Source organism: Vombatus ursinus, unplaced genomic scaffold (assembly GCF_900497805.2).
Source record: "Vombatus ursinus unplaced genomic scaffold, bare-nosed wombat genome assembly UNPS02014449.1, whole genome shotgun sequence".
Taxonomy (NCBI): domain Eukaryota; kingdom Metazoa; phylum Chordata; class Mammalia; order Diprotodontia; family Vombatidae; genus Vombatus; species Vombatus ursinus.
This window is the reverse complement of record NW_020954227.1, coordinates 1,084,888-1,156,976: the sequence shown is the minus strand read 5'-3', so window position 1 is coordinate 1,156,976 and position 72,089 is coordinate 1,084,888. Positions and strand designations below refer to the sequence as shown.

Here is a 72,089-nt window from a genome sequence, read left to right as displayed (position 1 = left end):
TAAATAGAAGCAGCGGGATATAATGGGGTATAATGGGTTCTGTTACCCTTGTTTGAGAAGCCCAATTTTCCTTTCTTATCTTTTCCTCCCATTCCTCTTGATGTCAAGCTAGACTTCCTTTGAATCTATGAACGCTCTCTGAGTTGTGACTTTCCACCAGTTTTGATCATTTCCTTTCCTGCCTGGGAGTTAGTATCAAGATTTTACTTCTTCTTGTAAAAGATGATTTCTTGAAGTGTGCATTCTGCCTCCCCCCAAACCTTGCCATGCATCAGAATGCTTCATACTGATGATGGATTGTTTCCCTTTTGTTGGCTGTATTCAACTCCATTTTCTGCTTCTGTGATCTGTGCCGATGATTCTCTACAGCTGTGCCAACCTTTTCTTTCACCTCTTCTCTCAATTTCTGATATGGGCAACCATATTAATAATTCCTTGTCCTTTCTACTTCTTAGCAGTATTTCCTAATTATTGATTTACTAATACAGAGATGACATTTTCCCTTTGAAATGTTATTTACCTTTTTCTACCATCTTTCCTCCTATTTTTTTCCAATTTAAAATTTCATTCCTTTGATTCTTTAGCCCATTTATTCTCTGTTGTTTTTACCATTCTTTCTCAACATGATTTTTGTTTTTCCTCTAATGAAAACCAAACAACAAATAGAAAGACTTCCCAAATTCATGTCCATGTCTAGCCTTAGCTACGTGAAAATAAATACCTCATTCCTTGATCTTTCATTACTATCTTAACAAATTTAATTTTCTGCTTTTTGTTCAATTTAAATATATGAACTTTTGGGTTCTTTTGAAAGGATAATCCAACATTTTCACCTTTCCTGAGTATCCAACTATTTTCTTTGATTTTTTTTAACCTCAGCTTTGCAAGATGTTATTTTTCCATGTCAACCAAAATACTTTGCTCTTTATAATACTGTATTCTATTTTTTCTTCAATTCATTTTAACTATGGAGTAATCCTGTGTTATTCTGTGGTTTTTCCTTGGAATTAGAAGGTTTAATTCTCCTTTATGCCTATGTAAGTTGTTCTTTGATGATATTCTAAAATTTAATGATGATGTATCTTGGTAAGATAAACTTGAGATTTGTTTCTGATATTGTTTTATAAATTCAATCTGTATTTTGTCATATGCTTCCAATATTTCTATATTATTTCTTGGAATGTGATATTCAGATTTGTGGTTTTTTTTGTGAGTTTGGAGTAAGGCTCCTAACTTTTAGATTTCTTCCTTTCTTATTTCTGTTTTGTATAACTTTAGTGTATTCATGCATTTTTAAATTTAAGATTTTGTTTTGTTATATTTTCTTTTGTCTCTTAATTTTTTGCATTACATTTCTACTCTTTTTTTCAGATAATCTACTGTTATAAGGAGCATCTCTGTTCTTTCAAAATATACTAGTTTCTCTAATTTGTCTTCATTTCTTTGATATTTTCACATAATTCTTTGTTTTTCTCAACCATTTTGAAAATTCTTTGTCATTTCAGAGGAATTTGTAAAAAAATTTTTGAATATTTTCATTTCTTCAGGGAATTTTGACTTAGTTTTCTTTTACTATGAAGTATTTTTTTCTATTGAGATTGTTCTTTTCTTTCATGTTTGATAATTTTTTTCCTTCTTCAGTCAGTTTTTTTTTCTGTTAGGAAATTAGAATGAATCTCCATGGTATTTTTGAGGAATTTTTTTTCTTAATTGTTTATTACTAGTATTTTTACTTCAGAGGGTCAGTACTATGATACTATTTTTAAAAATCCTCACTGCTTACTCTCTATTGTATGAACCCTACCTCCTCAGCTTGTTACAGTCTATATCCCCCAGACTACAATGGGAACCAATTAAGATATTGCTATAGGGAGACTGTTTAGATATGTAGTAGGACCTATTTTCCACCTTTATCAGTTCCATTCCTCTGGATTCTACTACCCTCTCTGCAACTGAGCCTCTTCATTCTCAGAGATTGCCCCCTTTGGTTTAACACATAAGCTTGGTGTATATCAATATATTTTAATACCTTTTTCTGAGGCTATCTGGTGTTCAAGCAGCATGCTACTTTGACCTAAACTCCTAAATTTTGAAAATGGATTACTTAATTAGCAATCTGGAAGTGTCAAGTGAACATTTATATAACTTTTACTACACTGGAACTCAAGTTACTAGTCATGTAACCATGTAATATCATTTTTTTATATTATTGAAACATATAGAACTAAATTAACAATTTTTACAAAACCCTATAGATTTGTGTAAAAGCATTTTGATCCTCTTAGGAAAGTTTCACCAGTTCTTACCTGAAAAATGTATGTAACTTTTAACCTTTTTTCTCAAAGTCATCCTGTGTGACCTTTTAAAGTTTCCAACCAGCAATTATCCACTTTCAACTTAAAACGTTTAAACATAGGACCTTGAACCTTGTACATAGCCATGTCATTGTCTACTTCCTATTTTAATGAGAGGTTTTGACGTGTAATAGGGAGTTATGAGATGGGACAAGAAATTAATCAGGTTCTCCTACTGACAGCTTCAAAGAAACTTCTTAGCCACTTGGTTTGAGTCTCTTGTATCTGCATTAAGAACACAAGGACAAATTTTTGTACTATAGTCTTTTTTTTCACAATGATAAATTTTTATTTTTCAATCTTTAATAGTTCTTAGACAGATGCTTGAACTGGTGGTTCATAGCCATCAGCCCTTTCTATTTTTGTGCCCGTTTTGTCTTCTGAAGGATTTCCAGAGCCATCACCTTCACCATGCAATTCCATTAGCTTTCCCAATTAAAATTTGGGCTTCTTGAGCATCTTGACTTTTCGGACAAATACATCATGGAGCGGGTAAATAAACTGGCAAGCCTTTTCTATGTCTTTTCCAATGCTGTCTGGAATTAGTTTATTGACAACTTCTTTCAAGTCATTTGTCTGCACCTCTCAGGTCATGATCACCATCATTTTCTTATGAATTTGATGGACCTGTTGGTTCTGGGCATAAAAGGTCTTATGGATCTGGTTGTTGCACATTTTGGCAAAACCAACACAAAAGAGGTGGAGCAAGTACCCATCAGTAGTTTTGACATCAACATGGGCTTCAATCATGGTCTGTCACTTTTTGACAAAGGAGCACATCTTGTCTTGGGTAAGGTCCATTCCATGGAAATTCGTCAATTTTTACCCTGAATGTCTTCAGTAATTAACTTGAATTTATGAAAAGCAACCTCATCATTATGCAGATCAGCAAAGCTCACTTTAAAAACTCTGCCCTTGTAGAGGCAATTTTTGTTCCTTGGGTCTTGCCAATATTGGGAATGTTGAATATAGCTGGTGCTTTTACATCATACCAATCGTTCTTTGAAAATGGATCAACTACTTTCTTCTTGACTCCTTTTTTGCTGTCTTTGGTGAGGCACTTGTTCCTGCCCTCTGCCATGATCCTGCTCTGAAAGCCAAAAGCTGTACTACAGTCTTGATCATCTTATTATTAAAGATTTGTCTATAACCACATTATATCACTTAAAGGACCTTTAGGAAAGACAAAATAGAAGATGGAAATAAAAAGATTCCTCTTTCAAGAAGTAAAGTTTTTCTACAAGTCTAACAACTAAGAAAAATAATGAATGTGTGAACTTTTAAGCATCTTGTAACTTTAAGAAAGGTATTTAAGGGGGCAGCTAGGTGGCGCAGTGGATAGAGCACCGGCCCTGAAGTCAGGAGGATCTGAGTTCAAATCCAGCCTCAGACCAAACACCTGACACTTACTAGCTGTGTGACGCTGGGCAAGTCACTTAGTCCCATTGCCTAGCCAAAAAAAAAAAAGAGAAAAAAAAGGAAGGTATTTAAGTCTAAGTGACAGGGCTTTTGTGTGTGGGTGATATAAAAAATTACTTTTTTGGTTATAATTTTGTTTCATCTAAAGCAAGGGTGGCTACAGGTCTCTGTAGCTTTGCTTAGAATGATTATTGTCATTTACAGTGAATTTTTTTGTCAGTCAAGCAATAAACATTTATTAAGCATGTGCTAGGCACTGTGCTAAGTGCTAGGGATACAAAGAAAGATGAAAGACAATAAATTATGCTTTGTGTTCTGCTGAACTTATTTAATTTAATCTTTTCATACTTAACACATTGTGCATAAGAATAATATTATGGTACTGATTTATTTCTATAAGAAAGTGAGATTCCAGTCATAAAGTCTTCAACTCTCATCATCTATAGAATTTCAACAAGAACCAATGGTCTTATTGTTCATTGCAACTAAGGTAATGAAAAGCTATTAAGAGGGCTAGTTGAGTTAATATCCAATGCTTAATTTAAATCACTGAGATAAGATATGGTTATAGACTAAAACCAATACAAATGTTATGTGTATGCATGTAAGTATGTATATATCCCAGAATAGCATAACATCATCAGGCATTTGAAGTGCCATATAGTTATATATATATATATATATATGTAATATGTACAAATGTAAAAACAAAATATATGATATTTATATATAGTATATTATAATGTAAGGTCTGGAATTCCCCTGACTGTGGAACCTTGTACCTCCCCTATAAAAATAGGGTGTTTTTTTGATACTAAAGGAAGAGGCCACAGAACTCTTGATTGATTATAGGTAGTAGTTTAATTAATCATTATGAATGATTACAAACAGGAGCAATCTTCTGTCTGGGGCAGCATCCAGACAGAATGTGGATCCTCACTAAAGAACCACAAAATCCCTGAGGTAATTTTAGAAAACAGAAAGAAGCAGGAGGAGCTAGAGGGTACATTACTACTGATTGGTGGATATTTTTGGTTTTCGACTTAGTAATGAGCTTGGGAGTTAAGTCAATGTTATGCCCAAATATAAGTTTGTGTATAGATCATGTACCAGTCACATATTGGTCACAATATACTTATTAAGGCTTTCATAGGTCATAGTATCTTAAGTTTTGACTCACTGTCTAAAATATAATTTAAACAGGTCACCATGTTTGGGCTTCTATATTGCACAGAGTTTAAGTGTTAATGGCTTTTCATTTATTACTGTATTTTATGGCTTTTTCCCAATATAAACCCTACATATACATATACTATAGAAATTTGCAAGCATTTCTATGAAGTAAAACCATACAGCACCTACTCAATTCCAGTGCTATGCTAATAATACATCTCAGTTTACCCTTAGAATTATACAATAGCTATTTTAGATATTTGCTCAAACCATTTCCTTTTATGGTTCCTTCTAGGGTAAATGCTACTGACCATGGAGGAAAGAGTATGGAATAGTAGAACTGGAATAGATTTCAGAGATCCTCTTATCCAGCACCCTGAAAGCTATATGAATCTACTCTACAGTTTGGTAGAGAAGAAATCTTCCTAGTTTGTGCTTTGTAGTTAAATTTCATGCAATTGGTCTCCAATGAAAATGTTATATTCACTTGGATTTCTTCTCTTAGCTCTTTTGTCTTCTCCGAAATTACAATGTGCATCACCAACTGTAATAACAATCTTTCCTTCATCCTGAGTTTGCCTTTCTTCATAGTAGTACTAAAACATTTCTTAAATAAGGTTATTTTTACATCTCACATACCTGTGCCAATTTCTGAAAACCAGGACTTACTCTACATATTTGAATTTTGTATTGTCTTCAATTCAACTTAAAGAGAGCATTTATTAAATCCTTATTTTGTGCCAGGCTCTTGGAATACAAAGTCAAAAGTTAAATAGTTGTTCCCACCCTCAAGGTAACAATGGAGACAACATGTCCACAGATAAATAAATAAGAAATAAGTTCAAAATAAATTCATGGCAGAGGGGACAGCTGTGACAGTTAGGAAAGTAAGGAAAGGTTTCATGAGAGATGACATTTAAAATGAGGTTTGAAGGAAGCTAGGGGTTTCAAGTATGGACCATGAGAATAGCATGATATAGAATTACATGAACTAACCAAGAACAAGGGGGCACCATTGGAGATAACACTCATTGTACTAGGTATTTCAGGGATGTCTGAGTTACAACCCAGAGAGAGACCGGAGCTGCCTTGGCACTTAGCTCATGACCTACATTTCTTAACCCCCAGCAACACAGGTATCATATCATCCTCCTCAATTCACAACTATTCCTTGGAGCATTCATATCATAAAGTGACTCATAATCTTGACCAACGAAACCAGAAGTATTTAAATGATACCTGTATAAGGGAATAAATATAAGTGAACAGCTCCTGGATTTACTATGTTTTCAGACCAGATAAGAATGGGACAGTTCATTTTTATATCTAGTTCAACAGATTTTCCAGTGGTAGTTGAACAACTTATAAAGGCAGTACTAGCAGAAAATGCAGGGTCTATGAGTGTTTGATTTATGTGATGCGGTGAAGCTTCATGCCTTTTTAAAAGGTTGAATCCATAAGGGACTCCTATCCTTCCTCTGTTGCCATCAATGAAAATGACTTATTGTGGAGAAAGGAAATCCCCACTGGTGTTGAGAGTTGGGGTAATAAAATCTTTCAGAAATATCATAAAAATACATTACATGTCAGTGTGAGGAGAAACCTGCAATATTGGGAAAGATGCAAAGTGTTATTGGCTATATATCCTATAGATAATGATGAGCATTCTGGGATAGTTTTGGGTACATAAAAGGTAGAAACTTAGTTTCAGTACTCCATCGCACTAACAATATCACTGATAAGACTGTTTCCCTCCAAAAAAGCAGATTGCTACCCATTTGTGCCTGTCTTTGTGACTCTTGCACAAGTCCTCCCATAAATTCACTACAGAAATGTCATTCACCCAACTTGCTAGATTGCAACCCATGTGAGTTTCACTATGTTCTGAAAAGTTATTCTATCTCAAGTTGCCCTATTCCCAAGCTTTAGTTATGGTTTTACACAAATTGACCATTGTCATATCCATAGACACCAGATCCATAGAAGTTTCTAATACAAGATGCTTCTGAATATCCTAGTGCTGTCAATACTTGACAGTATTGATTTTAAAAGGCTGATATTTATTTTCCTTTTAAATAATTTTCTTTTACATTATGAATTTAATAATCAACTAATATGATAATTTTAGCATATAAAAGACAACAACAACAAAATTAGTTGTTTTCCAGACTGTTGAATTGAACTAATTCACAGTTCAGCCAATGGAATATTAATGTGTATTTCCCAAAGCCTTGTCAACATTTATAGTTTTATTTTTTGTCATCTTTGCTAATCTAGTGGATATGATAGTGCTCCCTCTTGATTCCTCTGTATCCTTTGGCATGTTCAATCACCTTCTTCTCCTTAAATGCTCCACTTTAAACTTTTGTAATATTCCTTTCTCCCTCTGCTTGACCACTCCTTTTCAGTCTCCTTTGCTGGATCTTCACTGAGGTCATGTCCACTAATCATGAGTATCCCCTATGACTTTGTCCTTGGCCCTACTCTGTCCTCCCATCTATATTTTCTTGTTAATCTCATCAGTTTTTTCATCTCTATGCTGATGTTTCCCTGATTTACTTTTCTAGCCCTAACATCTCTCTTGACCTCCAATCTTTCATTTCCAACTGCCTATTTGTTAACTTGGACTAGATGTCTCATAGATACCTTAAACTCAACATGTCCAAAATTGAATTCATCTCCCTCACTCCAAACCTCCTCCTCTTCCTAACTTCGCTATTATTGTTGAGAGTATCACAATCCTTCCAGTTACCCATCCTCTCAACCTAGATGTCATCTTTGACTCTTCACATCTTACAGATCCAGTCAATTGTCAACTCTTGTCATATCTACTTTTATAATATCTTTTGTACATGTCTGCATTCTCCTCTAACATGGACATCATTCCCTGATGATGCAGGTCTCCATCATCTCATGCTGAGATTATTGCAATAGCCTGCTAAATGATCTCTTGCCTCAATCCTCTCCCCACTCCAGTTAACTTTCTACTCAGAAGTCAAATTGATCTTCCCAAAGTATAAATCTGACCTTGTAACCTCAATATATTAACTCCACTAGCTCCCTGTTACCTCTAGGAGCAAAACTAAAATCCTTTATTTGGCTTTTAAAGCCCTTTTTAACCTTGCCCGTTTCAACTTTTGCAGTCTTCCCCTCCACCCTCACTCTCATGTGCTCTGCAACTCTGTGATACTAGTCTCCTCCCTCTTCCTTACAGAGGGCATTTTATCTCCCAACCCTGGCTGTTTACAATGCCTAGAATACTCTTTTTTCTCATCTCTGCATTCCCTGGATTCCTTAAAGGCTCAGTTAATGTCCTGTTTTCTGCAAGAAGCTTTTCCCAGTCCTCCTTAAATATTAGTTCCTTCCTCTGCAATTATGTCCAATTTTTCTGCTATATATCTTGTTTGTACATAGTTGTTTGCATGTTATCTTCTTTCTTTTATTAGACTCTGAACTCCTCGAGAGTAGAGAATATAGTTCTTTTTTTTTTTACCTTAATGTATAGCACATTGATTGGCACATAGTAGGCCCTTTGTAAATGCTTTTTGAATTTAACCTAACTTGATATGAAGTAGAACCTTGGAGTAAATTTAATCGACATTTTCAAATTCCTGGTTTAGAGCATTTTTAAAATCTGGCTATTGATAGCTTGAATTTCTTCTTTTGAAAATTGTCTCTTCATATCCTTTGAGCATTCCTAATGAATGCATATAAATCTTATTCTTATAAATTTTTATATTGGAAAGGGAGTTGGAAATGAGATTTTCATTAAAAAATTTTGCCACAAAATTTCCACCCTAATTACCTGGTTCCCTTCTAATTTTAGCTCCATTGTTTTCTGTTAGTGCAAAAACTGAATTTTATGTGATCAAAAATAGTACATTTTGTCTTCTGTGATCTTCCTAGTATCTTATTGGCTCATGACTCTTCCTCCATCCATAAATCTGAAAAGTAATTTCTTTTTTGCTTATCTATTTTGTGATGTGACCTTCAAAAAAATTTTTAGAACTCTGATTTTGATATTTTAAGTCCTTTTACATATACTCTCCCCCTAAAAAAAGACAGATTCCATTAGCCAATTTTAAACTTCAAGGGATTGCTCTTTTTTTTATCTTCACAGCAAGAAAACAATGTGATAGAATTACTAACAAAGCAATTAAAAAACCCTAAATTATAATCACTCAAAACTTATTTTCATAGGAAAAAAAGCAATTCTGCCAGCCAGTCAAAAATTCAGTCCTTAAAGGAATGATGCAAGTCCAGAACATCCCTATTTTCAAAGGACAAAATGTTCTATGAAATAAGCTGGACATCAAACCTATGAATCAAATAAGGTCTACCAAAATATTGATAAGATGAAAAAGTGCTTACACTTACAAAATCTGTTCTAAGACTTAAAAATCACTAATCTTTGTGTAAATTCATAAAACAAATGACAGTCATTACTGATTCACCCAATTTGATTATAGTTTTCCCAAGGGATATTCTACTAGAAAACAGTAGAAAGAGATAGGCTGGTAGGATATCACATTTAATTGAAAGGTTTTTCAAATAATTACCTAAAAACACAAATATATGCACATTGAACTTTCTATTTGACACAAATTCATGTTGGTCACACTAGACTATTTACAAAAATAAAAGATAAAGAATATAAATATTCAACTTAAAGTTTAAGAAAGATATGTTGTCTGTTTCTAGCCAAACCATTATTTGTCTACTTCTTCACCAAATTTATATTATTGGCTTCTTCCCCTCTTAAGAAATCTTAGCTAGTATGCCCAAAGGGCTATAAAAATGTGCATACCCTTTGACCCAGCAATAGCACTTCTAGGACTATATCCCAAAGAGATCATACAAATGGGAAAAGGACCCACATGTACAAAAATACTTATAGCTGCTCTTTTTGCAGTGGCAAAACATTGGAAATTGAGAGAATGTCCATCAGTTGAGGAATGGTTGAACAAGTTGTGGTATATGAATGTAATGGAATACTATTGTGCTATAAGAAATGATGAACAGGCTGACTTGAGAAAAACCTGAAAAGACTTGCATGGTCTGATGCTGAGTGAATTGAGCTGAACCAGGAGAACATTGCACACAGTAACAGCCAAGTTGTGTGATGACCAATATTGATAGACTTAACTCTCAGCAATACAAGGATCTAAGACATCTCCAAAGGCCTCATGGTGGAAAATGCTATACACATCCAAAGAAAGAACTATAGAGTTTGAATGCAGATTGAAGCATACTATTTGCTATTTTTTCCTCTCTGTTGTGTTTTGTTTCCTCTTTCTGGTGGTTCCTCCCATTGGTTCTAATTCTTACTTACAATATCACTAATGTGAAAATATGTTTAATAGGAATGTATATGTATAGCCTATATCAAATTGCATGCTGTCTTGAGGAAGGAGGTGGGGAGGGATGGGAGAAAAATTTAAAACTCATATGGAAGTGATCATTGATAATTCAAAATAAATTAATTAAAAAAAGAAATCTTAGCTGGGAACATGAGGTAAAGAAACAGAATATGTCTTATTTTCCTATTGCAAGCTCAGTTAATATCTTTGCCTAGCAATGAATTTGTTAAAATAGATGCAGAACTGAAGAATCCTCTGACTTTTAAAAAATGTTTTCTCTGGGTTCAGCCTTTCAATGCTAAGCTCATTCCCAATAGCAACCCCCCCCCCCCCCCAGGACTAATTTAGATTCTAGTCCTCAAAATCTGGCATGTCAATATTTTAAAGACAATTATTTAAGAAAAATATTTTAAGAAAAAAAATTGCAAAAAATTAACCTAACAAAGTTAGTTAAAGAGGAGAAAAGGAGGGAAACTTAACTGCTTAACTGAGAGGGAAAAAAGAAATAGAACAAAGGAAGAATTAAATAACTAAATAAGAAAGAAAAGCAATGCATTAAATAAAACTGCAAAATGAATGACTACAATTTCAAACAAGGAGGGGGGTTTGGTGAGAGGGGAAAGAATTTATGGGACTAGGATTACTTTAAAGTAAATTAAGTTAAAATAATTATTGTGGTAAAGTTTTTTCTTAGAAAAGGAATAAAAACAATTATAAATCAGAAAAACAACACTACAGGCACAAGTGGAAGAAAATATAAACCTTACTCTCATAACTTTAAATGTCAGTGGATTAAAAATAATATTTAATTATTGTTTAAATTGAAATAGACTGACAGATTAGATTAAAAAAAATCTCACAAGCTGTTACAAGAAAAATGCAAAAAAAAAAGCATAGGTGTACATACAATAAAAATGAAGTGCAGGAACAAAATTTATGATGTGTCAGATGAATAAAAAGAAGCAGAAGTTGAAATAATTGTATCAAAGCAAAAAAGAAATTTCACAAAATAAATAAGGATATATTAATAAATTTCAGTATGCTAAAAGAAACTATAAAAAATAAACCAATACCAATATTAAATTTATGTGCTCCAAATGCCGTGGCACCTGAATTCATAAAGGAAAAATTAACTAAATTGCAAGAAGACACAGATAATAGCAAAATAATAGTAAGAGATGCTAATGTTCCTCTTTCAGATTTAGACAAATTAATGAGAAAGATAAATAAACAATAGAATCAAAAAAAAGGTCATTTAAATTAGCTCCCTAAAGAATATGCATATTTCTTCATGTCACATGGAACTTTTACTACAAAATTGAACAATAAATGTAAAAAGGCAGAAATTGTAAAACATAGTTTATAGAAAATGAAAAAATAATAAACATAGGAACCACAAAGAAGATTTGTATCAGGGATGCAAGGAAACAGTCAACATAATTAACTATACTAATTGAGACAGTTGTTAGCATTAGCAAATTTATAATCTATAAAATAAATTCTTAAGAATAAGCAAGATTTTTGAAAGAGAATAACAAAATAAAAATCATAACAAAATAATAAAAAAGACAATAATAGGGAAATGCCATTCAAAATAATAAAAAAGTACAAATCTACCAAAGTACACTTCATACTTGTATAGATTCAATTACAAAGTTATCCTTAAAGAAATAAAGAACAATTGAAATATTCGAGTTCTTATTGCTGAGCTGAGCCAATATAATAAAAATAACTATACTGCCCAGTTTTATTGTTTTTATGTCACATCAATAAAATCAAAAGAATATTTTAAAGAACTTGATAAAATAAGAAAATCCACATAAAGAAATAAAAAATCTAAAATATAATGGGAAATTATTTTCAGATCTCAAACTACAGATCAATTGAAGAGAAGAGTCAATACAAAATCCGAAATAATGGGACTCAATAACCTCATATTTGATAAAACTGAAATAAATTAGTTAGGAAAGAACTTCCTATTTGATAAGAATTGCTGGGAAAACTAGGAATCAATCTGGCAGAAATTAGGATTGTTCCCCATATGTGCCAGCACTTTAGATGTTTTGTAAGTTTTTCATCTCTCATCTTATACCATGTTCCACAATAAATTCAAAATATACATGATCAGAATACAGTTCTCATAATGGAAGCCTTAGCAGTTTGTTGTTTCATCTGCTTGCTCAACAAGGTTGTTAGCGCTTGAGTCCTGGCTTGGGGTTCTCAAAGGTGAGTAGAAAACCTATCCCACAAGAAGAAAAAGGTTTCCATTTTAGTAACATAATACATTTTTGAAATAGCAGTTTTTTCTCCTCTCCACAGCCTATAAAGAAAAAAAACTTTCAAAATGTCCTTTTAATTTTTTCTCATCTTAAAGTAATACATGATTTTTTTTTCCCTTTAAAAGAGAAACAATATGCAAAGACATATATTCAAAGCAAGTTATATATAGGATAAATAGAAGATAACCATCAGAGGGAAGGCACTGGAATTAAGAGGGACTGGGGAAGGCTTCCTGCAGAAGGTGGGAGTTAGAGCCAATAGCAAAGATGAGATGCCCCCTAGCCCTTTTTAAAGCTAAAGGGAGGGCACCTGGGATAGAATACTGAAAAAGAATGAACTATAACATACTTGGCCTTCATGTAATGTGGGCCAGGGCCTTGACTGTTACACATGTGTTAATAAACACGGCACATAAAACCACATCACATACATTATATACTTCCAAAAGGTAAAGACAGCTTTGTGGGACTATTGAGAAAGACATGTTGCTTTCATCTCAGTACTACCTTGCCTCAGCACTGCACAATGTCTAGGTGTCCTGACCAGTTAGGTAGTGTCAGACAGAGATAGAGGATAGAGATAGAGAAAGAAAAAGAGATAGACACAGAGATAAAAGGTACTTCTTTTCATTTCTAATAGCTCACTGAGTAGCTGGCCCCTCATCTTTGACACAACTCCTGCAATTTATGACTAATCAGGAGTTTCTGTGTCATCTCACCAAGGTACATGACCTTCAGAGAGAGCCCAGAGTGTGGTTCACAGAAAAAGGGACCAGAACACATGCCTGGCTCCATAAGAGACACAGCAGATTAGGAGGTTCTACTGATCAGCCCTTGTGTGAGGTGGCATTTTCCATCTGGTTAAATGGTTCACTCAGAACCAGAGGGTTCAAATAAATGTACTAAAATCATATTCTCATAGCTTCAATAGTAAGTGGTTCTCAAGGTGGTTAAAAAAAAGCAATTTAGGAAGACAAAAAACAATAAAAAAAGTTTCTAGCAAGAAGGTTACAAGTAATCAGCAAGGGGGTTTCCTTGGGTCTCATAAGCTCTCCCATCCAAACTGGGAAAACTTTTTATATTTTTGTTGTCTAGAGGGTTCCAGTTAAAAATACCTAGGGGGCGAAATTCACCGGAACTGCTCCAGGTCTGTATCACAATGTCCTTGTTTACAACAATCACAGATGTTATTTGTGAGAGTATGAGGGTTATCACATACCTCCCTAGTTTCAACAATATTCAACAATATCAACAAGCCCAATATATGTGCCATTGCCATATCGTGGCTACATGTTCCCTACATATGTCAACACTTTAAATATTATGTGTATTTATAGAGGGATATATCTATCCTATGATATAAGGAGTTCTCATTACTTAAGGAATGTCCTCCGGATTTGTGGGGAAATATTTTGTTGCTACTTTTCTTACTATGCTACTTCATTAAATGCCTTTCCTTTGAACTTATTATCTTCTCTGCTTGACCATAAAAGGTAAATTCATTGGTGGGGATTTTATGAGATTCAGATCTACAGCATACCTTGAACCTTGGGTAGCTATCCTCTGAGATGTAGTCTGAATTTGGGAGATAGCACTAGGCACTTATGGTCCAGAATATGAATTTAATATTTAAACTAAAGCAAGCAAAGAACCTTTCATTTCGAGAAGGCTCCAGGACTTGCCACCAGGGAAAGTACAGAAATTGCAAGTTTTGCCTCACAGCGTGAAGAACAACAGTTTCTAATCTTCTTGGATTTGAATTTGGGGACTCCTAACTAGTAGGTTGATTGTAATTATTGTGCTATGGCATAGGGCTGGGAAGGTAGCTTTTCTAGCTATAACTCAATTAAAGGATAGACAACTCTTTGGTAAAGGAAATTGCATATAAGGAAAGGATATTCATTAGAGATGGGCTTTGGGGGGTACAAAGTCAAAGAGAATGCTGCCATTTGTAAGATGTAGCAAATTGATTAATTTTATTTCAGCTTTGGTGTATTTAGATGTGCCTTCTTTGCCATTCTAGGAGCACTAGGCAAGTTTTCTCTTCCTGGATCAGATCTTCATCCACTCATCAGGCAAAGCATTACATCAGCATTGGGTGGGGTTGTCAAGAACAAAACAACCCCTCTCTCCTCATAATTTGAATGATTCAACTACAGAATGGGGAAAACAGTCACAGTTTAAATCTAATAATGTTTTCCTTTTGTTTACAAAGAGTTTTAAAGTGAGAGAGCCAGAACTTTAAAGTTGCTCCTTGTGAGGAAGTCTTTGATATTTCTCTGGGTTACTTTTTCTCTTCTCTAAACTTATTTCTTTTTAAACTTTTTTGTTTTTTAGTGGCATTTGTCATGAGGGAAGGGGCCAGGCTCCAGCTGTTCTTCCCTAACCTCTGGAAGAGGCCTGCTTACAGCTAGTTCTCATAAGTCATTAATCAAGTTTTAGCAAGTCTTTATGTCTGACTGATTGCTCTGGAAGTTCCTGATTAGGAACTGGAGACACTAGCCCAATGTGTAAATAAAGTCCACTTTAAACAAAACAAAACAAAAAACACACCTTCTGACCCAGAGTATTCAGTTTAAAATATACACATTATCTATACTTGTAAAAAACATTGTATAAGCACTATAGCGTAATTTAAGGGTAAAGGAAGGGGAAGGGAATAAGCATTTAAGCGTTTAATATAGCATTTACTATGTGTCAAACACTGTGCTAAGCACTTTCTGCCTTTAATCCTTTAAGCTTCATGATAATTTAATCCTCACAACAACCCTGGGAAATGGGTACTTTTATTATCCCCATCTAACAGTGGAAGAAAGTAAAGCAAACAGAGGTTAAGAGACTTGCCTAGGGTCACACAGGTTTGAACTCAGCTCTTCCTGACTCTAGGCCCAGGCCCCCTGACTCCACTGCAGCACCTAGCTGGCTTAAGGAATGGGGTTCCCTTCCCACTTCAATTGATATAGTCACAGAAGGCCCAGAATGTAAGTACAAGGTATTAATGAGATACTAAACCAACTATAAAGTTGCTTTTTTTTTTTTGGAATACTTTTTGCTGAAAGATTAAAAGAGTCAAGGGGATTGGCTGAACAAACAAATTAGCCATGCTCCTGATGAATTTATAGATATACTGTGGAAAGGGAAAGGTAGTCAAGGCTTGAATGAATAAGAGGTTGTTCACTGAGACTCTTTAAGGGTAAAAAAGAAATTTCCAATGCTTCATATCCATCAACTCTGTAGTGACTCAACAAGTAGGAGACACTGCATATAATGGAGAATACATACAGACTTTAATAGACATGGACAAAGAGAGAGGAACCTGAGGGAGGAGACAGTTTCAAGGAGCATGGCCTGGAAGTACAGAAGGGAGTCAGGCTATAGTGAGGAGCAAATCTTGGGATTCCAAATAAACAAACTGTCCAGTAGAGACGATGCATTCAATGGAGAATTCCACGATGATTCAGTATAGAGGAAGGTCTTCCAGACTTCTTGGTGCAGGAGTTGTAAGTTGCTTTTGCTTGATGTGTATTCTACATATGTTCTTCACTACCATTATATTCTAAAGATAAATACACTCTTCCCATGGATATCATGTGCATTTTTGGGAGAATAAAACCAAAGTTTAGGAGAGGAATGTTTCATAGCAACAGTTCTTATCATACTGTATTAATAAATGCTTTTGTTAAGAGCTAATTGTGACTACTAGCTGATTATTTATTGAAAGTACACTTATAGGGGCTCATGAGCTTTAGTTTTAGGACTGTAGAGCCACAGAGTTACCCCTAGAGCTCTAGGTAGCAGACATCTTCTGGGAACTTAAATTAAATATAAGCTCAAGTTGAAGGAGCAGGCAAAAAGAATGCTACATAGGAAATAGTTTTTTTTCTCTTAGTTTTTATACAGCTTTATCAAGGAGATCAAAGTCTAAGTAAAAATGCAGATGTACAAACCGAATCTGGATACATTGATATGAACCCATTTTACTTGCAAATGATTATAGAAATGTTCCCATTTCTTACCCGTTGGGAAGGAATGATGAGCAAAGGAAAATATAAATATATAAAATCATTTAATAGATTATTTAATCTGCTAAATTTGTGTACCATAGCCTCATTTCTTCAACAATGTTCTTACTAAGTAGAGTCATTTTAATGGCTACTTCAAGGGAAAATAGGACTTAGTAGCTCTGAACCTCAGGTCTGGGAAAAAACCTAATAGTATTTGGTCTAATCACAACATCATAGGAATTAGAACTAGAAGGTAAATTAGATGTCTTATTGCACAATGTCCTTATTATATAGCTAAGAAAATTGAGGCAAAGAGAGGTAAAGTGAATTCCCCAATCTCACACAAAGAAGTAATTGGAAGATCTAGAATTCAAATCTGGATATTCTGACTCCAAACATCATGAATTCTGTGATCTTTCTAATATATCATTCTTCCTTTCTTTTTGATCTATGGGGAAGAAGAATGTAGGAAGATTTTAATGAATTTAAATTTTCATATAGGAAACTTTGAGAGTTTTTTATTATTAGCTAAAATTTATTTTTAGATCAAAGCATGGTTTCCCAGTTATTTGGTTTTTGAAATACTTTATTAGAACCATCTTGTTAACATATTTAATGAAGTGGGAGGTTTCTATTCAACTTAGTCTCCCCGTGACTACATCACTACAGGAGAATTTACAACTTACATTGGATGGAAAATATTAGGTTTAGGCTCTTATAGGCACTGAGGAGCTCTTTCAATGAATCATAGACAAAAGAATGGAGCAACTAGGCTGCTACACTATGACTAGCTTCTTTCCACTTTGTTTTGGGCAGCATAGTACCTACGTAGAGGATTAACAGGGTCACCGACACTTTGAAGGGCTCTCTCTCTTTTTCAAAATAGGATCTTATTTTTTCCAATTACATGTAAAGAGAAATTTAACATTCATTTAAAAAATCTAGTTCCTTACCTATCTTACCTCCCCCATCCTTAAGATGGTAAGCAATTTGATATAGATTACATATGTGTAATCATGTGAAACATATTTCCATATTAGTAGTATTGTGAAAGAAAAAAGAGACCAAAAGGAAAAAAATCCAAAGAAAGTGAAAACTCTGTCTTTCTCATATGGAGCACATACAAAATAAATACAAACTGATTTTAGGAGGGAAGGTACTAAGAGCTGAGGACATCAGGAATGTAGCATTTGAGCTGAGGAAACAATGGTGGTGGTGGTGAGATTGTATTCCAGGCAATGGAGGACAACTAGTGAAAAGGTATGGTGATGAGACAGAGGGTCATGTGTGAGAAACAACAAATCAATTCAAGTAGACCTCAGGAAAAAAAAAGTATAACAAGGTTGGAAAGGTGGATTGGAACCTGCTTGTGAAGAGCTTTAAATGCCAAATGGAGGAATTTATACTTGATTCTATAGTCAATAATGAATCAGTGACATTTATCGAAAGTTCTGTGCATTAGAACATACTTTTGGCAGATATGTGGAGGATAGATTGGAGATGGGAGGGATTTAAAGGAGGAAAATCTCAAGGAAGCTATTGTAACAGTTGAGATGAGAGGTAATGAGGGCCAAACGAGAGTGGTGGCCATGTCAATGGAGGGAAGAACATGCATGCAAGAGATGCTGTGCAGGTAGAAACAAGATATGGCAATTGATTGGATATGAAGGGCAAGAGAGTGAGGAATCAAGAGTAAGTACCAGATTGTGAAGATGGGTAAGTGGGAGGATTGTGGTTTTGGGGAGAATGAGAATGAGATCCAAATTTTGGACACATTAGAGGACATGCATTTCAAAATATCTAATAGGTAGTTGGTGACTGGAGCTCAGGAGGCAAGCGGATATGCAGTTCCAAGAGGCTTTCATATAGAGAAAATAATTAAACCCATGAGAACTAATGATGTCACCAAGTGATAACTATATAGAGAAAGCAAAGAAAACTCAGGACTGAGCCTTGAGGTATAGCCTCAGTTAGACGTGGGGCATGGGTTATGATCCTGCAAAAGAGACTGAGAAGGAGCAATCAGCTAGATATGAGATGAATTAAGAGTTACAATAGTGTTACAAAAATCTAGAGCAGAGAGAGAGTATTCAGTAGGAAAGAGTGATCAATAGTGACAAATGTTACAAAGAAGTTAAGAAGGAAGGCTTGAGAAGAGAAGATAAAGTTTAGATTAGCCACAAATCATCACTATGGGGAGTTTGAGGATCAGTTAAAGAAGAGTAAAGGATTGCCTTGTTGAATGAAGTAAGGGACCATTAGATAATACAAATTTGTTATGGACAGAGTCAGCTGGATTTTGAGATTTCCTCCAGTTCTATTCAGCAGTAAAGGAGTAAAAACAGAGTGGGTACAGTAAGAGAGTAATTTAGTGTTTGTGTTTGGCAAAGCATTGAGTGATGATGATAGGCCAAAGTGGCAAGAGATTCAGAAGCAGGAGACAATGTAGTATGGAATTTATCAACTATTAGTAACTATTAGGTATCCCACAGGATTCTGTTCTGAGAACTGCTCTCTTTTCTTCCTCTGCTATATTACTTCACTTGGGGAATCTCATTAACTCCCATGTATTTAATTGCTTTCTCTATGCTAATGATTCTGAGATCTACCTATCTTGCCTCAATCTCTCTGCTGATTTCAAATCTTGCATCTCCAACTGCCTTTCAGACACCCTTGAACTGGATATATAATAGACAAAATCAAACTCATTATCTTTCCCCCTAAACCCAACCCTCCTTCCTAATTTCCCTATTACCATTAAGGACAAAACCATTCTCTCACTCCCTAAGGTTCACAACCTAGCTGTCATTCTCAACTCCTCACTATTTCTTATACCTCTCCCCTCCATATCCAATCTGTTGCCAAGGTCTATTGATTTCACCTTTACTACATCTTTTGAACACAACACTTTCTCTTCTCTGATACTACCCTCATACAGGCCCTAATCACATCATGCTTGGACTATTTCAATAGCTTGCTGCTGGTTCTGCCTGCCTCAAGTCTCTCTTCACTCTAATTCATTCTCCATTGAGCCGCAAAAGTCATTTTCCTAATGTGCAGGTCTGATCATGTCACTCCATTACTCAATAAACTGCAGTGGTTCTGTTCCAGTGATTCCTCCTGAACAAATACAAATCCTTTATTTGACATTAAAAGCCCTTGATAACTTAGTCTCCTCTTACCTTTCCAATCTTTTCACATCTTTTTCCTCCCCACTCATCCTTTGATCCAATGACACTGGTATCCTGGCCATTCTATGAACAAGACATTCCATCTTTTGTCTTCAGGCATTTTCTCTGTCTATTCCCAATGCCTGGAATGCTCTTCTTCCTCATTTCTACCTACTGGCTTCCCAAGTTTCCTTTAAGTCACAACTAAAATCCCATCTTCTATAGGAAGAGGACCAGGCTCCTCTCTCATCCAGGTCCAACAGACCTTTCCTACTGACCTTCTAAGTTGTCTTTGGTGTTTGTGGGTTGAGAAGTCTGGAAACTGCCACAGCTCCACTTGATTCAGTCCCCTGAGACCTGCTCTGGGTTTGCTGGGGCTCTGTCTGTCTGCTAAACTTCCCTTCTCTCCCGGCCCTGTGCAACTGACCTTTCCTATCAACCATCCAGGTTGCCTTAGGCTGGAAATTTGTTTCACTCTGTCTTTTTGTGGGTTCTGTTGCTCCAGTATTTGTTCCGTCATTTTTTTTTTACAGTTATTTGGAGGAGTTTAGGGGAGAGCTCTAGCAAGTCACTGCTTTTACTCTGCCATCTTGGCTCTGTCCTCTATTTTTAACTTAAAAAATTTTTTTTGAGTTCTAAATTCTCTCCAAATATTGAGAAGGTAAGCAATATAATATCAGTTATACATCTGAAGTCATGCAAAATATATTTCCATATTATCCAAGTCGCAAAAAAAAACCTCAATAAAAAGCAAGAAGCATAAAGTGAAAAAAGTATGTTTTAATCAGCACTCAGAGTTCATCAGTTTTCTCTCTGAAGGGTTTTGAAGTTGTCTTGGAGTATTGTCTTTAATAGATAAGTAGATGAGTCTTTCACAGTTGATCATCATTACAATATTGGTTACTATGTACAATGTTCTCCAGGTTCTTACTCCTGACTTCTACCTTTACCCTTCTTGTGAACCTTTAGAAAAAAAGTGTCTTACTGGTTTCTCTGCGGTCACTCCATTGCTGTTGCTCTCCTGGGATAATCATTCATTCACCCCTGCATTTCTGTTGTCTGTAGTGTTTGAGAAACAATTTTTTCAGGTCTGGTTTGGTTTTCTTTTAAAATAATGTTTTAAACATCTCTTTATTATTGAAAATTCATCTTTTTTTACAATTAATGATTAAGTACGGATTTGCAGGGTAAGTCCTTTCACTGCACTTTGAGCTCTATTGCTCTTCTGACCACATTATTCAATTCCATCTTACATTTTTCTGGTGGGTGAAGAATAATCTTGCATTATTTAAATTTACTTTCCTTTGTATTTGAATTGAATTATTAAATTTAGCTACTATGTGTCTTCAAGTGTATTTTTTTTTTGATAGAGGAAATCTATAGATTCTTTCAATTGCCCCTTCATTTTATGTTTTCAATAGTTTAGGATGGTTTTCTTGTATTATCTCATGCGTTATGATGTTAAGACTTTAATTTGTGTTCTTCTGTGAGAACTATAATTCTTTTCTTTTAAAAAATTATACTCTGTTTATTTTGACATTCACATTTTAAAATTTTGAGTTCCAAATTCTAGCCTTTCCTCTAGCCCTTCCCTCTTCCATTGAGAAGGTAAACAATATATCAATTATACATGTGAAATATATGGAAAACATGTTTCCATATTAGTTATGTTGCAAAAACCAAAAAACAGGAAAAATAAAGTGAATTAAAAAAGAGTAATTTAATCTGTACTCACAGTTCATCAGTTTCTTTGGAGGTGGATGGCACTTTTCATCATGAGGCCTTTGGAATTATTTTGGATCATTGTCTTGATCAGCTAAGTCTTTTACAGTTGGTCATCTTAACAATATTGCTGTTACTGTGTACAATGTTTTGGTTCTGCTCACTTTACTCTGCATCAGTTCATATAAGTCTTCCCAGGTTTTTATGAAATCATGTCCCTTGTCATTTCACATAGCACAATATTATTCCATTGTAATCATACACTACAAAATTTTAGCCATTCCCCAATTGATGGGATCCATTTCAATTCTTTGCCATTACAAAAAAGAGGTATAAATATTTTTGTACATATTTATAAGATATTGTGTACATATTGTTTTTTTCCCTTTTCTTTGATTTCTTTTGGGATACACATATAGTAGTATTGCTGGGTCAAAATGTACGCACAGTTTTGTAGCCCTTTGGGCATAGTTCCAAAATGTTCTCTAGAAAGATTCCAGATTGCTCTCCAAAATGGTTGTATCAGTTCATAGTTCCAACCAACATTAGTGTACTTGTTTTTCTATGTCCTCGCCAGCATTTGTAATTTTTCTGTTATGCTCTGTTAGCAAATATGATAGGTGGTATCTCAGAGTTGTTTTGATTTGCATTTCTCTAATTGTGAATAATTTAGAGCACTTTTTTCATATGACTTGAGCTTTAATTTCTTCTGAAAACTGCCTGTTAATATCATTTGACCACTTATTAATTGTGGAAATTTTAAATATTATTTTTATAAATTTGGTTCAGTTTCCTATGTACTTGAAAAATGACACTTTTTTTCCAGAGAAACTTGTAAATCTCCTGTCCTCCCTGCCCCCACTTTCCTGCTTTCTTTCTAATTTTGGCTGCATTGGTTTTGTTTGTGCAAAATCTGTTAAATTCCATGGAATCAAATTTATCCATTTTACTTCCCATAATCCACTCTATTTCTGGTTTAGTCCTAAGCTCTTCCTTTATCCATGGATCTTACAGGTAAATTTTTCTATGCTCCCCTAATTTGCTTATGATATCATCTTCTTTGTCTAAATCATGTACCCATTTTGACTTTATCTTGCTATATAATGTGACATGTTGGCATATGCCTAGTTTTTGCCAAGCTCATTTCCAATTTTCCTAGCAAATCTTGTTAGATAGTGAATTCTTGCCTGCAAAGCTTGGATCTTTGGATTTATCAAATGCTAGATTGCTGTGGTCATTTACTACTGTATATTGTGTACCTAATTTATTTTACTAATTCACAACTCTATTTCTTAGCCAGCAACAGATTGTTTTGAGGATCAATACATTGAATTATATAGTTTGAAATCTATTACGGCTAGGCCACCTTCTTTCACATTTTTTTCTCATTGATTCCATTGATATTCTTGACCTTTTGCTCTTCTGCATTAATTTTGTTATAATATTTTTAGCTTTATAAAATAATTCTTTGGTAATTTGATTGGTATGGCATTGAATAAGTAAATTAATTTAGGTAGAATTGTCATTGTTATTATATTGACTTGGCCTTCCCATGAGCAATTAACATATGTCCAGTTGCTTAGATCTGCCTTTATTTGTATGAAAAGTGTTTCACATTTGTGCTCTTATAGTTCCTGAGTTTGTCTTGGCAGGTAAACTCACAAGTATTTTATTTTGCCTGCATTTATTAAAAATGGAATTTCCTTTCTATCTATTAAACTGCTTGTACCCTTTGACCCAGCAATACAACTATTAGCTTTTTTTCCCAAGGTGATCAGAGAAAAAGGAAAAGAATCTATATGTTCTAAAATATTTATAGCACCTTTCTTTATGGTGGCAAAACACTGGAAATTGAGGGGATGCCCATCACTTGGGGAATGACTGAACAAGTTGTGGTATATGTTGTTACTAAATGGTTTAACTTTTTAAAATCATATCCTACTCAGGTCTACCCCAATCTTTTTTTATGAACTACCCAATTACTAACAGCAATCTTAGACATTCATTTGTACTTCATATACATAAAAAGTAAACAGTCTGTCCTTATTGAGTCTCTTGTAACTAGTCTTTGGTATATACCTTATGTTTCTTTTGGCTCTTGTATGTCAAATCTTCTATTAAGTTCAGATTGTTTTTTTTTTTTTCCAAACAAAATCCTGAAAGTCTGACAATTCATTAAGTATCCATTTTTTTCCCATTCAGGATTATGCTTACCTTTGCTGGGTATGATATTTTAGGCTGGAATCTCAGTTCTTTGGTCTTCTATATATAGTGTTCCAAGATCTACAGTCTTTTAGTGTTGCCACTTCTAGGTCTTGTGTGATTCTAATTGTGGCACCATCATCTTTAAATTGCTTTTTTTTCCTGTTGCTCATAATATTTTATGCTTAATCTGGGGATTTCAGAATTTGAATATAATATTCCTGTGGTTTTCCTTGTAGAATCTCTTTCAGGTGGTGATTGGTGGATTTTTTTCTATTTCTGCTTTCCCCTCTTGTTCTAATGTTTCAGGACAATTTTCTTCAATTATTTCTTGTATTATTGTATCAAGATTCTTTTTTTTATCATAGCTTTCAGGTAGTTTAATTATTCTTGTTTTCCCTTCTTGATCTGTTCTAAGATCAATTGTTTTTTCTTATGAGATGTTTCACATTCTCTTCTATTTTTTCATTCTTTATATTTTATTTTATTATTTCTTGATCTCTTATAAACTTTGCTAGCTTCCCTTGCCCAATTCTGATTTTCAAGGAGTCATTTTCTTCTTTAAGCTTCTGTATCTCCTTTTCTAATTGGTTAATTTCCTTTTCATGATCTTGTTTTTCTTGGATTGTTCTTTTTTTTTTAGTTTTTTTTTTTTAAAGTTTTTCCTCAACCTATCTCATTGATTTTTAAAGTCTTTTTTAAGTTGTTTTATGAATTCTTTTTGAGCAGATGGCCATTTAACATTCCTCTTTGGGAGTAGAAGAAGGTTTCTTTGCCTCAGTATTCTACTGCAAAGTTGAACGCTGGTCTTCTCTATTCCCATAGTAATTCCCTATGATAGGATTCTTTCTCCTTTGTCTGTTCATTTTTTTTTTTTTTATTTGTAGCAAGTTAGTTTTTGTAATCACCTCTAGCTCTGGTGTATGGGGGATGGTGCCTCTGAGCTCAGATCCTCCTTCAGTTCTTCCCTCTGGCCTGGAACTGAAACCAATAGCTCCAGCCTCCTGTAAGTGCCCACAACCAGCAGCATCTGTGCCCTACTGCTTTTGCACTCACCAGGTGTTTGCTGGTCCCTTGTTGCTTCCCCCTCACCCCCTGGGCTGCATCTTCAAAGAACTGCTGGGTCTGGCATTCCTTATCAGCAGAGGCTCCTTTGATCTTCCCTGGCTCAGATACCCTACTTCCTTCACTGTCCTGGTGGTAAAAGTTCCTGTGGCTGGGGCCAAGGCAGCCTCCCAACCCAACTAAGCCTAGGGCTTGCCACTTGTTGTTTAAATGGACCTATCCTAGAGATGTTTACTCTTCACAGGGACCAAACTTCATCCTGGGTTTTTTCTTCAGACCTTCTCTAATTTTCCCAGGAAGACCACTGTTCTGCCCCTACTCTTATTTATTTTTACTGCTCTGTTGTTATCTTGTTTGTGGGGAAATCTGGAGAGCTTGGAGTTTTCTAACCTACTCCACCATCTTACCAGAATCCTCTCTGCTCAATTTTTTTTTTAAAAAAAAGGGATTATTTAAGTATTCTATTTCATGTTTTATTAATTGAGGCAATTTGTAAATATTCATCCATTTGATATAGTTGTCAGTTTTATTGACACAAAAAGTTGGGAAATATAGCTCCTAATGGTTTTTAAAATTTCATTATCATTGATTGTGATTTCATGCTTTTCACTTTCGATCTTGGTAAAAGGCAGCTAGGTGGTGCAATGGATAGAAGGTGGGCCTTGGGTCAAGAAGACCAAAGTGTAAACCCAGACTCAGACACTTATTGGCTGTGTGATGCTAGGTTTAATTCACTTTAACACTTAACCATGTTTGTCTCAGTTTCCTCATCTGTAAAATGAGCTGGAGAAAGAAATGTCTTTGCGAAGTGTCTTTGCTAAGAAAACCCCAAAGGAGGTCAGGAAAAGTCAGACATGACTGAAACAATTGAAAGACAAATTTGATTTTCTTCTTTCTTTTTAAAAATCAACAAATACATCCCCAAAAAAGGGAAACAGACCTATTTGTGCAAAATTATTTATAGCAGTTCTTTTTGTGGTAGCTAAGAATTGGAAATCAAAGGGATGCCCATCAATGGGGTAATAGCTAAATAGAAGTGGTGTATGATTGTAATGGAATATTATTGTACTGTAAGAAATTATAAGTAGAATGATTTTAAAAAAACCTATCAAGACTTACATGAACATAGTGAAGTGAACAGAACCAGGGGAACGCTGTATACAGTAATAGTAAAATCATTTGATGAACTCAGGTATTCTTTTTGGGTAGGTGGTCATTTAACATTACTCTTTGGGAGTAGAAGAGGGTTTCTTTGTTTCAGTGTCCTCCTCTTTCTCTATTCCCATAGTAATTCCCTATGGTTGGATTCTTTCTTCTTTGCCTTTTTTTTTTTTGAATACTCGGTTATTCTCAGTAATACAATGATCCAAGACAATCCCAAAGGACTAGTGATGAAGCATGCTATCCACCTCCAGAAAAAGAACTGATATTGTTGAATATGGACTGAAGCATGCTATTTTTCACTTTCTTTCTTTCATTTTTTTTCTTTTGTTTAAGTCTTCTTGCACAAAATGACTAGTATGGAGATATTTTACAAGTATAACCTATATATTTGCACATGTATAACCTATATCTGATTGTTTATCATCTCAGGGAAGGGGGAGGGGAGGGAAGTAAAGAGAGTTAGAATTTGGAAATCAAAACTTTAAAAAAATTTAAAAATTGAAAATAAATCAAATTAGCCAATGACATCAATTTTATTTTTTTCTCATAACTAGTTCCAAGTTTCATTTATTATTTCAAGGTTTTTTTTTACTTTTAATTTTATTAATCTCTTTTTTGGTTTTCAGGTTTCTATCTTATTGCCTAATCAAGCATTTTTAGTTTATTGCTTTTCTAGTTTTCTTAATTGCATGACCAATTTGTTGATTTGCTCTTTTATTAATGTAAACATTTAGAGATATAAAATTTTCCCCTAAGTACCTCTTTGGTTGCCTCCCACAAATTGTTGTCATTATATCATTGTCATTATATTTAATTTTTGTCTCTATATTTAATGAAGTTATAGATTGCTTCTATGATTTTTTCCTTAAATTAGGATTATGTTATTTAGTTTCCAATTAATTTTTAATCTATGCTTCAAAGACCCTTTTTATTGAATGTAATTTTTTTTGCATTATGGTCAGACTAAGGTGCATTTAATATTTCTGATTTTTCATATTTGTGAAATTTTTATGCCCTAATTCATGGTTAATTTTTTTGTGAAGCTGTTATGTATGGCTGAGAATAGGGAAACTTCTTCTTATTCCCATTCAGTATTCTCCAGAGATATATCATATCTAACTTTTCACAATATCTATTCATGTCCTTAATTTTTCTTATTTATTTTATGCTTAGATTTATCTAGGCTTGAGAGGAATAATTTATAGTTTTACTATCTGTTTCTTCCTGTAACTCATTTAGCTTTTCCATCAACAATTTAGATGCTATGCCATTTATGCATATATATTAGTACTGATTTTAATTTGTTGTCTATGATACCTTTTTATGGCGAAATGTAGTTTCCCTGATTATTTTTTTTAATTATGTCTATTTTTGCTTTTGTTTTCTCTGAGATCATGGTTTCCAACCCTGCCTTTTTTTTTTTACTTTAGCAGAAGTATAATAAATTCTTCTTTAGTCCTTTATTTAACTGTGTGTGTACCTTTCCATTTCAAGTGTGTTTCTTGTAAATAATGCATTTTTGGATTTTGATTTCTAATCCAAAGGGAATGACATTTATTTATTCTCTTCCTGGCTGCATTTTGTTTTCTTCTTGTCTGCAAATTGTATGCATGTGTGCGTGTGTGTGTGTGTTTGTCCTTCCCCATCCCATTTCTGTGATAACAACTTCCACATGGTTATCTCACTAGAGCACATGGTCTCAACTAGTCAAGCTTGATCCTGGGCCTCTGAATAACTCCTCTGCTGAATGTTTCTTTACATGTCTTAGGTGACTGAACAACAATTCAGAAATGGGAACAGCTTTATGAGTTTAAGATGATCTCCATAACCTCAATCTCTTGATTGAAACTGATAGCGATTCTGCAAATTACTTCATGTTCCAATGTTTAAGTATTAACTTCCTAGTAGAATATAACAGCAATTATTACCATTGTTTAAGTTTCTGTCAATGCTTTCTGAGTATAACAGTACTTATAAGTTCATCAAACCATTTTTAAGTCTTTCTGTCAATATGATCTAGTGAGATTCTTCTCTGTATATAGGAAATAAATACTTATCTCTTATCTGGTTTTTGCTATACATTGAATACCTTTCACCTTCACGTTGGGGAGGCCTTAGGCATGAGTCACAATCTAAGCTTTATGTATTTTTTCCTAGAGTACAAGGGTGGAGAATATATAGTAAAAATACGGTAGCCAAAACAAAGGAAGTTAGCAATCAGATTTATGATTTATCATTGCCCACATAATACTGCCATCAAATCATAAAAGCGACTTCAAATTCATTTCGAATTTTTTTTGGGGGAGAAATAGTGCATATAGGAAAAGGGCAACCTGTGTGCAGTGATTTCATCATTCTAGGGAGTTGGTGTATAAGGGTGAATAGAATTCACCAATCTACATGGAAACTCCTTCCACTAATGCACAATACATTCCGTAACTTAAAGGTTTTAGTTACCTGAGGCATGGAGAGTGATCACTTGCAGGTGCCTATTCTGCCTAAATATTTTAGAGGCTGGAAATCAAACCAGGTGTTTCTTACTGAAGGGTCATCCCCCTACTCACTAATATTACTTTTCTCCATCATATTAGACTGAAGTGTTAAGTCATCTGAGATGGTTTTCTTTCACATTGTTACCTTATCCAAAGAATCAAATCTTACAAAAAATAAATCATGAAGAGGTGTGATAAGAGCAAGGTCTACTAATATCCTACTAATATAGACTGGACTGGTTTTTCCCTAAAAGGGAAAATTCCTAAAAATCTTTCACATTTGACTACTGTAGGGCACTGATCTGGAATTGATCTGGAGTTGGAACTCCTCAGACCTTATGGACCCACTGCCATGTAAGCTTCTGATCAGATGAATTTCTATATGGAAATGGGGAGTGGAGAAGGTTGCACCTACCTGAACCTTTGCGCCTACCTGCATCTTTGTTGACTGTTGTTTCTATGTGCCTGTTAATTAAACTTCCTTTTGGTTAAATGTTAGGTATTCCATGCATATTGGATTGATCTGAATCAGACCTGTTCCAGAATGAGAGCATTGTTGTTTTATTTTTTATGGTTTTATTTTATTGGTGCTTTATAGAAACAAATATAATTTACAACAATGGAAAAGCTTATAAAAATATCATGCAATTATAGTACTTAATGACCATGAGACATTTGGGTTTCATTCTCAGATATTTTCATCTTTTCCATTAATGAAAAAATCAAGGCCAGCTTTAGTTAATTCTCTTATCTTCCCTACTATGAACTTTCAAACTCATCTATATCTGCTTTATTTTCTTCTTTTACTCTTGTATATAAGAAAGAAGTGGTTCCTATTCCCAAGGCAGAAATCACTGCTTGTAGCCTTGGTACCATCTGTTTTCGTCACCTCTGGGAGCTAGATTCATTAATAACATACCTAAAAAAAAGTCATCCAGTCTTTGTTTTAAAACTTCCAGTGATGAAGAACTCACTACCTTTCAAAGCAGTGCATTGCACTTTGGACTAACTCTAATCTTTAGAAATTATAGTCTAAATTTGTTTATTTGAAACTTCTACCAGTTGCTCCTACTACTATCATTTGAGGTCCAGTGGAAATCTAATCTCACTTCTATATAACAACTCTTTAAGTACTTGAAGATAGCTATTATATCCCTTATACCTCTTCTCTTCTTCATTCTAAATAGCATGGCACAGTGGGAATAGCATTGACTTGATTTGAAGGACCTGGATACAAACTCTCTTTTTATATTTTCTTTAGTTGTTGTTCAGTTGTTTCAGTCATGTCCACTCTTCATGACCCCATTTGGGTTTTTCTTAGCAAAGATACTGGAATAGTTTGCCATTTCCTTCTCCAGTTCATAATATAGATGACGAAACTGAAACAAACAGGATTATGTGACTTGTTCAGGATCACAAGACTATTATCTGAGACCATATTTGAACTTATTAAGATGTCTTCCTGACTCCAATCCCAAGGCTCTACCCGCTGCACCATTTAGCTGTCCTGTCTTTAATACTTATTATTTATGTGACCTTGGGTAAGTTATTTAACTTCCATAGTCTCCATTTTTTTTTATCTATAAATGGAGGATTTGTACTATTTGGCCTCTGAGATCACTTCCAACTCTAGATTCCTGATCCTAACCCCTCACCCCCAATTCCTTCAACTAATATGAAATCTCAAAGCCCTTTCATGAATGGATTCTGGATAAACTATGGATTATTAATACCATTTCTAAGTTGTGGCAACCAGAACTAAACATATTTAATATATGGGACAAGAATCAGAGTACAGTGGGATTTTTATCTCCCTGGGCTAAGACACTGACTTTCTTAATGTCTTAATTAGTTTTTAAGGCTAATATATTCTTGTGATTCATTTCAAGTTTGAGGTTCCATCAGAATTTCTATATCTCTATAAGAACTGTTGTCTATCATATCTTCCTGATCTTGTACTTGTGGGGTTGATTTTTTGAACAAAAATGTCAGACTTCATATTAATCTATATTCAATTTCATTTTAGTATTTCAGTCTGTCCAAGTCTTCCTAGATCCTGGTTCTGTTATTCAATGTATTAGACAGCCTAGCTTTTATCTTTTAGTTACACAGATAGCCCATCATATCTGCAAATATAATTACATAAGAAAACTATGCTTTTATCCAAGTCATTGATAGAAATATTAAAAACAATAACATCACGCGTAGATCCCTGGGATATTTTGCAAGAGACTATCTTTCAGGTTAACATGTATCACTAATGACTCCCCTCCTCTTCTCCTAAACTCTCTTACCTTTAAACTTTCCCTATCTTCTGGCCTATTCCCAACTACCTGCAAGAGATGTTATTTGTCCCCTTACTACTGTGGGAGTTTCTTGAAAGATATCATGACCCAGAGACCTTTATTTAATAACAGTTTAACATTCATGAAATACTTCTAATGGAGCATGAAGCATACTTAAATATTAGATTCTATGTTATTTGTAGAATCACAAACCTCAAGGAATGGTCTTCTTTCATAGCTTCTAACATTTAAAGAAAGTTCTAGTGCTTTTCATATCAGCTAGTGAACAAACTTATAAATGGAAAGACTTTGATTTTGCCCCAGTAACAACTCTATTTGTAAAAGATTTGTAAAATATTGACTATTCTGAGTGTGTTAAATGGAATTTTTACTCAAAGTCCATTTTTGCCATTAGAAACAAATATTTGATTTGTTTGATAGGCATTTCCATTTATGTTATGCTGAAGAAAGGATAAATGTTTATTTTACAAATGTAATGAGAATGTTGTAACTTCTTGTATAATTTAGTTCAGTTGCCCAATTCTTCCTACCACAGGTGTTCCATCTGACAAATTAAGTTACTTTACCATTCAGGAAGAAAAGTAACACTTTATATACTATGCCTGGGACTAGAACACAGCAATATTCACTGCTAATTCTGTTTATTTACATTTCACCAAGAAATTATGTGATTGGTTATCACATTGTTATTGTTTCAAGGGCTCATGGTGAAGTATAACCTCATGAGAAAATCAGAACTGTTTGTTTAACAGAGAGGGTCCCACCAAAGTCAGAATTTGACAACTTATTACATAATTGTGTGATGGTCCTATAGAGAAGACAAGGCCCAAAAGACTTGTGTTTAAGTTGCCTTTTTGCTTTCTAATGAGGGCATGAATTATACATCATTTAGAGATACATTTTTATTTATGGAAAAGACAATTATAGATTTCCTGTGTAGAACTGTCTGGGGAAAATGATTGTGTAAAAAGTGAAGATCTGGGACATATGAGCCCCAAAGCACATCTCAAAGTTATTTCCCCCGTAAACACTTGGAGGTTAATAAAGCCACAAATTAATTTTGCCCTGAGCACATTTTTCTTCATTTAAAAAAAAACTTTAAATTGAAAAATGTTTTGGATACATTTAACTCTCATTCATCAGAATGTTGCATACTATGTAGGAGAATTATATGAAAGAATTTTCATGAGCTCTCTTGATAAGCATTTTTACTTTGAAACAGAAAGAACCATCTTGATGGCCTAAGTGAAGCTTGAATACAGAGCAGTCCAAAATTTACTTCTCAAACTAACCCTTTAAGAAATATAGGAAAGTTTTGCATATGATTAGAATGATATCCTATTATAGACAAATAGGATTTGTAGCCTCTGTTGATGACAGATCCTTAATTGGAGCATTTAAGTGGATTAAAGGTTCTCATGTGGAGGTTTCCCCAGTCCTCAGAAGCTCCAGGTTGTTACAAGTATTTATAGCAACATGCTGACTGTAGCTGAGGCTATGTATACTTGACTTTTAGCTACTTCATGGCTTCAGATTCAACTAGCTGTGGAATAGATGGTGGAGTAGGCTCCTTTGAGGCCTGGGAGTGTTACTGAGTCCTCTGTTGCATTCTCCTTTGGTGGAGGATTTGAGATAAGACCCTTTATCCTGAAACTTGTGAGTCACTCAGAACATAGATATGGTAAAAGTGCATTTTTGTTCCATCAAAGTGATAACCTCATATTAAGCTTTTACATAGATAATGAGCTTTACAATATTTTTATTAAAATTCTCAGCAATCTTAAAGAGTGTTTTTATTAGTATTCTAATATATAGATAAAAGAATGTAATTAAAGAAAATATTAAAAATGTTTCAAAGTCACAGAGAATATTATTGACATAGCTGAACTTAGAACTCATATCTTTTGACTTCTTATCTTCATATCTTGATATCTTAAGATAGTCATGTGAATAAGTTAGTATTCTCACATATCAGAGAATAAAGACTACTTAGAACATGTCCTATCCTAACACATGCAGTATCCAATGACACTATTTGAAATCAAATCATTCTTTCTAACACAAAAGAAGAATCAGCAAAATAAGTAAGAGGGGTGAGAGGGTCCTAATGATATAACAGGGTCCTAAAAGGTTATTGGAAGGAAGTGATAAAGCACAGAGTGTTATTATGGGGTACAAAACTGGTAAAAGGCAAAAATGCAGCATCAGGGTATTAGTTCATATCATTTCTCAGGTTCTGATGGAAGATCTTTGAGAATTGAATTAAGACAAAATTAAGTTTTTCCATTTTACCACAACTCTTTCCTTCTCAAATTCACAAAGATTTGTTCAAGCATAGGCCCTATGGCTTAGATTCAGTACTTGGCTGAATCAGGCATTAAATAAGCAACAGTGGGCAAATCACTTAACCTCTCATAGCTCAGTTTCTTCATCTGTAAAATGAAGAAATGTTACTTGCAATAACTATCCCAAAAGATTGTTGTCTGGAAAACATTGTTCATTCCGCTATTTCCACAAGAAGGCAAGACATAATAGTCCTTAACTATGCTCTAAAGATAAATAATTTTTATTAACTTCTTGAACTTTTCACCTATTATTACTGTCCATTATATCCATCTTTTCAAATAGTATAACCCTAAAACTGAACTCTTGGGTCCAGGGTTTACTGTTTGATAGAGACAGAATATTTTGTAAATTACAGAAGAATTATGGTGTTTATAACAGAAGCTTCTGGTGTACTGAATCTTTTCCATTTAACAAAGAGTGAGTTTCAACATGTGTTCTTCCTACATAGCAGGAAATTTGGGATAAGTGCAATACTGGCATGAACATGTTACCAAATCTTTCCTGTATACCAAATGAAATTTAAATTAAAATAAAAACATTCCTTCTATTAAACAACAAGAAATACTAAAAGTATCACTCTTCTTCTATGATCATGCTTAAATGAAATCTTGGCTTTTAGAACAGAGAATAAGATTGATGGAGTCCAACATTTTTGTTCAACATACATTTATTGTTACAAATCCTTAGAGACATCCCATAGGTTCAAATATGCACATGTGTATGGATAATTTTTCTAATATTTCATCTTCAAATGAAGAATATATTTTATAAGAATGAATTGAACTTGAATAAATATCTCTGTTGTCTTTGTTTTTTTTTATTAGAAATTGTCTTTGTAGGGGCAGCTAGGTGGCGCAATGGATAGAACACTGGCCCTGAAGTCAGGAGGACCTGAGTTCAAATCTGGCCTCAGACCAAACACTTGACACTTACTAGCTGTGTGACCTTGGGCAAGTCACTTAACCCCAATTGCCTAAAAATATAAAAAAAAAGAACTTGTCTTTGTAACCAGAAAAGGTTTTGTTTTTTAAAAAAAGCAAACATCATCAAAATCTACTATGCCAAAATAATCAATGGATAAATATTTGAGAAAAAGATTTTTTTCTTTGTAATTGGAGTGAAAGAAGAGCACCTGGATTAGATACACATTCTTGTGAAGTGAACAGGTGCCTTAAAGCTAAAAACTTTGATCCATCACTTTCTAAGCTTGAAATCAGTAACTTAAAACAATGAATTTCCTTTGGGGCTTTATTGTCTTCAGCTAATGCCATACTGGAAAATTTGGAGTACAAGTGTAGCCTGATGAAGACTGATATGAAAGCTGACTTTTCTTGGATAATTAACATGAACATTTCTTAAAGCTTAAAAATTTGTCCATTATATAGGATTTACATTGACTTTTTAAAAATAAATTGAAAACACAAAATATATAAAAAATTTGAATGCTACATTTGGAGTATTTCAGGAAAATCTCCCAAATATTTAAAAGTTATATTCCTGACACTTCCAGGAGTCAAGATGGTGGAGTAAGCAGTAGTCACTGCAATCCTCCCAAATTCATCTCCAATCAATGATAAAATAGAACCTCAAAACAAATCCTGGAATAGCAAAACCAGCAAAAAGATGGGGTGAAACATTCTTTTAACCCAAGAAACTTGAAGTATCCGCAAGAAAGGTCTGTCTCACTTGGTTGAAAGTGGAGTGAAGCCCTAGATGGGAAGCACCCCAGCAAGCCAGCAGTAATCCTCACCTCAGCAAACCAGTGGGAGATCCTGAGCCCTAGTGTGGTGGAGCAGTTAAATGCCAACAACAAAACACCCCACATGCCTTAGTATAGCCAGGGGAACCTCAGACTCCAGCTCTGACAACCACCACATGCTTCAGTTTGCCCTGGGCAAACAGGCATCTTCCTGTGGTCAGACTTCCATGTGCTTCAGCAAAGCCCCAGGCAAACAGGTAGATAGATGCCAACCCTATCGGTGTCTAAACAAACAGGCAACTGCCAGCCAGCACTGACCCACTATACTTTCAGCATAGCCCTGGGAAAACAGGCAGCCTCCAGAGGCCTGAACACACTTGCTTCAGTGTAGCCCTGGAGAAATGTAAAAACACTCCTGTGGCCTCAGCACACACTAGACACCACCACTAGGACCCCGACTCAGCACCAGGTAAGCTACCGGACACCTACATCCTCCAGCAGTGCCAGCCACCTCCCACCCCACACCCTCAGCACAACACCAGAGATGAGGCTCCCCTGTGGGCCTCAGGGTAACATCAGCACAGCACCAGGTAAACAGCAAGGGCCTGCAGCCACTAGCATAAGAAACAGGAGACACTTTTCACCCTGGGAGCAGAGCTCAAATTTAAAAGAAAGGAAAAAGACAAAAAAAAAAAAAGACGAGCAGAAAACAACAAAGAAAGAATCTGACCATGGAAAATTATTATGGAGACAGGGAAGACCAAGACACAAACTCAGAAGAAGATAACAAGGTCAAAACACATTTGGTCAAAACCCCAAAGAAAAACAGGAAGTGGTTTCAAGCCCAGAAAGATCTCGTGGAAGATCTCAAAAAAGAGCTTAAAAGTCATAAAAGAGAGATAGAAGAAAAATTGGGAAAAGAAATGGGAGTAATACAAGATAATTATGAAAAGAGTCAATAGCTTGGAAAACTGCTTAAAAAGTGGAATTGGGCGAATGGAAAAGGAGATACAAAAATCCACTGAAGAAAACAACTCCTTAAAGAGTACAATTGGCTGGGGCAGTTAGGTGGTGCAGTGGGTAGAGCACTGGCCCTGAAGTCAGGAGGCCCTGAGTTCAAATCTGGCCTCAGACCAAACACTTGACACTAGCTGTGTGACCCTGGGCAAGTCACTTAACCCCAATTGCCTAAAAAAAAAAAGTACAGGCCAAATGGAAAAGAAAGTTCAAAAGCTAATTGAGGAAAGCAATACCTTAAAAGTTGGAATTGAGCAAATAGAAGCTAATGACTGTATGAGACATCATGAATCAAACAAATTCAAAAGAATGAAAAAATGGCAGAAAATGTAAAATACCTCATGGGAAAAACAACTGACTGGAATATAGATCCAGGAAAGACAATATCAGAATCATTGGACTGCCTGAAAGCCATAATCAAAAGGAGGACCTGGATAGCATCTTTCAAGAAATTATCAAGGAAGGCTGCCCTGATGTCCTGGAAGCAGAGGGCAAAATAGGCATTAAAAGAATCCAAGGATCGGATCAAGAAAGAGATTTCAAAATAAAAACCCCAAGGAATATTATAGCCAAATTTCAGAACCATCAGGTCAAGGAAAAAATACTATAAATGACCAGAAAGAAGCAATTCAAATATTGGAGAGTCACATCAGGATCACACAGAGCCTGGCAGCTGCAACATTAAAGGATTTAAGGTCATGGAACATGATATTTTAAAGGGCAAAGGAGCTAGGACTGCAATCAAGAATCACTTACCTGGCAAAATGAAGCATAATACATCAAGGGAAAAAATGGTTTTTCAATCAAATGGAAGGATTTCAAACTTTCATAAGGAGAAGAACAGAACTAAACCAAAAATTTGATCTTCAATAACAAGACCCACAAAAAGCATAAGCAGGTGAAAAGGAAAAAGAAAACCTAATGGGATTCAATAGAGCTAAACTGTTTATATCCCTATATGGGAAAATAATACTTGTAACTCAATAATTGTATCATTAACAGTACAGATAGAAGGAATATACATAGAGAGAGGGTATGGGTATAAAGTGAATTTGAGGGAATGACAAAAAAAATATTAAGGGATGGGAAAGAGGAGTACAAAGGGTGCAGAAGGAAGGGAGATGTAGAATGGGTCAAATCATTTCACATAAAGTGGAGGGGAAGATGGGAAGGTGGGCAGTTGGCATGACTTGAACCTTACTCCCATGAATTTTGGCTCAAAGAGAGAATAATATACAAAATCAGTTGAATATAGAAATTGTTATTACCTGACAGGGAAGTAGAAGGGGAGGAGATTAAATAAAGGGGGCAAAGGAGATTGGGGACTGACATAAGGAGAGCAGATCAGAGGAAGTGGTAGGCAAAAGCAAAATACTGGTGAGGTGGGAAAGGGTGAAATGAGAAAGAGGGCAAACAGGAGGAAGAATAGGACAGAGGAAAAATACACAGGTAGTAATCATAACTGAATGTGAATGGGATGAACTCTCCCACAAAACAGAAGTGGATACCAGATTAGATAAAAAACCAGAATCCTACAATAAGTTGCTTTCAAGAAACACACTTGAAGCAGAGAGACACACAGAGTAAAGATAAGGGGCTAGAGCAGAATCTATTATGTTTCACTTGAGGTTAAAAAAAAGGCAATGGTAGTAATCCTGATCTTACACAAAGTAAAAGTAAAAATATATCTAATTAAAAGAGATAAGGAAGGTAACTACATCTTGCTAAAAGATATAATAGACAATGGAACAATCAAATTAGATGAGCAAGTAATACCCTACCTGTCTCCCAACAGGGAGATGAAGAATTCGTGACCAAACAAGAGATGGAGAACATTACAAAATGTAGAATAGATAATTTTGATCATATTAAATCAGAAAGCTTTTATACAAACAAAACCAATGCAACCAAGATTAGAAGGAAAGCAGAAAGCTGGGAAATAATCTTTGAAGTATCTTTGATAAAGGCCTCATTTCTCAAATGTATAGAGAATGGAGTCAATTTATAAGAATATAAGCCATTCCCCAATTGATAAATGGTCAAAAGATATGAACAGCAAGTTTTCAGATGAAGAAATCAAAGCTATCTATAGGCATATGAAGAAGAGCTCTAAATCACCATTGATTCAAGAAATGCAAATTAAAACAACTCTGAAATACCACCTCATACCAATCAGATTGGCTAATATAATAAAAAAGGAAAATGTTAAGTGTTGGAGAGGATGTAGGAAATTTGGGACACTAATGCATTGTTGTTGGAGTTGTGAACTGATCTCCCATTCTGAAGAGCAATTTGGAACTATGTCCAAAGGACAACCTAGCTGGGCATACCCTTTGATCCAGCAATATCACTATTAGGTTTATATTTCAAAGACATTATAAAAAAGGGAAAAGGACCTACATGTGCAAAAATATTTATAGTAGCCCTATTTATGGTGGCAAAATATTGGAAATTGAGGAGATGCCCATCGATTGAGGAGTGGCCGAACAACTGTGGTATATGAATGTAATTGAATACTATTATGCAATAAGAAATGATGAACAGGCAGATTTCAGAAAAACCTGGAAAGACTTGTACAAACTGATGCAAAGTGAAAGGAACATAACCAGGAAAACACTGTACACAGTATCAGCAACATTGTGTGATGATCAACTATAAATGACAGCTCTTTTCAGCAACACAATGATCCAAGACAAGTACAAAGAACTCACAAAGGAAAATGCTATCCATATCCAGATAAAGAATTGATGGATTCAGAATGCAGATTGAAGCACATTTTCCACTTACTTTATTTCTCATGGTTTTATTTCCTTTTGATCTGTTTCTTCTTCCACAACAATGACAAATATGGAAATATGTTTTACATGATAGCACATGTATAAACTATATCAAACTGCCTACCATTTTCAGAAGAGAGGAGGGGAGGAAGGGAAAGAGAAAAATTTGAAACTCGAAATCTTGTAAAAATGAATGCTAAGGGTGTGGAGGAGTGGAGCCAAGATGGCAGAGTAAAAGCAGCGACCTACTTGAGCTTTTCCCCAAACCCCTCAAAATACCTGTAAAAATGACTCTAAACAAATTCTAGAGGAGCAGAACCCACAAAAAGACAAAGCAAAACAAATTTCCAGCCCAAGACAACCTGGATAGTTGATTGGAAAGGTCCATTGTACCTGACTGGGAGAGGAGTGCAGTTCAGTGTGGGCCATGCAAGCAAAGACCAGGCATCAGCAAAGCAGGAGCAGTCCTGAGGGGATTTAATCAAGGGCAACTGTGGCAGTTTCCAGACTTATCAACCTACAAATACCAAAGACAACTTAGAAGGTCAGTAGAAAAGGTCTGTCAGACTTCAGTGAGAGAGGAGATTGGTCTGGCCCCAGGACCAGTGCAGCCTTGGGATGGTGGCTACTTCCAGAGCTCTCAGCCCACAGACTGAGGGGGAATCGAATGGCTGATCAGAGGGGGATTGCAGGGATCTATTTTTTGATGCTGAGGCAGGAATCTCTTGCTTTGCCTGTGCTTGGATCTGAGTCACAGTCCTGGGTGGTGGTGCTGGGGTGAGGAGGAACACTGGCATGGTAGTGCTTATGGTGGCAGTGGAGAAGGAATCCTTCTCACAGTTCCAAGGCAGAAAAGACTGTTTGTGGTCACTTGTAGACCAGAGACAGGAAAGGGGTAAGCACCTTGCCCTTGATCATGCCACCTTGGAAGAACTGAAAATTTACAGGTCCCTAGAAATATCTCTGAAAACAGCTCCACAAAACCTCCGAAGTTTGGGACAGTATATTCTCCACACTGGAAACAGACCCCTACCTTAACAAAGAGTTTAAAACTCAAGTAATTGGCTGGGAAAATGAACAAACAGTGCAAAAAAAGTCAGATCATAGAATCTTACTTTGGGGACAAAAAAGATCAAAACATACAATCAGAAGAAAACAAAGTCAAAGCTCCTATATCCAAAGCCTCCAAGAAAAATATGAATTGGTCTCAGGCCATGAAAGAGCTCAAAAAGGATTTTGAGAAGCAAGTAAGAGAAGTAGAGGAAAAACTGGGAAGAGAAATGAGAGTTATGCAAGAAAATCATGAAAAACAAGTCAACAGCTTGCTAAAGGCAAAATACTGAAGAAAATAACAACTTAAAAATAGACTAAACCAAATGGCAAAAGAGGTCCAAAAAGCTAATGAGATGAGGAATGCCTTAAAAAGTAGAATTGGCCAAATGGAAAAGAAAGTCCAAAAGCTCACTGAAGAAAACAGTTACTTAAAAATTAGAATGGAGCAAATGGAAGCTAATGACTTTATGAGAAATCAAGACATTGTAAAACAAACCCAAAAGAATGAAAAAATAGAAGACAATGTGAAATCTCATTGGAAAAACAACTGACCTGGAAAACAGATCCAGGAGAGTTTATTTAAAAATTATTAGACTACCTGAAAGCCATGATCAAAAAAAGAGCCTAGACATCATCTTTCAAGACATTATCAAGGAAAACTGCCCTGATATTCTAGAACCAGAGGGTAAAATGGAAATGGAAAGAATCCACTGATCACCTCCTGAAAGAGATCCCAAAAGGAAAACTCCCAGGAATAGAATAGCCAAATTCCAGAGTTCCCAGGTCAAAGAGAAAATATTGCAAGCAGCCAGAAAGAATCAATTCAGGTATTGTGGAAACACAATCAGGATAACACAAGATTTAGCAGCTTCTACCTTAAGGGATAGGAGGGATTGGAATATGATATTCCAGACAAAGGAACTAGGATTACAACCAAGACTCACCTACCCACCAAAACTGAGTAAAATACTTCAGGGGAAAAAGTGGATATTCAGTGAAATAGAAGACTTTCAAGCATTCTTGATGAAAAGACCAGAGCTGAAGAGAAAATTTGATTTTCAAATACAAGACTCAAGAGAAGCATGAAAAGGTAAACAGTAAAGAGAAATCATAAGGGATTTGTTAAAGTTGAACTGTTTATATTTCTATGTGAAAAGATAATATTTGTAACTCATGAGATCTTTGTCAGTATTAGGGTAGTTGGAGGGAAAAAAACATATGTATAGATAGATAGATAGATAGATAGATAGATAGATAGAGGGCACATGGTGAGTTGAAGGGGTGATATTTGAAAATAAAATTAAAGGGTGAGAGAGGATTATACTGGGAGAAGGAGAAAGGGAGAGGTAGAATGGAGTAAATTATCTCACATAAAACAGACAAGAAAAAGCTTTTACAGTAGAGGGGAAGTGTGGGAAGGTGAGAGGGAATGAGTGAATCTTATTCTCATTTGATTTGGCTTGAGGAGGCAATAACATACACACTCAATTGGGTATGGAAATCTATCTTACCCTACAGAAAAATAGGAGGAAAAAGGATAAGACAACGAGAGGATGATAGAAGGGAGGGTAGATTGGGGGAAGAGGTAATCAGAAGCAAACACTTTTGAGGAAGGATAGGGTCAAAAGAGAGATTAGAATAAATGGGGGGGCAGGATAGGATGAAGAGAAACCTAGTTAGTTTTTCACAACATGACTACTATGGAAGTGTTTTGTATGACTCTACATGTATAACCTGTATTGAGTTGCTTGCCTTCTCAATGAAGGTGGGTAGGGAGGAGGGAAGAAGGGAGAAAATTTGGAACCCAAAGTTTTAAAAACAAATATTAAAGATTGTTTTTACATGCTACTTGGAAATAAGATATACAGTTATGGGGTATAGAAATCTATCCTTTCCTACAGGAAAATAGAAGTAGAAAGGGATAAGAGAAGCGGGAGAATAGAAGGGAGGGCAGATTAGGGGAAGGTGTATTCAGAATACAAGACTTCTTGGGGTGGGAGGAGGGGCAAGATGGGGAGAAAATTTGGAACTCAAAATCTTGTGGAAGTGAATGTTGAAAACTAAAATTAAATATATATATGTATATACATATACATATATATATATGAAATGAATGTTAAAATTTTTCTTGATATGTAATTGGGGAAAAAAACTAAAATATTATTTAAATTTTAAAAAGAAAAATAAATAAAATTATGTTCCTAAATCACACCACACTTCCCTGTTTAATAGTCCCATTATTTGCCCCAGTGGCTAAATTGTCAGTGAAAGCCTTGCACTTGTTAAATTTTTGCTTTGGTTTCCCCAATTTGTGGAGTAAGAAAGTCAAATTCAGCTTAGCCACAAGTGATTAACCAGTAGATGTCACTAGGGGTTTAGGGTGACTACCAACATACCATAGAAAAAGGTGATTGGTGAAAAAAAAATCAGGAGAAATGAAAAAATTAGTCACAGATTAAGAAAAAGGTTAAATAAAAATGCTTTATATTTAACATAGGATTCCCCTCCTCCCCACACCAAAATTCAGAGTATTTTTGACTGAATTTTGAATTCTCATAGGCACAGAAAGGAACTGGTTTACCTGAGAACAGATGACCCCTATGTAATAGCCACAGAATCTGCCTTGTGTTGGTCCATGAATGTAAATAAAGTTTAGTTGAACTAAACAGAAGTTTGAAATGAACCTTTTTTCCTTTAAAGAAGGATAAGACATAAGCTAATTTAGCTACTCCTGAACACTGGTGCATTATATGTTATACTTCATATCACTAATATGGATTATTCAGCAAGCTTTCTACTTGAACCATGAGCTCTTGTACCAAGTCAAGGGAAATAAATCATGTTTTTCCAACCAAGAGTGTATTCCAGGACTTTGTTTGTTCCTGACTTTTGTAGTTAGTTGTTTATAATGATATGAAAGAAGAGTCTTTTTTAGTATGGAAAACAGATGAATTTACACTCAAATGGCTCATTATTTCAAACAAGCCAATCCATTGTCATCATGTATCTTGCTTTATGGATAGAGCTTCCTCATATACAAAATGTCAACATATAAAATCATCACAAATTTCCTATACTGCCTTAGCCTTAAGAATGATTGCTTCTGAGAATTTTATCTGGTGAGTGAGTCACAGCTGGAATTACACAAATGGCAAGCTGTAAACTAATTTTTTTTTAGCTTGATAAATGAAAACAATGTCCATGATTTTGGTTCAGAGACTAAGTAATGTGAGGAAAATAGACTTGTAACATTTTTGCAAATTAAGTTAAACATATATGCAAAAGAGTCAAACTAATAGAAACCAAAGAAACCTAGGAGAATGGTGTGAAGGTAAATAAAAAAAATTACTCCTGATAAAAACTGTGAATTTCTCATTAAAAGGCAAAGGAATTTCAGTCAATTAATTCCAACAGGAACTGTTAGGAAAGATCAGGTATAATTTAGAAACAAGGAAGAATAATGCCTTTATTTAATAAGTGTTAGTCTAAAGTTAAATAATTGACATTTTCCCAAAGAAACCAGAGAAAATATTGGGAATGCTTCATGCAGCTATCTTCATAAGGGGTAAGTTGCATTTTGCTATTGCATCCATCTGACAACTATTTTTTAAAAAAAATTACCAAATGTGTAGCAGGAAACAGATGCAGAAGACTATAGATATGATGTAGTGCTGAATAAAGAATCTTTCCTTGCTTGCATGTATTTAAACAAACTCAGGACTTGTTCTATGCTCTAAATCTATTCAGAGCCAAATTTTAATGCCTCTAGGCTCTCCTCAGTTGAAAACTGAATTTCTGTGGCTAATATTTATTTGTTGACTTTGACCCATCATTTCATGCAGAAAGATCAAAAGATCAATTGTCTTCATCTGGACCTTGGAGCCTTTTATCTCAATTCTTTTATAATTCTATTTCTACTCACATATTTCTTTCTTTTCTTGATTTTTTAATTTCCTTACCTGATTAATGTGACTTTTTAGTAATATTACTTCTAGCTCCCAATGGCAACCTTCCAGGGCAGTTCTCCCTAAAACAGTTACCCCAGTTTCAAGTAACATTGTAGCTTCCCATGCCTTAAAGTGGTAACTTGAGTCCCCCAAAATGTTTTTACCTTTTATGGGAAGCCAGAGGATGTAATTAGATCAAAACAAAGTAATTTAATGAAATGGCATATCCAAAGAAAAACAGAAAAAAAATATTTCCCCTATAAACTTGGGGCATACTTTCCCACAAATATACAGCACATCACTGGGAAGAGTGGACACAAGGGAGCTATGTAGTAAGGACAAACACATGGAAAGACACACATGTATTATAATGTACATATGGAAGGGCAACGCTAGCCTCTAATGATTAGGGTCAATGATATCTTCTAGTAATGCCATTGCTTTGATTCAGCCAAGTTTTCTCTCTATTGGTTTTGTAGTTTCTCCCTGATTATCTCACTGGATGTTGCTCTGCTATCTCCAACTTTGCTTACCTGAAATTTTTGGCTATCTTTGGCTTCCTTTAGGGAAATTCAGGTGTTGTCATGCTTTTTTAGCTTGCAAACTTTCCTTTGTTGAATGCAGCCATCAGAGAGGTTACCTGACCCTGATCCCATGGTTGGCGCATGTTGAAGTGCATTTAAACTCTGTCTCTTTCATCCCTCCTGGGCACTCCAATACTCTGGTGCTCTGTGGAGTCCTGAATTGCAATTCCCTTACCTGGATTAAAGACTGTTTTTACTGAAGCCTTTGTAGTCTTTTATTTTGAGTTGACACCTTTTAGAAAATTAAAAAATCCTTGTCTGAGACCAGCTAAAAGCCTTTCTTTACATTCTCTTTGGTGTCTTGAAGGCTAGACTATGGAGCATGTCATCCCCTTAACAGAAGCTTCTTGTCTCTAGGTTCCATGCCTTTTATAACAAAGAAGCTTAAAATCCTTTTGTACTGTCCTCCCTGGTTTTGGGGTTTGGAGCCTTGATGGACACCCACAGTCCAGCATTCTATGTATATTGCAATTTTAATTTCTTAAGGCTCCACTATAAATCAGCCAATAACTACTAAACTTCTTTGGGATTTGGGGTTCCACAAGACTTTTTGTTTAAAATATCCAAATCATTTCTTTTCTCACCCTTAGAGGAGTGGTTGTGCAAAAGATGTAGAGACAAAGCCAAGTCCAGGAAACAAAGTTAGTATCTCTTTTACCTGGTAAGATGAACCTTTTCATAAACATAGGTGGCCAACCAAAGCTTGAAAAGATGCTTTGATTTACACTGTTACATATATATATTAGAAAATCAGTTAACTTCTTTAAGCCTTCATTTCTTCAAGTAGGTCACTATCCTAGGAAAAATTTATAGTTTTCAAAATAAGCCATTAATACCTATTAAAGAACAATGCACACATAGTTATTAGTGGGTCATATAGAAAAAATCCACCCTTCTTCAAAACTTTCCTGTTACTGTCAAGTGAACCATTATCCTTATAATCACCTAGCTTTGTAAGGTTAGTGTCATCCTTGACTTTAAATCATTTTCCAAATGTTATTATTTCTATGTCCACATCATCTTTATCCTTATAGAACAACACTTCAAAGTTGTAGTCTTCAAAAGAAGGTCTTCTCAGGTGACCAATTGAGGAATAATTTCTAGTTTTTAATAAAATCCACTTATATCTATGAAAGGACAAAAATGCATGATATTCAATGCTAGAACATCAGGGACATAGAGATACGAACAACTGAAATATAGTTTCAAAATTTAAAAAATAATTTACATTTTTCTTTTATTTGATACTTATAGGAGTATTTACTTCATAAACACTTGTAATCCTTAAAGTAACTCAGTCTACTGGAAAGTTTTGCAGGTTCAGAGTGACTGAACCTCTGGCTTTCCTTTGGTCTAGGATACAGCATTCAGTTCTTGGGATTAGAGCCACACAGCTACTGTTTACTTCCTAGAACTTGTTCCATGCTCAGTCACAGCTAGTGCCAGTGCTCACAACTGGTCCTCCCCACCTTGGATCCATAATCTGTCACTGGATGGTGTATAATATAGCTGCCAGATGGCAATCATTATTGTACCCAGGAGTTGCTCAGGGATCTCCTGGGATCTCTTCCTTGTACCTTGTATCAGTCTTCTCTCAGACTTATCATGCTACATTTGGGAAAAGCTCTATCAATAGGAATATAATTTTTGTTCACTTATTTTTACAGGAAATTGTGAATTTTTGGCTAGTTTTTCTGAAAACTAATACTTTTCCCCCTCTTCCCTTTGGTTCTTTAGGGAAGACCATTATTTTCAAAAAGGGGTCTATTTGAGTACACATAAATAACCAAGATTGCCTCAGGCTTTTATTGAATGGCTACTAAAAGCTCTAGCCTTCAATTCTATAAGACTCATTGTTTAGATTTGTTCATACTTTTGCAGGTCTCAAATGAGTTTAAATAGGAACTTTCTACAAACAGCCTGATATACTGTTTAAAACTGAAGTTAGCAATTTTTGTGTGAAATTTTGGAAGATCTCTTTCCTCCCAGACTGACTTTTTGTGGTGGTGAATCCAGAGGTCAACTTCTTTCTTTTATTTCCTACCTACCCCTTTAAATTTAAATGAGTATTGCCTCTGGCAAGCAGTAGAAAAAAGCCTGGGAAAATTTTTTTAAACTTGGTGAGATAGTTTATGATACCTTTTTCCCCCTGTGGTCAGTTTTTGTTTCAGAAGTAGATTTTGACTTCACATTCTGGAAAACATATTTTGTTAGCATTTAAAATTTTTTCCTCTCTTCATAGGAAATAGATTTTCTTTGGAGTCACAGATAATTTTGTTCTTCCTGTTGTATACTAGAATTTTTTATTTTGTTTTATTGTTTTTCTGGAGGTGTAATAGACTTATTCTGGCTTGTCTTCATCCTACTGTTGTGTAATTGCTACAATGATTGATATTGTAATAATCAATCTTGAAAATCTGAGTGGTTTTTTTGTGTGTGTATGCACACACAATATGCATATACATGCATATATGTATACATACACATATATATGTATACACACATATCTATTTCTATCTGTCTATAAAATTGTGTTGATAAAAGAAAAAATCATTGGTATTGTTTCCATGATTTGAATTTCTGTCTTTTACAATACTGCTTTATTGTTTAAGCACAGGATATTTACTGTTGTTGAATGCAGGCATCAGAAGGGGCTACCCGACCCTGACTTCAATGACTCCATGACTAGAGAAGGTTATAAGCAGTTGCAGTTAGTCTTGTGATATCTCTGGAAACTCCCAGTTGCTGCACCTGACACCTGCTATTCTGACCAGATCACTACTCCCTGAGCCTCTCCAGCCTTCTCTATGGACTTTTGGTAACTATGCAAAACAATTTATGCAATAGCTTCTTTAGGTGGTGTCTCCTGTGAAACTCCCTCCCTATGAAATGTATTTAAACCTTTCCCCTTCTGCCCATCCCAGGTACTCTAGTACTTTGATGCTGCATGGTATCCTGAATTGCAATTCTTTTTCCTCTTGTTGTTGCTACTTTGTCCTCTCTATTTCAGATGAACATTTTTGGTGTCAGAAGTGGGATTCAAAGGCTACTCCTGCTGGGCACCATTTTCAACCTAGGACACCTGGTACTAGCACAGACCCCTTGTTTCCAGGCTGGATTCAACTTGGCAGTTTGGTCTGGGTAAGTGATCTCTCAAATCCCTAAACTCCTGTCTCTTTTTACTGAGTCCATGACTTTTTGATTGAGGGTTTGTTAAAAGACTCCCATGCAATTTTGGGTCTACTCTGGCAGGTCCCACCAAGGAGATGACATGTTCTCAAATTACGAACTGTGTATTTGTGAGTACTTGAATAATTGATAGAAGTTAACCAAATTTGACCCTGGACACTGCTGGTTACAGTGGGGCTCTTTTGATCACAACAGAATTAACTTTTTTGGCTTCCTCTTGATTCTGCTGGCCCCCAGATGAAGGACTCTGCATGGGGATGCCTTTTTCTTTCTTTCTTTCTTTCTTTCTTTCTTTCTTTCTTTCTTTCTTTCTTTCTTTCTTTCTTTCTTTCTTTCTTTCTTTCTTTCTTTCTTTCTTTCGAGGCAATTGGGGTTAAGTGACTTGTCCAGAGTCACACAGCTAGTGAGTGTTATGTGTCTGAGGCTGGATTTGAACTCAGGTCCTCCTGACTCCAGGGCTGGTGCTCTATCCACTGCACCACCTAACTGCCCCTGGAATGCCTTTTTCTAATGACTCCTTGAAACAGCCAAGAAGGAATCTGAATCTAAACTCGCCTCTTCTCAGGGGAATAGCCAACAATTGAAAGGAAAATAACAGAGGCTGAGAATAAAGTCTCTTCTTCAGAAGGAGGTCTCCAAATTAAAGAAGTGGAAAGAACAAATCAAAAGTAAGGTTGGAGTTTTACATAGAGATGTAGAATAACTTAAGGAGGCCCTGAAAGAGAGTCTTGAAAAGCCAGTTTTTTCAAAAAGTCCCTCTCCTCTTCCCCCTTCAGTTCCTCCTTCCCAGTCTTCTGCTCCCTTTCTTCTGGGGAACTCTCTGAGCTACCTGCCATGTAGGAGGGGACCAGAGGCATAGTGGGGTGTGGGGTGTGAAGAACATAAATAGGGCATGCAAGGATTAGTGTAGAAGTGTGAGGGGTCACCTCCCTTCCCCAGCACTTTGTGGATATCTTGTCAGGTTTGTGCAGCTCTATGTGTGTGTGTGTGAGTGTGTGTGTGTGCACCTACATGTTTTTTCTCACCTTCCATTTTCCTCCCCCCTCCCTAGCACTGCTGAGCACAGAGCAAGGACCCATCAAGTCCAAGAAGACTACCATCTTCTGCTGCTGCCCAGGGCTGTTGCTTCCCAGTGATGGTCAAATGGTATTGGTTTGAAGAAAAAATCATGAAAGTCTTACATCATGATAACTATTAGGTGTTAAACTCCAAATTTTAAAAACAGAGTCTATTCTAAGAAAGGTACACATGAAATTAGGATGCATGTGTCCATGTTTTAATTTCTCTAAAGCTGGCTTGACATATGTTGCACAGGGGCCAGTTCAGAACTGGCTGAATTTGGGATTTGGGGTACAGAGATATATACCTTTTCAACTGAGGCTAATATCAACCCACCATCATTCCAGACCACTCCCAGCCTTGGTCTTTCTAGGCAGAAGAATCTGTCTGCACCCAAGCCTGAGTAGGATAAAATCAATTCAGGCTTGGGTTGGGTTTGACCAGGATAAGAAGATTCAATGCAATCTCATTATCAGTATTGTGCTTCTGAAGAACTTTGGAGAAGAAGGTGGGGCTGGGAGTTCTGAGTCTCCAGGACGCAGATTACCAAGAGAAATAATTTTTCACATTGCCCCATCTGATTCTAATAAGAGACATAGCCTTCTCAATGAGTCACTAACTGATATGGTCAACATTTCATCAAGGGGTTTTGGGGACGTATAATGGGAGGGAGAAGTTGATAGATGCATTGACAAATCAAAGGGGCAGTTGCAAAGGGAAAGGGTAAAATTATCCATTCAAGGCTTAGAAGTACTATCCTGTATAGCCATCTGGTGCTCAGGACACCATCCGATGAAATCCTCTGGTCAGAGTGCTGTTCAGGCAGTCTTCAGCAGACTGTCCTGTCAAGACTCCTTGTATTCTTTCTTTGTTGAAATCTCCTAAAAAATTCATCGTAACACAATTTTAAATTACTTTGCCAATAACCAGGTCAAATAATGAAAGTTAACTCAACCTCTATGTCTCTATTATTATAAAATTAAAAATGGAACCTTGGCCAATTGTCACGTTGATAAGAAACTAAAAAGATAAAAACACGAAAATCAGAACCCAGTTTTTATGCTTCACATTCATTCCCCCATTAGGAGGATGAAATTCCACTAAGGAATTAATAACAGAACATTTTTTATAAAAAGATGGACTCCAATACTTACATAATACATTGAGTGATCAATCTTAAAACAGTACATATCAAGTAATAAAATAATTTCAACTTCTGGTCATGTTCAAATAAATAACCCTTAATTAAAGTGGATACTTCCTTTAAGACATTTACAAGATAGACCATGAGCCATTCTTCTTTTAACATTAACTAATTGTAACAAAACTGAGACAGGTATGATATTAACTAAGTAACAAAATAATATCCTAGTTTCACAAGTCCTTGACCCATACCCATACCATTATGAGGATTTAAAGGACCCTAACTTACACAGGAATATATACTAGCAACAGATGTCAAGGCTAAATACTTAATTAGTTATTTGGGCTAAAATTCTAGGCCAAATAGCTCAGTCTTATACTTGCATCTTACTATAATAACCTCAGATGTTCCAGCATCAATCTATTATTTAATAGATTTAATACTGTGCTTACAAAACTTTTTGATTATAGAAATTTGCCATAAAAGAATAGGGACATAAATAAAGTAAGGGAACAATGTTTCCCTAACTTCATGTCAATTCCAGGCCGAAATTATGTAGACAGCCAACTACATTGCACCAGGTTTAAAGTCTGCCAGGTGTCATAGTGGAGTAATTGAGTCAAGAGAATCCTACCTCAGCTCATGTGGAATAGTTGCTCTCCCAACTTTTCCCATGAGAACACATGTAGTTTCCCATGAGAACACACTCTGTAGTTCATAGATGTAGTTCATAGATGCAGTTCATAGACCCCACAGGGTTGCTGGCATCATGGATCAGTGGCTCAGTAGCATTCTTTGATAACCATACCTGGAGTCAGACTCAGAATAACATCAGTGAACAGTCCCATAAGGTCCTGAATAGTAAGTTCCAATAATCAGAGTTTCAGGTATGTGACTATAATCTCCCGTTGGTTGGGAACATCTTTAGTGTGAGCCTTAAGTAGTTTGCATACATTCCTACACATGTTCTGGTTCCTGATTAAATAACAACATAAAATATTTCAGGAATTGAATCTTATACATATGATAAGTTCAAACACTAATTTTAACTCATTTTTAGGCCATGGAATGAATTCTGATCAAAACAGCAAGATCTTCCCCTCTTACAGCTCATTACAATAATTGCTTGAGTGTTAATTACTAGCCTTAGACCTCTGCTGCTGCTCCCATTGAGCAGCTGACTCTGTTTCTCAGAAAGCACTCATTAAGGCCAGTCCAAGGACACAACAAACCTAGGAATGAAAGTTGAAATTCACAGTAGGTTTGAACATAATTGTCATTAATATCAAATTATTACAGCAACAAATTAGTTTGCAAATGGAAATTTGGTAGTCCTTCTAAAAATCATACAAAAGGTTTTGCAAAACATTTCTTCATAAAAGTATTTCCCTTTCTCATAAACAGCTTATAGGAGAGGATTCTGGGAAGATGGCAGAGTAGGTCAGAAAATTTCAAACTCTTAAGATTTTCTTCCATAAAAGAGATAAAATAGCACCTCTGGGCAAACTCAGATCCATGAAAACAAATAAGAGTAGGGGCAGAAGAGGGGTCCTCTTGGGACAATTGGAGAAGATCTGAAGAAAAATTCCAGGATGAGATTTCCTCCAGGCTAGGGTCCTCTTTAACAACAAGCAGCAATCCATGGGGTTAGCTGGTTTGGGAGGCTGCCTTGGCCCCACCCACAGGAAATTGTACCTCAGGGACAGTAAGAGGGATTGGACATCTGACCTGGGGAAGATAAAGGGAACCTCTGCTGACAGGGAACACCAGACCCAGCTGTGCTGCAGAGACTCAGTGAGGGTGAGAAGGAACCAGCACATGCCCGGTGAGTGCAGAAGCAGTGGGGTGGGATACCACTGGCTGTGGGCACTTACAGGAGGCTAGATGTCTTGGTTTGAGGTCAAGGTCAGAAGGGAGAACTGAAGAGGATTGGAGGCCAGAGGCACCATCTCCCATACCCCAGGATGAGAGGTGATTATAAAAACTAAACTATTACAAAAAATAATGCACAGGTAAAGGAATAGAGAAGATTGGAGTTCATCTTCAGAGGAGAATAATGAAGCAAAGAAACCCTCTTCTACCCCAAAGAGAAATGTCAAATGGTCACTTGCCTAAAAAGAACTCATTGAAGAACTTAAAAAAGACTTTAAAAATCAAATGAGAGAAATTGAGGAAAAACTAAAAAGAAAAATAAGAATAATAATACAAGAAAAACAAGATTATCAAAAGAAAGTCAACCAATTAGAAAAGGAAATCTAGAATCTTTCTTTTCTTCTTCTTTTTTTTTTTAATTAGGCAATTGGGGTTAAGCGACTCGCCCAGGGTCACACAGCTGGTAAATGTCAAGTGTTTGGTCTGGGACTGGATTTGAACTCAGGTCCTCCTGACTTCAGGGCCAGTGCTCTATCCACTGTGCCACCTCACTGCCCCTGAGATCCAGAATCTTAAGGAAGAAAGTGGCTCCTTGAAAATCAGAATTGGGCAAAAGGGAGCCAGTGAAGTTATAAGAGATGAAGAAATGAAAAAACAAAACATAAAGAATGAAAAAATAGAAGAGAATGTGAAACATTTCATAAGAAAAACAATGGATCTAGAGCACAGATCAAAAAGAGAAAACATAAAAATTATTGCACTACCTGAAAGTTCTGATTAAAAAAAGAATCTTGATACAATAATACAAGAAATAAGTAAAGAAAATTGTCCTGAAGCATTAGAACAAGAGGGGAAAGTAGAAATAGAAAAAAAAAATCCACCAATCACTATCTGAAAGACATCCTATGAGGAAAACTCATAGCAATATTATAGTCAAGTTCCAAAATCCCCAGATCAAGGACAAAACATTATGAGCAATAAGAAAAAAAAATTTATATATATAGCAGTGCCACAATTAGAATCACACGAGACTTAGCAATGGCGACACTAAAAGATTGCAGGTCTTGGAACACAGTATATAACAAAGAGAAAAAGAACTGGGCTTCCAGCTGAAAATATTATACCCAGCAAAGCTAAGCATAATTCTAAATGAAAAAAAAAATGGACATTTGATCAATTGTCAGACTTTCAGGTCTTTGTTAAAAAAAACCCCAAAACAAAACCCTGAACTCAATAGAAGATTTAACATACAAGAGCCAAGAGAAATATAAGGTATATACCAAGGACCAATTATAAGAGACTAAATAACGATAGAATGTTTACTTTTTGAAAGAAAAAAACTCTAAGCAGATGGGGGTGGAGAGGATAAAGAAGGGGTCTTTAGAGAGGAGGGTGTGGGAATAGCTTAAAAGAGGATATAGAAGGGGGTTTAGATTTAGGGGAATGGGAAGATAAAGCAGGGATTGCTGGAGTGGGGGTAGGTCAAGTAATAGGAGGGTAAGGTAGCAGGTAGAAGTAAAGTAGAGGAGTTAGGAGAGATAGGAAAAAGGAGATATGCACAAACATAAACACAAAGATCCTAGAATCTCTTAAGGAAAGTATATGTTCATATATGTATGTACGTGTATATATATGTATAAATGTGTATATATATATATATATATCAATATCTATATATAAATATATCCAATGCTCAGTTGTAGCCTTGGAGTAGTGGGTAGCAGGGAAGGAGGGGGAAAAGAGAACAAAGTAAAAAGTGTACAGCACAGAACAAAAGAAAACCTACAAGGAAGCAAAGAAAAAATAGATAGCTTTCAGCATAATGCATAGTATTTAATATATTTAATTTCATTTCTTGAAATGAAAAGTTATTGCTATATATTTTGAATCCTCTCTTATGTTCTGCTGTGCATATGGCATTTTTTTGTTTTTTTTTCTCATTTTATATTTAAGTTTATAATGTTTCTTTTTTTCTTATTATGATTTAATCTAAATATTTGTCTAAAAAAAGAATAAAAAAAGTTTACAAATTATCCTGTTACTATGACAAATTAAATTAATTACAAGAAGATTTTACAAGATCCTTTCTTTGCATAATTACCAAGTTTCCTTTCACAAAATATCTTTGTAAATAGTTGATTTAAACAATAACTCCAAATAGCTTAGTTAACAGTTTTAATTTTCATAAATGAGAACCAAATAATTTTAGCTGAAACTTTCACTTTAAGATATAGACAAAAGTTGGAAGTTTATGATTTCTTAAATTACAGTACTTCAAAATATTACAACTCATGGTCAGATAGAATGACCCAAAAGCTTCCTGACCCATTCATTTTTTTTTCTTTCTGACAGTACAATTCTTAATTTAACAACATCTAGATTATAAGAGAAATTGCTTTTCTAACAACATAGGTGATATAATTGTTGCCAAATTATACAATATAAGGAAATTTTAGAAATATTACAATACCATAAAGAGTTATACATTTAAACTTGAAACAAAACCAATTAATTACCAATTAGGTGACCTTAATTTAAACAATTACATTTAAAAAGTTAACATTCAGGTAGCATTTGTTCTATGCCAAGCAGTGTGCCAAATACTTTACAATCATGTGATCCTCACAACATCCCTGGGAAGTGGGTTCCACTATTATCCCCTCACAGAACAGTAAACAGGTAAATAGAACTTTCTTGGAGCCATACAGTTAATAAATTTCTTAATGCCAAGTAATAATATCTTTTTGTGCTTAATCCTGATAGGAAGAGCACTCTCAGATGCTGTTCTTATCCCTTCAGAACAGATTTTTGATTTAAATCAAATCAAATTTGGATTTATAATTGCTAGAAAAACATTTAAAATTTTTAAAAGTCTAATACTCTTGACCCTTTAAAAGTAAATATCCACAAATTCATATATTCCTTTAAAAAGACATGTAGTGACAATTCTCAGTTCTGAATAACTTTTTCCTCTACTTCCTTAACAACTGGTTTGAAATCACACCTGTTATCATCAGGTTAGCTAAAGAGTTTGGCCCAGGTAAAGAGAACTAAGGAATCTGAATTAATGCTGACTGGGTGTGGTTAGATTCCCCAGGCATAAGCCTCCAGAGCTTCCAGGGTTAACAATAATTAATTGAACAATACAAGGAAACATTTTAAGATTTTATATAATAATCTCAAATCACAATAACTAATATGTTTACCATAGCCAATATTTATGTAATGTTAGACTTAGTAAGACCTTCCTACAGATTTATCCTGAAAGGCAGGTGGACATAATTCCTTCTGACCCTCTATAACTTGATCTATTGGTTTTCAAATCAAGCCACAAAATTTTCATTTTCAATCTTTCTACTTAAAATAAAATCAAATTTCCTCACACCCTCTCAACATGCTTAAACCATCTGAAGCTGGCACAAAGGCACCCAGAAGAACCATCCAAGGATGGGGGTGCATCTTAGAACATATGAGCTGATCACCCCACCCCCATCTATCCCCTAACCATTTTTTTTTACTCTTCGTATTTTCACTCAAATCTTCATTTCTCTTTCCTAATCTTTCAAACCCAATTACTCAGACTACCTCCACTTTCCTTTACATTCCAAATTAAAAAATTACATTCACCTCAATTTTGTCCTGCTTCTCTGCATCTGTTAGAATCTGGAGGGAGTTAATTCTTAACAATTTACAAATCAAGAGAGCTGTATTTCTCCCATACCCTTCACAAACAGTTTTTATAATGTTAATATACATTCTAAACAAATCACTTAAATCCTAAAGTGATCCTTAAAGACAGCAAAACCTTTATTTTTGCAGTTTTAAACACATTGCCCTGATATCAGATATACTGGCAAGAGGGGTGCAAAGGCAGTTCTCTAGATTTAATTTAAACAGAAAGCACAAACTTTAGCTTTGGGATCTAATTAAACCTGAATTCAAACTCTGTTTTTCTCTCTCTCAGCCCTTGCCTGGTTTAGATTCTTACCAGTCTAAAAGCTGCTTGCTAACTGATTCTACCTCCCAACTTCCGGGCTTTTTGATTCCATTACTCATATCTAACTATTCTGATATCTGAATTTGGCCAGTGTTGGGACCTCCCCAAAAAAGAAACCTTAATATCCTGCTGAAAGCCTAAGGTGGGAGCTCTTTCCCAATGTTCTCTCTAATTACAGACCTTAGAAGTTCTTTAGAAGTTTTTCTGGCTGCATTTTAAATCTTTTAGCACAGACGTGAAACATTTTACAGACACACAGAGGCACAGAGACATTGACAGAATGACAGGACAGAATGTGCCTGAATCTAATTTTCTTGTTGGGTTTTTAGGCTTAGTTCATTTTAAAGATAATTAGAATTAGACTGGTCCTAACATCCTAACCAATTCAGATTACAATACAATTTCACATGTCAATTTACTCTGACTGACCCATAGCCATATTACAGAGGATATCTGTCTTAAGGTATTTGCCCCCCAGAGCCACTTGGATAAAAACAGACTGCAACCTAATATGGGGAGTCTGACAGATAAGGAGCAGGGATTTTGGGGATAAGACTCACCCTCCTTCAGGACTGGGACTTCAGGCAAAAGTTTTGTAAGCGTCCAGTCTCATGGCTGTGGGGGGGGAGAGAAGAGTCACCTAAAAATTCCAGTCCAAATCTGAGTCATGGCACCATTTAATGTTGAACCCCAATTTTAAAAACAGAGTCTGTTAAAGAATGAGACAAATGAAATTAGGGTGCATGTGTCCACATTTTAATTTCTCTCAAGCTGGTTTGACATGCATTGCATGAGAGTTCAGTCCAAAACTGGGCCCATCTAAGGGAGCCAGTTCAGAAATGGCTCGATTTGGGATTTGGAGGCATAGAAATATATACCTTTTCAACAGGGGCTGATATCAACCAGCCATCATTCCAGATCATTCCCAGCCTTGGTCTATTTAGGCAGAAGAATCTGTCTCCGCCCAAACATGAGTAGGATAAAACCAATTCAGGCTTGAGTTGGGTTTGACTAGGATAAGAAGATTGAGGGCAACTAGGTTGTGCAATGGATAGAGCACAGGCCCTGGAGTCAGGAAGATTTGAGTTCAGATCTGGTCTCAGACCAGATACTTGACACTTACTAGCTGTGTAATGCTAGGCAATTCACTTAACCTCAGTTGCCTTGCCAAAAAACAAAAAAACAAAAGAAGATTCAATGCCATCTTATTACCAGTAATGTCCTTCTGAAGAACTTTGGAGCAGAAGGTGGGTCTGGGAGCTCTGAGTCTCCAAGACAAATCACCAAGAGAAATAATTTTTCACACAGGTAAAGGAAAGAAATAAAAGTTGTGGAAGTTTATGAGGATAATCTATCATAGTAAGAAGAGGAGGAATTGGAAAGACAGTTGTTAACTGTTTTTATAGTGGAAGAGGATTATGGGAAATTCAGTCATATTCTAGAACTATTGGAACTTTTGGCCTTTGTGCTGGATTTTTTACTTCCATCTAACTTACTACTTTATAAGAAAATGATTTATGGTTTTCTAACATTAAAGAAGTAGAGCAAGAAATATCACTTAGAACAATGTGTCGATTATATCACCCTTATTACAAACCAGTGCTGCAGATTCCAACTATCATGAAAGGTTTTAATGAGCTAATATTATACAGACACATTTAGAACTTGTTTATTTTAATATCTACCCTTTATTTGGACTCCAAGGAATGTACGTCACAGTGCTTCACATAATGAGCTGGCCCCTTAGTGGAACATGGTAGTCAAGGCTGTTAGCAGTTTTCTGGCATATTATAAATAGAATAAATACCACAAGAGTAGAGTTCACATTCTTTTGAGAGAGAATTGGGTAATGCCATTCTTCACAGTTCATATAGCAGTAATTATATGTTTACTTAAACCATACTTACAACCTCATTGTGAAATGCTGACTCTTCTTGCAGTATTTATATATACTTTTATCTTTAGTCTGACATGGTACTTTAATCAATTTGTGATTCTGATGCAAGCATTAATTTTATTCATAATGGACTCCCTGAGCAGCAGAGGATACATGGCTATATGCAATACAGGTGTCAAGTTTACTCTTGGCCTGTGTCCTTCAGTTCTTTAATTTCATTATTCTTGGGTCATTGTTTATGTTTTAACCTCTCAGTATTAATGGCAAGAAAATTTTAGGAAAATCTGAAAACTGGAGGCTTCCTTAATAGGCCCAAGAAACTTTTGTTCCACTTAATCCTGGTGTTCTGTTTGACAGTTTTTCTCAATAGTCTTATTTTTTGTGCTTTTTTTTTTTTTTTTTTGTTTAGGCAATTGGGGTTAAGTGACTTGCCCAGAGTCACACAGCTAGTAAGTGTCAAGTGTTTGTTCTGAGGCTGGATTTGAACTCAGGTCTTCCTGACTTTAGGGCCTCCTGAACTCTATCCACTGTGCCACCTAGCTGTCCCTCTCAATAGCTTTATTGAGATAAAATTTTTTTTTTGAGGTAAAATTTCTTAAAGTCAGATGAACACATACTTAAATTTCTGAAGCCAAAATTTGGGTTTAGCCGAAAAAGAGATTTTGTTGCAAATCTGTACCTATGTGAAAAAGTTTTTGGTTTTCTACCCTTTAAGTATATTAATACTTGAAAGACTCTCACATACTTTGCTCTTTTATGTGTACATGCTTGTTCTTTCCATTATGGTGATAGTGGCTGTTGTTGCTGCTCTTCAGAACCTCTTTAGTCCTATTAATATACAGCCCATGGATAATAAGGGAAAATGCATTGAATGAACTGAAGCCTGGAACAGCCTACACCTTTGTGCACTCTATTTTGTTTGGATTTTTGGCATCTAGTACCATGAAAATGAAGGAACATCACATATGTATGTGTGCATCATTTGGCTTATGCAGCAGTAACTATAGGTGTTACTTTTCAAGTTGGTCCATCTTTACACACCAAAAAGGATGAAAATTGTAAGGTATTCAGTACCCATATTAATACTTATCTATCTTTGCTGTAAGTTCTGGCCATGAACGATAGAAGAGCTATCAGAATTGAGAAAATTTTATGACCCAGACATAGTGGAGCTGATGAACTGGATTAAGTCAAATGCTCCCGGAAAAGCTTTATTTTCTAGAAGCATGCAATTGTTAGCTGGAGTCAAACTGTGCACAGGGAAAACCAATCATCCACACTACTAAGATAGGGGACTGAGAGAGGGAACAAAAAAGATTTATCAGATATATGCAACAAGATCTCCCAAAGAAGTCAACAAGCAAGGATTCATGGTAAATGAATTTCACCTATAGTTTAATTCTGTGAGGTTAATAAGTATTTTAGAAGTTTACATGAGTGTTGTTATTTTTGAAGATATTTTACATAAACTGTTTTTTAAAAAAATTTGTATACTTTTTCCCACTGATGTTCATTGTGTTGAGTATGAACAAGTTTGTTATTTCAGCTATTTCTAATCAAATGGGAATACTGAGTTTGTTTCTACTGGAAAGATTTTAAAGGATATTTTGAATTTTATTCCACTAAATCAAGTGATTTTGTAACAGAATTAGTGAATAAAATCCTTTCAATTTACTTATTACATGCTATTGAAGTATTGCATACATTAATAATGGTACGGTAGTTAAAAACAAAGTTTACTGTTGTCCTATTTTTTTCCTATAAATTTTACAGACATTTCAAGTTTTCATGCTTTTAGCATTCAAATATTATGATGGCTCTCTGTATTTATTTCACAATTTTTCATTGATATGTGCTTGAGCAAGCACTTTGGTAAAAATAATGTTTTATTAAAAACAAAAGTTGTAAGTAATAGGCTTATAAGAGTGATGTGGTTTTGGGAGGTTCAGGGACATCTTAAGGACCAAAGTACAGGACAGAGTCATCTGGAATGAATTCGTGGACTCAAGCAGTCTTCCAGTCAGGTGGCAAAAAGTTTATTATAATATTATTATGGTGGACAGAGCTCTTTTGGAATTTGCCAGGGTGGGCAGAGCTCCTTAGGGAACTTGCCACAGTGGGTAGAGCTCCTTAAGGGATTCTGCAACCTAACAGGAATGATGCTAAAGCTTATATAGGAAAAGTAGTGGAGGTGATAACATACAACTTTAGTCACAAGTGTTATTTACTACTGGAAACTGAGGGTGGGAGGAGGGAAAGGATTCCTAAGGGGTGTATTTTTAGTCTGTTATGTCTGTGACAAGGTAGCTTTGGGAATTGATGTCTATAACTTGACCTCTGGATCATATACAATAACTGTGGGAATCAGTAAATGACAGTTTTGTTGATATAAAGATAGTCTTGTTCATACAAGGACAATTCCACAGAGGTCAGCTTGTTTTTGTAACAGGGAGAGATAGTGAGATAGTTTGCCTCACAGAGCCACTCACTTGGACCACTCACTTATGTTATTGCCAGAAATACGGTCTTTGAGCTGGTGAGAAAATTGTCAGGGACAATGTTTTGAGGTTAGGGAGAAATATAATTTTGGAGCTGAAGTCCAAGCACAAGCACCCAAGCACTTCTGGTTCTTGGAATGACAGAAAAGTATGTGTAAGAAGATTGCTTAGTTTCATAAATAGTGACATGATTTAGAGTTTCTGGGAACCCAAAAATGTCAGAGTACAGGGTGACATCTGCCTGGAATGAATTCATGCACTCAAACCATCTTCCAATCAAGTAGAAAAGTTTATTGTAATGCCAATAAAGCAGGCAAGGTTCTTAGGGAACCTGTAAACTAATGAGGCTGAGACTGATACTGATATATAAAAGGGACAGTGAAAGGATCTGAGTGGGATTAAGGAGTGGTAAATAGTCTGGGATGGGCCAGGTGCAACAGGTGAAAGAAATGTTGAGTAAACTGATTAAGTGATCTAGGTGGGATTAAGGAGTGGTTGATATGATTTGGGCTGCTGAATTGTATGGGAATATTCAGGGACTGGGTTGCTTCCAGAGATGGTTTTTTCCTTTAGGAGCCCAGATCCCATCACCCCATCAATAGGATATTCAACCAGATTACTATCTGGTATTTTTGTTTTAAAGCATGTGTATACTATTTTAGCTTTTTCCTTCTTGTTAACATTGTTTTGTTTCATTGCCAGGTTTACAAATTTTGTGTTCTGATTTTAGGTTTTCTATTTTTATAGCTTATTATCTGTCTACCTTCTAAATATTGTCTTAATTATGTAATTATTATGGTATTTTTAGGCAAACTGCATTTTTATACCATGTGACTTGTCAGCTTCAACCTTAATGAAATACCTTCTATGTTTATTGTTTTCTTTTCTAAAAGGTAGTTAGGTGCCTCTAAGTCTACTATAATACTGAAATACTTAGAAGCAGCCCTGGTAGTATGTAGAGTACTCAAGGAATTTCTGATGATTACTGTTACAATTAGCATCTAATGAAAATGTAAAAAAGATGTCACTAAAAGCATATTGTACATTTAATTAAATCAAGATGGCTAATGAGATTAACTTTCACCACTGCTCTAAGAACTAGTGCCAAATGATTTAAAGGCCATCCCCTTATAATTGTTCTAAGGTACATTACAAAGGGATTGAAACGGATATGTCACATGTTCAAATAATTTTATATTTAGCCAATACTCATTAAGCAGCATTCAGAATCTTTCTGCACTTTCATGTTGAGCATAAAAGGATAGTGAGCTTTTACTAAAACTTATTTAAATCAAAACTTGACAGTAGCTGGGATATTACATTGTACATTCAAAGCTCCTGAATCCTTTTTTTTACCAGTACCCTTTAATGAAGTTGGAGTTCCCTGTAGTTTAACATAACACAATAATAAAACATTTTAATCAGTATTAAAACATATCAAGCCATTAGCAATACATGCCTGTTGTGGCTGACAGTATGGGACAGTAAGTTCTTCATTGAGTACCTTAAAATAAATGAAAATTAAGCACATGTAAGGTACTGTGTTAGACTGTGTGGGTTCAATTTTTAAATCATCAGTCCTCTTTTCATATATACATATGTTTGAGCAAAAACATAAAGAGTCTTACAAGTTCATCTGGAGAATTTGGTTGTAGATTTGCCACCCTGAGAAATTATATGTATATTTTGCTGCTATTTATTGTCACATATATGGCACAAAGATTCTTTTTTTTTTGGTTAAGTTTTTATAACAGTAACATTGTTGTCAAATCATTCCATGTTGATCAAATATTTTCAAAGAAAATATAAAATACTGGGGTGGGGGGAAGTGTGTTAGACAGAGCCCACACATTCTTATTCTTTCCAAGGCACTATGACCATGTATAGTAGAAATGTCAATTTCCTGAAAGACAGATTTCCTAGATATTACCCAAACATTTTCAGAGCTAGAATTAGAGTCCTTTTTATAATCTTTCCATGGCTTATACAAGAAGGGAGCTTGGGCTAGTGGAAGAACAAGGAAACTCATGACTTGAGGTTTATATCTCTAGCTCACTCACCACCCTGGAGCCAGTTGCTGCAGATTCTTGAGGCTTTCCTAACCTTCACTTTAAATAGACATCATGTAAGAAGCAATTAGTACTTGGAGTGAGGCCTAAAACCTAGTCTTATCTTCAAATAATGGATCTTTGTGTGCCAGAAGATTGTTCTTACTCCAAAATTAGTCCCTCTCATCCCGGTGGATTGGAGACCTCTTTTCTTGGACCCTTGCTGGCTTCTATTCCCTCCTCCACCCCATTTCCCAGGCTATCCTCATCCTAATTTTTGTTTTGCTTGTGCTTTTTCTCCCCTTTAAGTGTTGTCTTAGGTCATCCTCTGCCTTCAGGACCATGGAGTTCAAAATGAAATGAGCTACAGATGGAAAATAGAGAGTTACATTTGATTTAGAGGGCTTTAGTTCATAGTCATGATGCTCCATGGTTATTATTCTCCAGTTGTCCTGATCCATATCTGGCCACTAAACTCAGATGGCTCTGGAGGAGAAAGTGAGACTGGTAACTTTGCACAGCCCACCCTCACTCAAATCAAAGTCAATTATAAGTCATGTCATCATCTCCCTGATGTCATGGTCCTCTTTGAGAATGAAGGACAAACCACAACCTATTAATAGCCTGAGCTGCCTGAAAGGTGACCCAGTTGGCTAGTTCCAGTTGGGCAACTCAGCTCATCCTCTCCTCTCCTCTCCTCTCCTCTCCCTACCTTTACCTGAAGGTATTCTGCCCAAAGGAGGGTAAATTTTGATGGCCAAAAGCTACCTAGTTAACTCTGGGTTTACTGGTTAGATTTTCTTCTCAAAGACCAAGCCTTAAATCCAATTCACTCTGGATCTCATGGATTGGACAATAGGTCCCTGTCCAAGCACCACTTAATGGTTATTTTTTGGGCCCTTCTGGCTCAGAGCGAATGTAAATAGTAACTGTTTCTCTTTTGGCTAGCAACCCTGAGAGTCTTCTCCCAGTTTGATTTTTTTTTTTTAATTAAAGGGCCATCCCTTGAGTCACTTCTTAAAGAGGCTTATTCACTGAATGGGCAATGCCTCACTGAGAGTGAGAACCTGGAAAGATCTTAGCTTAAAAGGGCCAAGGTCTCTGACTGCATCCTGGGTCACCTCCAGTCATCCTGATCAATATCTGGCCACTGGACCCAGTTGGCTCTGGAGAAGAAAGTGAGGCTGGTGATTTTGCATAGCCCTTCTTCACTCAAATCAAAAGTCCATTGCAAGTCACGTCATCATCTCATGGTGTCATGGTCCTCTTCGAGAACGAAGGATACCACAATCCTTCTAATTCATGAAACACAGAGCCCCATCCAATATAAGGTGATCATCTGAAATCTCATCATTTCACTATTAACTCAGCTTTATATTCAATACCTTTCCAATTCCCTCAGCCGGCTCTCTCCCTAATTGGACTGTAGGATGTAGCACTAAGCTCCTCCTAAAGCCTTTTTCTCTAGTCTGTTTGATCACTTCTCAGTCATAGTTGTTATTGCCATTGTCATGCTGATCATTGTCATCATCATCATCATCATCATCATCATCATCATCATCATCACCCTACCCACTCTCCAAAGTGATGGGGTTGGGGGGAGGAGCGATTATCTTCTCAAAAAAAAATTCAACATTCATTTTTAATTTGTGTGTATGTGTTCCAACACACTCACACACAGACACACACACCAGTTTTCCTGCTTCTTCTTACTTGCCAATCTATTTTTTTAACCAATGTCAGATGGTATTCATGGCTTCTGGTTTATGATGTAGTTTGTGGTTTGAAAGTAATATTCCCCCTTAATACATATATTTTTTCATTTTCTATCTTTAATATTCTATATCTTCAATTTTTCTAAATTAATTTTAATATTATTTTATCAAGTCCTGTAAAACTTCCCTTTGATAATTTGATTGGTATATCATTAAAATGGTAAATTAATTTCAGTAGTGCTGTCATTTTTTATTATTTTGGCATGGCTTACCTATGAACATCGGAAATTCCTATAGCAGTTTAAGTTGATCTTTATTTCTTTAAGGAGGATTTCATAACTGAATCTAACAAGTACTATGTGTGCTGTGGTAAACTAATCTCCACATATTTTATACATTTTGTAGTCATTTGTAATGAGATGTCCCTTTTTAGTATTGCCTCTATGGTTTTATTTTTATGTAGAAATCTTTATTTTTGAGGCTTTATTTTGTACCTTGCAACTGCTAAAGCTATTAATTTTTTCAATTAGTATCTTTGTTAATCTTCTAGGATTTTCTTAGTAAATGAACAATTATGGATAGTTCATTTTGATTACTTATGTTTCTATCTTTAATTTTTTTATTTTCCCTTGCTGCTAGCAACATTTCCAGAGCTATATCACATAATAGTTGAGTGAGTGGGCATCTTCACTTTACTGACATATTTATTGAGAATAGTTCTATTGTATCCTTGTTTTATATGATGCTTGCTTTTCATTTTAAATAGATATTTTATGGCATTTAAAAAAAGTCCTTCTATACCTATACTTTGTAAAGTTTTTTTGTGAGATTTTTTTTTTTAGTATAAATGAATGTTGTATTTTGTCAAAGGCTTTTAAAAAATAAGTCTATTGAGCCATGATGTAGTTTTGTATATTTATGTTTTTAATATGGTTATTATATTGATATCTTTAAAATGTTGAATTATTCTTAAATCATTGACATAACTTAGTCATGATGAATTTTCTTAGATGAACTGTTATAGTTTTTATTTAAAATTTTTGAATTTATGTTCATTAGTAATATTAGTTTATAATAGTCCTCCTATACTTTATCTTTTCCCTATGTAGGTATTAGAGTTATCTTTGTTTCATAAGAGAAATGTAATAGGGTTCTTTCTTTTTCAATTTCTGTGAATAATCTGAGTAGCATTGGTACTATTTGTCCTTCAAAATTTGATAGAATTCTCCCATGGACTTCTTAGAATTAGAAGTTTGTTTGTTCTTTTAGTAGCTCCTTTACAGTTAGAATTGTTTAAGATCTTTATTTTGTTTTGTTTTTTGTTAATTTAAGTACTTTATATTTTTGAAGACACTTTCATATCTTTTGTGTCCTTAGTTTTGTTAGCACATAACTATAATGAATTCTGATATACATGTATATATATATATTTCTTCTAACTTTGTTGTGATTTCATTTTGCTCATCTGCTATTTTGTCAATTTGATTTTCTGCCTTCATTTTAATCTATGAACTAAAGATTCGTTGATTTTATTAGTCGTTTCAAAGAACTAGCTTTTAATCTCATTGATCATTTCTATGGTTTTTCACACTCACTTCTAATATTAATATAACTTCTAATTTTTAATCTCTCCATTTTCGTGCTTATTTCATGGTTGTTAATTTTTTAGCTTTCTAATGAAAAAAAACACATATTTAGTATGTTAATTCTCTCCTTTTCTATTTTGTTAATGGATGCTTATAAGGGAATACTTTTACCGTATGACTACGTTAGCTTCATGCCAGAAATTTTGGCATGTTTAATTTTTTAATTTTTCCACATAGCTCCTAATTATTTTTATTATTTGTTCTTTGATTCACTCATATTGCTGATATCATTGTCACATCTCCATTTGTTGTCTATATAATTTTTACTCTATGAACTGATTAATTTTTTTTTCATTACTGTCTACAAAGGATTGGTTTTCTACTTTGGACATTTGCAACATTTCTATGTTTTAAAAATGATTAATTTTTAAAAAAAATTTTATGTACATATATATTATTTAGCAATCCCATTTGGAAGATATCATAATTCTTTTAGCTCTAGTTTCTCCAGAAATTTGTTCAATTCTGTATTTTCCCTTTCATTTATCTTTCAGTTAGAGTTGTCCAAAAGTGGAGTAGGACTTTGACATCTGTCACTATTGGGTCACTGTGCTAAGTGCTAGGAATACAAACACATGGGGAAAAAATATACTCCTTAGACTCAAAGAGGTTACATTCCAATGGTGGAAGACAACATTGAAAGAGGTGGTGGAAAGCGTGGGGCAAGGTGGTCAGTGTGGAGGTACAGCATACCAGAGATTCAACTGGGAGGAAAAGTAGCATTGCTGGAACTTCTGAGGATAGAGCATTCCAAACAAAGACTCAAAAAATCAAGCCTCAGGGTAGAATCGTGACAGGGAGCAAGGCAATCAATGTGGATCAGACAATAGAGTGAGTTGGGGGGAATGGCAAAAGAATGACTTGTTACATAACTTCATGGAAGAAAATGAGAACAATGTGACAACATATTCAAACTTTCAAAATGTAGTCAACATAGACCTGGGTGAGGGTGGTGTGTTAAATTGTTTAAACAGTTTCGTCAGCAAATGAGAAAAAGAACATTTCAATGAACTAGGCAAGCAAATAAAAAAAAGCCTAGAAAAAAATTAAAAATATTAAATACTAAATACAAATTCTGAAAATCAAGAACAAGTTAACAATCTCAAGGCAAAAAAAAAAAAACCCAATTGCGTTGACCAATAAAGCTAAGAACTATTTTTTTTTTTTGGTGGTGGTGAGGAACATATGAATAGTTAGCTAATATGATTTTTAAAAGGAAAGAGTGAAACCAACTCACTAGTGTTAAAAATGCGGGAAAAAGTAACAAAATAAAGGAAGTTATCAGATACAATTTTGCCCAATTATATGCAAATAAAACTGATATATTAAAATGGATGAATACTGATAACTATAAGAAATATGCAGATTAACACAAGAAATAGAGGATTTAAATAACTCAATTTTAGAAAAAAATTAACAAAATATGAATGAACCATGAAAGGAAAAAATAGGACACAGATTTACAAGTGAATTCTATCAAACATTCAGAGAACAATTAATACTAGTATTACATAAAGTATTTACAAAAATGGAAAAGAAAAGATACTATTGCAATCTTTTCATGACACAAACATGGTATTGATATAAACAAGGGAAAGAGAAAGAAGAGAAAGAAAACTAGAGGGCATTATTAGTAGAGTCTGCAAAGACATATTAAAGATATTATATACAATGATTAGATATTACTTATACCTGGCACACAGGGTTGGTTCAATATAAGGAAAACTATAAATATAATATACTATGCTAACCTCAGCAAAAAAGAAAACACTACAGCATTATATTATTATGAGGAAAAAGCTTTTGAGAAAATACTGCACCACTTTTTGTTAATAACACTAAAAAGCATTACTATAAATGGAGCTCTCCTTAATATAAAAATAGTATCTATTTATAACCAAAGACAAACATTATATCTAATGGAAAAAATTCTAGAGGCTTCTAGATACAACTTTTATAGCTCTTAAAAGGTAATTATTGCCCAATTAAAGGACAGAGATGATCAGAGAAGATTAAGTAAATAATCCTTGTCATATAAATCTAAAAAGCTATTAAACAAATGAAACCAATGCCAGTTAAAATTAGAAGAGAAATAGTTAACTCAGAATAAAAAATCTTTGTAGCAATTTTTTTTGATATAGGTTTTATAGCAGATATATAAGGAGCTAATTCATATGCATAAAATTGAGTCACTTCTCAATAATATAAATGATTACAGACTATTAACAGCCAAAAGGAAAAAAAAATGCTCCAAATACCGAATTTTTTAAAAAATGTAATAACTTATTAAAACAATTGGCATGGAAACCAGGTCAAAGACAGATGATCTAAGAATTATCAAATACTTAAAAATCATGTACAAAAATTTAGACATCAAATTTCAAAAAATTACAAATGAAAACTACCCAGAACTCTTAGAATCAGATGGTAAAATGAAATAAAAAATGTATTCACCAGTCACCTCCCAAAAGAAACCCCAAATGAAAATTCCCAAGAATGTCTTAGCCAAAAATGTAAAACTGCCAGATCAAATAAAAATACTAAAAGCAGCCAAAGAGAAAGAATTAAAGTACCAAGTAGCCACAGCGAGTATTAAATAAAACTTGGAAGCTATTGGAATAAGAAAGCAAATTGGGCAGCCAAGTGGCACAGAGGATAGAGAACTAGTCCTGGAATCAAGAGGACCTGAGTTCAAATGTGACCTTACACACTTGACATTTACTAGCTGTGTAACCCTGGGCATGTTACTTAGCTCTATTGCCTGGCAAAAGCAAACAAAAAAATAAACAAGAAAGAGAGTTGGGACAAATTTTAGGCACAAAATTTATGAAACCTCACCCAAGCAACAAATTCCTTGAAAATCAGAATGGATCAAATAGAAGTTAATGAATTCATGAGACAAAATGAAACATTTTTAAAGAAAATCAAAATATTAGAAAAACAGAAACAATATAGATAGAAATAGATATGTCAATCTCTAGATAAATATGCAGAGATTGACATATCTATCTCTAATTGAACTGTAGGATAGATCAAGGAGAGATAATTTAAGAATCTTTGAAGTACCTGAAAAGCAAGACTTAAAAAAAAAAAAACCAAACCAAACCAAATCTGGACATTATATTTCAAGAAACTTTGAAAGAAATTTGCCTAGATATATTACAACCAGAGGACAAAGGGGAAGACTGAATTCATTGGTCACCCCATGAAAAAAACTTTTAAAATAGAAACTCCAGGAATACCATAATCAAAATCTAGAGCTTCAAGGTAAAAAAAAAAAATTATTGCAAGCATACACACAGAAGGCAAGAATTCAAGTACCGAAGAGCCACAGCTCACACAAGTTTTAACTGACAGCACTAAAGGAACGGAGAGCTGGAATATAATATCAAAAAGACAATCTGTCTGATAAACAGTATAATCCTAAGGGGAAAAAATGAATTCTTAAATTTCCAAACTTTCTTGGTGAAAAAAAAAAAGCCAGAACTGAATAGACAGACATTTTGAAATGGCATTATAGACACTGAGGAAAAAAAAAAAGAAAAAAGGTACAAATATTTGTTTAATTTGAAGGGAATATAAGGGGACAAATTGTTTACATGTTAATAGGGGTAGAAGAAATAAGTGTATTCTTAGAACCTTAATAATTTTAAGGGTCATAGAGAAAGGTGTAGCTGACATAGGGCCTGTGAGTAGTTTTATTTTGGTTTTATGGTCTTAGAAGACAAATGGGAGGGAAAGGGGAATATCTAGAGAAATAAAGGATAAGGAAAGGCAAGGAAATCAGCACATAGTATAGGTTCATCGGATGAAAGGAGGAAATGAAAGAACACATATCATAAAATTCACTTTCATCTGAAACAGATAAAGGAAGAATTGAACACAATTATATTCTACGTTTCCTCACATATACATGGAGATGTTAGTAAAGAATACATTAAACTCCAAAAGGAAATAAGAGGGGGCAGGGACAAGGGAGGGGAGAAAAGGGGTCTAAAAGGGAAAGCTGTAAAGGTAAGTGAATAGGTAAGTAGAAAGAGTAACATGAAGCAGGGATTAAAAGAAAAGGAAAAAAATGAAATCTTGGGATCTAGGCTATGGTGAAGATGATAGAAGAGCTGCATCAGAGAGAAAATAAATTATTTACTTAATAAATCATAAGTGTCAGGCAAATTCTTCCCCACTTTTTTTTAACCACCTTATTTTTTTATTTGTATAGAGGATGTGGAGAGTAAAGACAAGGAAAAATTACAAAACAACATAAAGGGAAATACATATTTAACAATTACCCACCCATAAAATCATAGAATGTAGCAGAATGAATTAGAACACACAATCTGATAATGTTTAGTTTATAAGAAACACACTTGAAGGGCACAGCCAAGGTGGCAGAGAAAAGGCAGGGACTCACCAGAACTCTCTCCCAAACCCCTCCAAATACCTTTTAATAATGACTCTAAATAAATTCTAGAGTGGTACAACCCACAAAAAGATGGAGTGAAACAATTTGCAAGTCCAAGGCAACTTAGAACAGGCCTTTACAACATACAACCTGCAGGCACTTACGGTTCACCAAAGTGGCCTGTGGGCGGTATGTTTTGCAGGTCTGTTTTACATTCTGTACATTTTTCGTGGGCCACCAGAAATCCTTTTGCAGGCTTCAAGTGTTGTGTGGGCCATAAGTGGCCTGTGGGCTGAATGTTGTGTAGGCCTGACTTAAAAGGTTGGCAGGAAAGGTCTGTTGCACCAGGGTAAGAGAAGAGCGCAGTTCAGCATAGGCCATGCCAGCACAGACCAGGCCCCAGCAAATGAGGAGCAAGCCTTGGGAGCCACTGAATCAGCAGTGGCATCAGCTGCTTCTGGAGCTCTCAGCCCATAGATAGTAAGGGAATTGAACAACTGATCAGAAGGAAATTACAGGGATGTCTTTGCCGGAACTGGGGGCAGGACTCTGTTGGGTAAAGACCCATAATTGGATCTGTGTCCTGGGTGGCACTCCCGGGACAAGGAGGAGCACTAGCACCTAGAGCTTGTGCCCACTGTAGAGTGGGAACCCTCCTCGCAGTTCCAGGGCAGAAAACAGTGCTTGTGGTCACTCACAGACCACAGCACAGGCCAGAAGAGTAGTAAACACCTCTCCTTAGATCATACCACTTTCGAAGAACTGAAAATTTACAGATCCCTAGAAGTATCTCTGAAGACAGCTGCACAAAACCCCTGAAGCTTGGGACAGTGCACCCTCCACCCTGGAAGCAAAGCCCTATTTTAACAAAGAGTTAAAAGTCAAGTAATAGGCTAGAAAAATGAGCAAACAACAGAAAAAAATTCTGACCATAGAAAGTTATTAATGTGATGAGGAAGATCAAAACACACACACTCAGAAAAAGATAAAAAAGTGAAAGCTCCTACATCTAAAACCTCCAAGAAAAATATGAATTGTCTTCAGGCCATGGAAAAGCTCAAAAAGGATTTTGAAAATCAAATAAGAGAGGCAGAGGAAAAATTGGGAAGAAAAATGAGAGTGATGCAAGAAAATCATGAAAACGAGTCAACAGCTTGGTAAAGGAGGCACAAAAATTACTGAAGAAAGTAACACCTTAAGAAACAGATTAATCAAAATGGTAAAAGAGGCACAAAGAGCCAATGAGGAGAAAATTGCCTTTAAAAGAAGAATTGGTCAAATAAAAAAGAGGCCCAAAAATTTCCTGAAGAAAAAAAAAATAACTCCTTAAAAAGTGGAATTGGTCAAATGGAAAAGGAGGTACAAAAGCTAAATGAAGAAAATAATGCCTTAAAAATTAGAATTGGGCAAATGGAAACTAATGATTTTAAGAGAAATCAAGAAACAAACAAAACCAATGAAAAAATAGAAGACAATGTGAAGTATCTCATTGGAAAAACAACTGACCTGGAAAATAGATCCAGAAGAGATAATTTAAAAATTATTGGACTACTTGAAAGCTATGATCAAAAAAAGAGCCTATACATCATCTTTCAAGAAATTATCAAGGAAAACTGCCCTGATATTCTAGAACCAGAGGGTAAAATAGAAATGGAAAGAATCCACCAATCACCTCCTGAAAGAGATCCCCAAAGGAAAACTTCTAGGAATATTGTAGCCAAATTACAGAGTTCCCAGGTCAAGGAGAAAATATTGCAAGCAGCCAGAAAGAAATAATTCAAGTATGGTGGAGCCACAGTTGGGATAATGAAAGATTTAGAGGCTTCTACATCAAAGGATTAGAAGGTTGGAATATTATATTCTGGAGGGTAAAGGAACATGGATTGCAACCCAGAATCACCTACCCAGCAAAACTGAGTATAATCCTTCAGGGGGAAAAATTGATATTCAGTGAAATAGAAGACTTTCAAGCATTCTTAATGAGAAGACCAGAGTTGAACAGAAAATTTTATTTTTAAATACAAGACTCAAGAGAAGCATAAAAAGGTAAACAGGAAAGGAAAAACATAAGTGACTTAATAAGGTTATTGAACTATTTGCTTTCCTACATGAGAAGATACTACTTGTAACTCATAAGAACTTTCTCATTATTAGGGTAGTTAGAAGGAGTATAAATAGACAGAGGGCACAACTGTGAGTTGAATATGAAGGTATGATGTCTTTAAAAATAAAATTAAGGAGTGAGAGAGAGGAATACGTTGTGAGAAAGGGAAAGGGAAAGTTAGAATGGCGTAAATTATCTCACATAAAAGAAGCAAAAAAAAAAAGCTTTTACAGTGGAGGGGAAGAGGGGGGAGGTGAAGGGGAGTGAGTGAATCTTGCTTTCATCAGAATTGACTCAGAGAGGGAAAAACATACACATGCAATTAGGTACAGAAATCTATCTTACCTACAAGAAAGTAGGAGAGAAAGAGGATAAGAAAAGTGGA

General features: G+C 35.2%; 2 pseudogenes; one reads left to right on the top strand and one right to left on the bottom strand.

The window, feature by feature from the left end:
* Positions 1 to 2,666: 2,666 nt before the first annotated feature.
* On the bottom strand, positions 2,667 to 3,435 carry LOC114042423 (annotated as a pseudogene).
* A 31,496-nt stretch (positions 3,436 to 34,931) lies between these two features.
* Positions 34,932 to 58,685, top strand: LOC114042433 (annotated as a pseudogene).
* Positions 58,686 to 72,089: the final 13,404 nt, after the last annotated feature.